Source organism: Ricinus communis, chromosome 6 (genome assembly GCF_019578655.1).
Source record: "Ricinus communis isolate WT05 ecotype wild-type chromosome 6, ASM1957865v1, whole genome shotgun sequence".
In the NCBI taxonomy this organism is placed as follows: domain Eukaryota; kingdom Viridiplantae; phylum Streptophyta; class Magnoliopsida; order Malpighiales; family Euphorbiaceae; genus Ricinus; species Ricinus communis.
In genome coordinates this window covers 19,876,930-19,941,636 of record NC_063261.1, presented here as the reverse complement: position 1 = coordinate 19,941,636, position 64,707 = coordinate 19,876,930, and the positions used below count along the sequence as shown (strand labels likewise).

At 33.4% G+C, this 64,707-nt stretch overlaps 7 protein-coding genes, 1 non-coding gene and 3 pseudogenes across 30 annotated transcripts; 4 read left to right on the top strand and 7 right to left on the bottom strand.

The window, feature by feature from the left end:
- Positions 1 to 4,378: 4,378 nt before the first annotated feature.
- On the bottom strand, positions 4,379 to 15,590 carry LOC8288099 (DNA repair protein REV1). 19 transcript variants are annotated; one of them, XM_015718914.3, is made up of 28 exons: positions 15,074 to 15,586; positions 14,851 to 14,983; positions 14,619 to 14,734; positions 14,454 to 14,530; positions 13,687 to 14,132; positions 13,362 to 13,505; positions 13,080 to 13,212; positions 12,899 to 12,987; positions 12,765 to 12,815; positions 12,477 to 12,680; positions 10,549 to 10,668; positions 10,195 to 10,287; positions 10,009 to 10,068; positions 9,822 to 9,908; positions 9,545 to 9,628; positions 9,387 to 9,459; positions 8,806 to 8,871; positions 8,503 to 8,604; positions 8,135 to 8,158; positions 7,871 to 8,047; positions 7,729 to 7,802; positions 6,933 to 7,531; positions 6,706 to 6,812; positions 6,085 to 6,258; positions 5,329 to 5,823; positions 5,208 to 5,255; positions 4,914 to 5,075; positions 4,379 to 4,819 (listed from the first exon to the last, which is right to left on the bottom strand). In XM_015718914.3, exons 1-25 carry the CDS (start codon positions 15,364 to 15,366, stop codon positions 5,771 to 5,773), a joined length of 3,579 nt encoding a protein of 1,192 aa, XP_015574400.2. In that variant the 5' UTR covers positions 15,367 to 15,586; the 3' UTR covers positions 4,379 to 4,819; positions 4,914 to 5,075; positions 5,208 to 5,255; positions 5,329 to 5,770. The 19 variants fall into 19 exon arrangements, with proteins under 19 accessions (XP_015574400.2, XP_015574399.2, XP_048231548.1 ...); XM_015718913.3 differs by having other exon boundaries at positions 4,928 to 5,075; XM_048375591.1 differs by having other exon boundaries at positions 4,379 to 5,075; positions 5,329 to 5,558; positions 5,715 to 5,823.
- A 4,179-nt stretch (positions 15,591 to 19,769) lies between these two features.
- LOC8288098 (zinc finger SWIM domain-containing protein 7) lies at positions 19,770 to 21,267 on the top strand. 4 transcript variants are annotated; one of them, XM_002518613.4, is made up of 6 exons: positions 19,776 to 19,955; positions 20,037 to 20,149; positions 20,249 to 20,270; positions 20,346 to 20,451; positions 20,803 to 20,910; positions 20,999 to 21,267. In XM_002518613.4, the coding sequence occupies exons 2-6, from the start codon at positions 20,089 to 20,091 to the stop codon at positions 21,098 to 21,100; spliced, it is 399 nt and encodes a 132-aa protein (XP_002518659.1). In that variant the 5' UTR covers positions 19,776 to 19,955; positions 20,037 to 20,088; the 3' UTR covers positions 21,101 to 21,267. The 4 variants fall into 4 exon arrangements, with proteins under 4 accessions (XP_048231522.1, XP_048231521.1, XP_015574365.1 ...); XM_048375564.1 differs by having other exon boundaries at positions 19,772 to 20,149; XM_015718879.3 differs by lacking the exon at positions 20,249 to 20,270 and having other exon boundaries at positions 19,773 to 19,955.
- On the top strand, positions 19,865 to 19,967 carry LOC112534794. The gene has a single exon (XR_003079044.1). It is a non-coding gene; the product is annotated as a U6 spliceosomal RNA (small nuclear RNA).
- A 366-nt stretch (positions 21,268 to 21,633) lies between the features above and the next one.
- On the bottom strand, positions 21,634 to 22,906 carry LOC112534792 (annotated as a pseudogene).
- A 173-nt stretch (positions 22,907 to 23,079) lies between these two features.
- On the bottom strand, positions 23,080 to 24,790 carry LOC8280990 (3-oxo-Delta(4,5)-steroid 5-beta-reductase). Its single transcript, XM_002518611.4, has 2 exons — positions 24,590 to 24,790; positions 23,080 to 24,383 (listed from the first exon to the last, which is right to left on the bottom strand). Exons 1-2 carry the CDS (start codon positions 24,626 to 24,628, stop codon positions 23,247 to 23,249), a joined length of 1,176 nt encoding a protein of 391 aa, XP_002518657.1. The 5' UTR covers positions 24,629 to 24,790; the 3' UTR covers positions 23,080 to 23,246.
- A 7,387-nt stretch (positions 24,791 to 32,177) lies between these two features.
- Positions 32,178 to 33,646, bottom strand: LOC8280987 (annotated as a pseudogene).
- A 16-nt stretch (positions 33,647 to 33,662) lies between these two features.
- On the bottom strand, positions 33,663 to 37,609 carry LOC8280985 (pentatricopeptide repeat-containing protein At5g02860). Its single transcript, XM_002518606.4, has 2 exons — positions 34,584 to 37,609; positions 33,663 to 34,029 (listed from the first exon to the last, which is right to left on the bottom strand). Exon 1 carries the CDS (start codon positions 37,323 to 37,325, stop codon positions 34,842 to 34,844), a length of 2,484 nt encoding a protein of 827 aa, XP_002518652.1. The 5' UTR covers positions 37,326 to 37,609; the 3' UTR covers positions 33,663 to 34,029; positions 34,584 to 34,841.
- Positions 37,610 to 38,102: 493 nt separating this feature from the next.
- On the top strand, positions 38,103 to 40,240 carry LOC112534791 (annotated as a pseudogene).
- A 115-nt stretch (positions 40,241 to 40,355) lies between these two features.
- LOC8280983 lies at positions 40,356 to 42,565 on the bottom strand. The gene is made up of 2 exons (XM_002518604.4): positions 42,113 to 42,565; positions 40,356 to 40,739 (listed from the first exon to the last, which is right to left on the bottom strand). The coding sequence occupies exons 1-2, from the start codon at positions 42,416 to 42,418 to the stop codon at positions 40,620 to 40,622; spliced, it is 426 nt and encodes a 141-aa protein (XP_002518650.1). The 5' UTR covers positions 42,419 to 42,565; the 3' UTR covers positions 40,356 to 40,619.
- Positions 42,566 to 48,736: 6,171 nt separating this feature from the next.
- LOC107261217 (classical arabinogalactan protein 9) lies at positions 48,737 to 51,176 on the top strand. Its single transcript, XM_015718874.3, has 2 exons — positions 48,737 to 49,428; positions 50,737 to 51,176. Exons 1-2 carry the CDS (start codon positions 48,835 to 48,837, stop codon positions 50,818 to 50,820), a joined length of 678 nt encoding a protein of 225 aa, XP_015574360.2. The 5' UTR covers positions 48,737 to 48,834; the 3' UTR covers positions 50,821 to 51,176.
- A 6,812-nt stretch (positions 51,177 to 57,988) lies between these two features.
- On the bottom strand, positions 57,989 to 61,573 carry LOC8280982. Of its 2 annotated transcripts, XM_002518603.4 has the most exons (3): positions 60,472 to 61,565; positions 59,249 to 59,596; positions 57,989 to 59,149 (listed from the first exon to the last, which is right to left on the bottom strand). In XM_002518603.4, exons 1-3 carry the CDS (start codon positions 60,943 to 60,945, stop codon positions 58,526 to 58,528), a joined length of 1,446 nt encoding a protein of 481 aa, XP_002518649.1. In that variant the 5' UTR covers positions 60,946 to 61,565; the 3' UTR covers positions 57,989 to 58,525. The 2 variants fall into 2 exon arrangements, with proteins under 2 accessions (XP_002518649.1, XP_015574428.1); XM_015718942.3 differs by having other exon boundaries at positions 57,989 to 59,596; positions 60,472 to 61,573.
- Positions 61,574 to 64,707: the final 3,134 nt, after the last annotated feature.

The following is a 64,707-nucleotide window of genomic DNA, read 5'->3' as shown; positions in this document are numbered from 1 at the left end:
TCCATATATATTGTATAAAAATATTTAAATATTACTAAAAAAATAAAATTAGATGTATGTCAGGTTAAGTTGAAAATTATAGGTGTTTAGATATTAAAAAAAAAAAGTAAAATTCAGGAGTCTGTTAGGTTAAATCATTAAAGTGTTAAACTGACTAATCAATATAAATTTAATAACATAAATATATATTTAGCTTATTTTTATATATTAAGTAGTAATACATTTTTATTTTATTTTTTTCGACATCACAACTAATTGGAGAATGCACAAGTTAATTGTATAAATTATATTCTAAATCAAATAAATAATTCCATTTAAAATACATGCCAAAATGTTGAAGTTGTAAAAAGTTTTAATCCGTGTTTCCCGTTGCAAAAAACCAGCAAAGTTGGAAACCTAAATCAAAACACATTCTTTATTTTGTCTTTCTTAATAGTTTTTTTATTAATTAAATAACTCGACAGTCTACCAAAATTCAGGCAGTTCTTTTGTAATGCCTGAGACATTACAGGGAACCTAAATAAATAAGATTTTACTAATTACTACTAATAACTTGTAAAATCTCTCTCACTTTTTACTTACAAATCTACCCTAATTAAGTCATTAAAAAAGAAAAAAAATACAATATAAATACTAATTGATCAATAATATTTCTACCATAGATGCTTACCCTAATTAAGTCATTAAAAAAGAAAAAAAAATACAATATAAATACTAATTGATCAACAATATTTCTACCATAGATGCTTACCCTAATTAAGTCATTAAAAAAGAAAAAAAAATACAATATAAATACTAATTGATCAATAATATTTCTACCATAGATGCTTATTTATAAGATCACACACCATCCATGTATGTGTATATATATATATATATTAACCAAAATCATAGAATGAAGAAATAACAAGAATATTGATAATAATCAGATCAATAAGAATCAAAAGTAAATATGAAGAAAGGTATCTATATATATATATCTCATCGAAGTATCAGAACTGGTTCATTTACAGTGATTGAACACTTAAGTGTTCTCTTAACAAAATAAGCATAAAATAAAATAACAACTGATCACTAGGTTATGTGTATTAATACGTATATTACTCTACCAAAAGAATCGTATATGTCATTCATATGGTTGCATATATATATATCAGTGACCGCGTCCGCGGCGGCTTGGGCCAGAGTAAGCTCGGATACTAAAAATCTTCATTAGTGATGCAGAAGAAGAATAAGAAGAAGAAGAATGTTGCTGATCAAGAACCCTTATGCCTTCAACTTGCATGGAGCAAGACAACAAAAGGAAGAACATGATGAAGATAGATGTAACATTCAAAGCTACCACAAGAGAATTATTATGAGACCTCATTGTGATATATATCTCTTTTCTTTAGTGAGAGAGAGCTAAGATATATATATATATATATAGGGTTACTTTCTTGATGTTTTGATTGATATATAGTTAGGTCTATAGGTGTTTGGTGGTGTTTGTTTGAGAGGGTTTGGAATAAGGAAGAGAATGTCAATACATGTGTATATATATTGTTTGTCTTGGGTGTACACTGCATTCAGCTGTTAAATCAGCAAAGTACTTTACATCTGGACAATAAGAAAATGATAAATATATTTTAAATTTTATAATTATAGAGAGAGAACACAGAAGATAAATATGGTTTGTTTGTTGAAATATTGCTGGTGTGAGGGGTGAAATGAGGAGAAAAGAAGGAACCTTGTTTTTTCATGGTTTGTTTGAGTTAGTGGTTTGAAAACTCAATATGGCCACCATTTGACTGTTGAAATATGTTTGCATGAATTAGTCAATCTGTCGGGCGAAGAATCAATATTATATTTAAGATATATAATAAAGTTTCCTCCTTTTTCTTATTTTAATGTTTGAATATCACTTTTACATTAAATTATTTCATAGCTGTGGACTACTAAGGCAGGGCATGTGATAACCCCATATACATGTATATATAATTAGATATTGGCTGATGGGTACATCTGAACATAATGAAATTGTGGTTCAACACTAAGATCTTGGATTCGCATATATTAAAAGGGAAAAAGAAAAAGAAAAGCACAAGATTTTACACTGATGATTACTAATATCAATATCTATATGTATATAAAATATGCAAAGGAATAATCACGCAAGTGTGTTCTTGACCTAACAAAAAGTGCAAGAGCTTGTCTTCCTATAACCACTCAACCTAACTCCCACAAATCCTACATCCTTTTCCCATTGAGCTCTCTCTCCCCCCCCCCTCTGACCAGTTACAGTTTACAAATTACTAGTTGCATTGTCGGCAATTAGGTGTCAGTATATATGTATATATACTCACTTTTCCTTTTTGAAGAGCCAAATTTGTTCTTTCCTGGTACATGGTCCTTTTAGTTAGGCAATCAGGAAGGTTATCATCAAAATCTAAAGGTCAAGAGAAAACAAAAAGAATGTATTTAAAACTTATCGTTTTTATAATACGAGATTTATATTGTGGAACCAATCAATAAAAATGTAATAATTAATAAATGAAGTCACATATCATCATACAATTAATTTAATTTATGGATAACGTGGTAAACTGAATCTATTTAAAAATTTCTCTATATCATATTCTGTATAAATTCTGATTATTAAACGTTTAATTAATAAGAGAAGTGCAGTCAAAATTCTATATAAAATTATTGGTTTGATTAACACAATGCTTTTAGAAGTAATTGATGATCAAATATCTGTTCCGCACTCAAACTCTTACTTGCACCCTCTTCTCTTGTCTACATTATGTAGCCTCCAAATACAGAAGATTTAGAGGGTTAACTGGTCTAGACAGTTGCCAATTGCCATAACCAAATGGTTAGGTGCATAATTATAACTGATAAAACATAATGCACTTCTCAACAAGATAATTATGTAAACTTTCAAAAGTTATTTATGATCAAGTATGTCTTCCACATTCAAACTTTTACTTGTACCCACTTCTCATTCTTTACATTATGTGGCCTCCAAACAAAGAAAAAATTATTCAGTCAAAAAAATAACAAAGAAGAACTATATATTCGTTTTCTAATCTAGATATTTGCCATAAAAGCTACACCATTTTTACTTCCAAATGGTTAGGTAGTCCAGCTTTTAATATTTGATACTTTCATTTAATGGAAAGTAAGCATAATGCATATTTAGACACGTATATATTTTTTTTAGTTTAATTTTTAATTTAATCTAATAAATACTAACTATATTTACAACCACTTAAATACTTTTAATTTTAAATTTAATTTAACAAACACTTTTTTTTTATAACTTTTAAACACCTACATATAACACGTCTGAATATGACTACATAAAAAGATATATTTAAATATTAAAAAATATTAAATTAAAATGTTTATTAAATTATATCAATTTTTAAAGCGTGAAAATGATAAATTGAATAAGATTTAAGTGTTCAAATATATATATATATATATATATATTTATTCCATGCATGATGATGGTTATGAAATTTGAGGTAGGAGTTCCAAGTTCGAAAGTCAGAAATGGAAAGTAGTTGCAATTGAAGGAAAACCAGGAATTATTATTATTGAAAAATGTACTGTAAAAGTAATTGACTGTATTATTAAAGTAAAATATTTTAAAACTGAACGACCAAGTTTTAGCAAGTTGAACTATAAAGGTTCAGTTGACAAAACCACATTTATAATTAGTTTATTTAGAATGAGAATGATGATTGAATCAAATACTTAAACCAAACATTATTATAAATTGAAAAGCAAAAAGTTTTCCATTATTCAATTTTGTTTTATTGGGTATGTGAATCTTCATTTTATTTTTATTGGTATTAAGAGCATTTCACACATATCTCTTAATATTTCTACCAATTCTATACTTTGTTTTGATTAAAGAGAAAGCATGAATTAAAATAAAATAGAAGAGCTTGCTCCACCACAAGTAAATATTTTAAAATGATCTAATTAAAAATATTTAATAAAAAAATAAAAATATAGGGATTCAACCAAAGAATTTAGAAAAATAAAATAAAAACGAGTGGCAAAAAAGCAATATCAAACTGCTCTGACTCTTGAAGCAATTAAGCTTACCCAAAAGACCATTCAGCAATCTTTATTTTCCTTGCAGTTAGAAAGTACCATAGGCATCCTTGCTTACTTTACATGTTATGCTATGTTCTTGATATTCTAAGATTGAATTTTGCCTATTTCAGATAATAGAGGTTTTGCCTGGTAATAGTTGGATATCAGGTATCAACCCTTGATAGCCTATTTCCCATTAGAAATTACCAAGTAATTACAAGGGCAAATTTGTTAAAAACATATGGCACATATATTCATTTGAGAACCTAGGGCAGTCCATGGAATATAATTCAAGAGTTGCAGTTTAATGGTGGGAAATGTTTCTTATACAATTCAGTGTTGTTGCCAACTGCAGCTGACTCTCTTGAGTCCATGGTCCAAATTGCAACAAAGCAACTCAATACAATTTAAGTTCAGACCATAAATCTTCTCCTTATACAAGCGAAAATCATGCCAGAGAATGGACATGGCAATTGACAAAGTCAAGCACCACTTTACAGCTAAAAGTAATAAGAAAGAAAAAAAACTTGAAAAGTTCAAATTCAGCTAAATTCCATCTTATTCTTATTCTCTAATCTACTTTATACCTGTTGCTGAAACTCCGGTATTACATTATAATAGACCGGACCCTTCTTTTTATTAAATTCTGTTGATGGAGGCGATGTAGATGTAGACCTCACGAATCAAAGGAAAATCGGCCTATATGCTCCGAACGATCTGTAGCTTCCTGATTGAATAATAATAATCAATGCACAAGGTTAATGACTACATTAGCAAAAGGACGTATTAGTATTAAGAAGATCAGGATTTGTTTCATTTACCATAAACAACTTACTAAGAGGTGTACTGTGATTAGCTACATAAAAAAATTAAAAACCGTGCACCAAATTGCCAAGGTGGCAGCATTGGTGATGCATGTAAATCAGCTGAGAAACTTATGTTGATCCTTCCAACACATGTATTTATTAAGTCACCTACTGGAGCTGCTTCCAAAAACCAAAAATCAAGAGTCACCAGTTTGCTTAATCATCTCGAAAGAACCATAATGTGCAAAGTCTGAAACTTCTCCACACAATTATATGTGCAGGGATTCCACCAGGAAGACAAAAGCCTACCTTCCAAGTGAGACCTTTCCGAGGTATTGCCCATTGAACCAACTCAAACTGCACCACAGTGATGAATTACAGTGAGTATTGCAACAAACAAGCAAGGATGCAATACGTCATAAATAATTACCCGGAGGGAACTGCGATGCTTATCTGAGATCTGCAAGGCATCTTAACACCCATGTCATTCCTGGCCATACTTGCATAAATATATAATTTTAAAACTCTAGCACATAATTAATCATCATGTTTATTTAACAAAGCTAGAGCTTTCTATATGAAGTGTGGATCTAGGAAAGAGACACCAGTATCTCTTTCCAAGAGGTTTAGCTGCAATGTGTTTCTTCAAGTTCCATGTAACTGCAATTCAGTAAAACAGAGATAGAGAGATGAAAGCGAGTACATTACAAGACCCATGGAATTCTTCATATGCATTTGGTTATATTTGCACGCATGCATGTAAAGACATTGCTAACTCATATATCGGTAATATCCTAGAGTTGGAAAATGACTCACCGAGGAAATCACCTAAAAGATCATTTACGGGCCACGTCAACCTGAAGCACTGAGCTTCATCTCCATTCTGAAACATGACGAGGATCAAGAAGTTCATTCCAGTCTGGAACTTAAGGAAGAAAATAAGCTAATTTATTTCATAGAAATGGTTAAGAATAAAACTTGATAGAAAGGAAAATAGAGAAAACATTAAATGCGGCTAAACTTTGACTCCAAGAAGTGAATATCCTCATTATCACACCTAACAATGTGATCCCTCGTATAACACAAGATACTTTTATTACTCGAGTCTCCAGGCAATAAGCCATAATGTCTTCAATGCATCCTGAGAAAAATAGCAGATATTGTCCAAGCTACAGTCTAGTCTCACCTTTTGACTGGCAATCATTGCAAAGCCCAACTGAGACAGCTAAAGTAATCACTTGATGATAACTCTTCCCATGAATAGTGAGTGGAACTTGGCAGGAAATGTCAATGTGCAAGGCAATCATCAACAGAAGCACTAAATAAGCAAGCTTCCTCCATAATGTTCTCCAACAGATGACTGAAGATTTGAGTTTACAGGGAAACAAGTTAGACATGTAGCCATGTCTAAGAAGTCAGAAAAGACCAGACCAGTGCATATAACATAAAGGCAATAAGAAGGCTCGGGTGCCAGAATTGGCAAAAGAGTGTGAGTAAAAGTGGGACCTCCTTTTGTAATCTAAATAATGAGATTGAAGATATAAGGACTAAGGTTGGTTTTCAATTGACAGATAGGTGAAGGCTGTTGTTACACACCCAATTTTCCTAAGCATGAAACTTTGCCTGTCTACTAACACAGCCAAAAGATATAATATTACATCAGAACATAAATTTCAGATGCTGGCAATCATACAATATCTTTATTCACAATGTCCATACTATAACACAGCCACAATGAGCACTCCACAAATGCTAGATAGCACCCATTTGGGAATTTTGAAGTTAATAGGAAAATGGATATGCTGACCTGAAGGTATGGAATGACAATATTGTACACTTGCAAGAAGAATTTTGAAATTTTTGTAAACCTGAGGCAGCAATGAAGCTTTAATTAAGTTATTCATTGAAACAAACCTGCAAAATTTAAATAAGAAAATTCCAAGAAAAAAAAACAGAGAAAAAGTTTTATGCGTCCAGGTAGGCACATGTGTGTGCGCGCAAAAGGGAGAGTCTAAATAAGGTATTGGTACATACCTTCTAAGGAGACGGAAACAAACGTAAATCTCTTCGATATCAAATTCTATCTTTAGGTTAATATACTGCTTGAGAAGTTCACAGAAACAATAAGCAGCTTCATCATCCCAACTATCATCATTTTCAATTGGATGATTTATAGATTCAGAAATTGTACTTTGCAGAACAGAAGATAAATTGTCAGCTGAACCCAATTTGTCATACATCTCAGCTAAACTGTTTAGAATCAAGCAATTGCTAACTTTGAACTTGTCAACCCACCGTGGGGGATTTCCTATCCATAGATCATTATTCAGAACAGAGGCAACAGGCATAGTTTGATTCTCAGTGATCCCTAATAATTCTTGAGGATTTTTTGTAAGAGGAACCATGGATGAATTTGAAGTTAACTCTAGTCTCCTGTGTGCAGGCAGCAGTCCAAGAATGTCAGCTTTCAATTCGTCAGGCAATTGTTGTAACACTGAGGTATCAACCTGACTTAGAGATGAAGGCATTAAATCAGTGTTTCCAAGGCCCAGTGTATGAGTGGACCCATCATTAGAACTAAAACCAGAACTAGGTGCTGCTAACAGTATTTCCTCAGCCGTATGCTGCTGTTCCTGGCAAGATGTGCAAAAGTTTATTGTGATGCGAGCCAAAAGTAGAGATGAATAACGCTTGAAAATTGAAACAATCAAATAGTCTTCTGTATATAGACAAAGGAAATAAATGATCTTTTAAGTGGTAGATCAAACTAGAGAAGAAAAATACCAATTAAAAGGCCAATGCAGAACAGACAGATAAGGAAAGATAATACCTTGTTTTCCACCAATATCGTTTTTGGGGGAATAAAGTTGGATGCAAGAGGTCCCTCATCATAACCTTTCGCACCTAAGCAGGAAATTCCATGAGACCTTAGTAGAATATTATTGCGTCAGCTATATGGTAAGGGTAGTTACCTTCTTCTTGTCCATGAGAAGGAATGGATGAAGAACCCCTGCCATTTTCGCTTTTGCCTTTATTTTGAGCAATGAAATCTACTAACTTCCCTCCATAAATATCATTTAGTTCTGAAACAAGTTCTGGTGGAAGACTCTCAATAACACCCATATCAAGATCAAAAAGGCGCGGTGGAGCTGGAACATGATTGAAAGAAGCTTCACCGTTAGAAAAATTATTGTTCATTTCAGCAGAACCTCCAGTCTGGTGAGGAAATAAGTTACCTGAGGTGCTTTGTAACCCAGGATCTGAAAATAAAGCCAAAAACAGAAGCAGTGCAATTCAAATTCATTTCAATGAAATCAACAGATCAAGAAAAATAAACACTACATAAAGTTTATCATAGCATGGGCCCCTTTTTGCATGATTATATAGAGAGAAGTGCTGCTTTAAAGTTTCAGCAAGCATGTCACAAACCGTCACCCCACAAGTAGGAAGTACTTAACAAAGTTTTTAGCTTTCCTATCCCAAACTCCACTTCTTTATACTTACATGAATATCATTTTTAGAAATAATTATAAAATTTTGGAACTTCTAAAAACAAGCTTGTTCAGTATATAGAAATCACCAGGCAAGAATCTAAGTAACTTACCTGAATCAGCTCTTCTAGTGGATATGCTGTTGATACTATGCCGTTCTTCTGTCATTGTTGAGGCAGAGGTGAGCCATGACCTTAAAGAATTTCTTTCAAGCCCTTGAAACCAAGAAAATTAACATTCAATTTGAGTATCATAAGTCATAACCATGACAGAGGGCAAAAGTAGAAAGAATAATTTCCTTCACATGTAAGCACCTATAGGCAAAATAAGTAAGGCAAGCATTTTACATTGTGTAAATGGCAATCTAAAATAAATACTGCTGGAGTAAAGTACTTTCAAAACTATATAGTAGGTACCTCTAGAAATGTCAGCATTTTCGAGCTTGGATACTTGCAATCCAACACCACGAATCTCCTTCACATCTATGTGAATAATCAAGAAGGTTAGCATTAGTTCAACCTTGGAAAACTTATTTAGAAAGTACACAAAAAGAACTGGAAAAAAAAATCTAAACATTAAATGCACTCCAAAAGGAAAGAGACATTGAACCACTAAAACAATCAAAGAAGAGAAGTAATCATGCTAATTAAGTATGAGGCCCAAAATGATCAAAATCAGCTCTCGACCCATTTATTTATGGAATTCCTATTTCCAAAGACTAACTAGGGAGAACTAGGAGAATTTTCAGATGTGGGAATTCTTGGTAATATCTAAAGGAGTTCCACAGGTAGGGAGGGAAGAGAGTTCCACAGCTAAGCTTAATTCCTTTACTAAAGAATAGACTAAAAGCTTATCCTCAATATTAAGAACCTATTCCCTTACAGTTTTAAAAAGAATAAAATAAATAAATAAATAATAAGAAGGGAAAGAATCTAGGGGAATGATTGAGAAGCTAATCCTTCCTGCAGTCATTAAATCTTTTCATTTTCTGGCTTACCTAAGTTGAAAGACCCAAAGAGCTGCTTCGCAATTCTTTGAAGGACATCCACGTCATCAGTAGCAACCGGAACCTATCATGTCATTAACATCCTATATAACGGACTCTAACTGAAAAATGCTTGTGTAGCAAAAAGATGTAGCATGGCTCATAGTTACCGTCATTGAGTGGCTCAGGTTCTCACAGTCTCCGCAACCCATATACTTTGTAGGCTCCCCAGCATCTTTTCTTCTCTTCTTTATCTAGATAAATATAAATCAAATCCACACACCATAATTAGCTAATCCCAAAAAAAAAAAAGGAACTGCCCTAAAAGAAGCAAAACTGCTGAGAAAATCAAGGAGGAGATGTACCAAAAGAGACGTTGTCAATTCAACTTACTTATGCAAATATAAAATAATCACAAAAAGATCAGTTGGGGGGATGAGGCAATACCTTAAGGGTAAAGGTCCGACCATGCACTCCACATCCCTGCAAGCGTAGTGAAACCTCCTTGCAAAGGTTTAATAGGAAATGCTGACTCTGAGTAATCAGTTATCAGTTCTTAAGCCATTCAGTTTTGAAATATAATAAGCAACAATAAACAGCAAAAACAAGCTTCTATATTCACAGGAGTACTAACATCTTGCAAATTCCTGAACCTCACACCCCAATTTACTTCAGCACCTATAGACTTGCTTTCCTGTATATCATCATCTATCAGAAATGCTCAGAGAATGGTGAATGTACAGCACAAGAGAAGCATATTCAAAACGGAATAATGACAACAAAAATATGCAGTCAGTCTTAGCCATCTTCTATGCCAAACCTGAATCACTCCAACCAGCCGGTTATCTATTCCTCTGCTATAGTTCCAAAGCATTTCTCCAGTTTTCTTGCCAAAATCCTTATGAAGAGAATCCTAATAATTCCATGAAAATATATTGAGTCAAAACACTAGAGGATCTCCTTATGGTTATTCACTTTTAATGTGCAAAATCATTCTCTATAAGTTAGAAAATTCAATTTGTGAAGCAAATAGCAAATCCCACAAGCTCTTTCTAGTTCGGACATGAATGCAAAAGTGATCAAATAAGAGCAGACATTGCAAAAGTATCAACAGATATATCCCTAAGACATTCCTCACATAAAAGAAGAAAATCACGCTTTTACTTATTCTGACCTTAGAAATCAGGCGCAACTGTCCACAAGTTCGAACATTTTTCTTCTTCAGCTTCTCCTCTAAAACATGCCCTATTCCCGGAAGTGTCTTAATCGAAAGCTCATTCAAATACTCATCCACCTAAGATAGTACTTTATTTAGTAAAATAAAACAGAATATATATGATTTCATTAATATTCACATAGGTGTTATATTTACAGTTTTAGATACAATTAAATGTGCAGATTGTCTAAGTTACCTTTACATCTCACTCGGTCAGAATTTTAAGATGGATTATAAGTACTTAAATAAAAGGATTAAATACTATTTACCCTCCGTGATTTGGTCTAATATATGATTCGGTCCCTGTATTTTTTCTATTATATTAAAATCCCCTTGAGTTCTAATAAAACTAACTACTATCCCCTTTCGTGTTAGCCAAATGACTAAACTGGTAATTTAATATTACAATTTGATCCTTGAATTTATTATCAAGTATCAAATTCGTCCAAAATAAATTTTATTATCAAATTAGAGTAAAATCTTATTTTTAGCACAAGTTAATTTTAGTGTCTAATTAAAATAATAAATTTTACTTGTTTATATCTTTTATTTCTTTTAGTATTAATCTAATTTTAAGAAAATTTAAACGTATTAAATATTTATTTTTTGTTTAATATATTAAATTACTATGTAGTTTAATTTTAAATTTTTAAATAAAATAAATAGTTACAAGTTATTATTTTCACAAAATTTTACTCGTATTAATCTCATTTGAATAGTTGATAAAAATTTTCATTTTTAACATACAAGATTAACATGATCTCTTCATTGACAGTGAATTTGTTAACTTGGTGTTTAGATTATTTCACTAGATTAAGACATGATTGTTTAATTTAATTTTTACTTTTTATATAGTTTAACTATAATATATTCAAAAATAACAATAGAATGATATTTTTTAACTAGAAATGTTTGTTTTATATTAATAACTAAAATTAAATTATATAGTAATTTAATAATATTATTGTAAATATAAGTAGTTTTAAAATGTTTAAATTGCTTGAATTAAATTGTATTAAAAACAAAATATTAGAGCAAGAAAAAGAATATTAAATTTATTATCTTAATTAGACTTGGACTAACACGGAAAGGGATTGTAGTTAGTTTTATTAAATTCTAGGGGATTTTAATGTAATAGAAAAAATGCGGGGACTGGCTCATATATTAGGCCAAACCATAGGGATTAAATAGTATTTAACCCTAAATAAAATATATTGCAGTGAAAATGTGTAACAAGGTCACAACAAACAATGTTCTATCAAAATATATGTATTCATTGTACAAAATGGAAAGCAATGAAAAACATAGGATTTCCTCCGTACCAATCCCCCAGAATTAAGGGTATCATTCATAAGATTGCATGAAATTAAAAAAAAAAAAACCTCCCTTTGACATTTTCCTTCCCTCCCTATATATTCATCTAAAACAAACTCTCACTGCTTTCAATTTATCCTCCTTCCACTTTTATGCCAAAATGAAAATAGAACTAAGATTGCAAATAAAATGACCACACGACGGCATTGTAGTAAGTGGAAGAGACATAAGCGACCAGATGAAACCCAGAAAAGAAGGTTTACATAGGATGAGAAATTGAACAAGATCCACATCCTAGGTCCACAAATTCAAAAGATGACCCTTAATATAGAAAGGAGGAAAATCAGACAGACAGACACCTCCCAACTGTAGCTATAGCGAACTAAAAGCAAAAAGAATAGATAAACAAGTGCCCGTGTCAGATCTCATCGACCAATTATGTGGCCACTATGAAATAATGTACACTGAATCCCAAAGAAAACAGGCTCATTATTCATAAATGTTAGTAAATGCAAATTTCAGTCATAGGAAGCAAAAATAATGTACCCCAATGCAGTAATCCCTAAGCATACCTTTTCTGGTCGGATATAGCATTGACCATCAGGTTTAGCAGTTCTAGTGGCAAGGCGAGACAAGAGCATATTCCTAGCTATTCCAGCACTTGCAGTGCAGCCTGTAGTCTCAAAAATTTCTTTTCTTATTGTTGATGCTAAAACCTCAGGATCTCCTCCTGAAAAATCTGTGATATCTAGAAAGGCTTCGTCACAGCTTACTGCCTGTGATCAAATCAGCAGAAATATCAACAAGAGTGCAGCTAAGAACAATATATGAATTGACAGAATGAGTTTCCATGGCTAGACCTGTACTTTGTTGCAGTGCTTGTGTAAGACATTATAAAACTGATCAGCTACCTGCAGATTAGGCAACATTTTATAGGACAGTCCAAAGGAGAATTATCCACATTTGCCCCTTTAATGCTTAAATTATGAACTACCTCTTCGTAAGCTTGAAAATTGTATGGAAAAATGATAAGCTGTGGACAAAGAGCTTTAGCGTCTCTAACAAAAATTCCAGCCTTAATGCCTGGAGAACAAAATAGTGTACTTGAATATAATATGCACACACTACAAAAAGGTTAAATTCTGAAGACAAAGATTAGTCAGAAAAGAACCAACCATATGCTCGAGCAGGATAATTTGCAGATGAAATTTCAGCAGTTCCTTTTGGGTTGTCGGAATGGCATACAGCTACTGGCTTATCATGTAACTCAGGATGGTTCCTGATGACTACAGAGACAAAAAAGCAGTCCTGCACATCATAGTAGTGTCCTTAATTCTTAAGAAAAATAAGGGAAATGACCCTCATGCAACAATTCTGATTGAAAAACTCTTTTCAATAAAAAGCTAGACTGTCATACAAAATATTCAGAAGACCTTGTATCATGTCAATGACAATACCATGTCAACATGCATGATGACCGTCTTGTGAGAATTATCAGAAGCATCAATAGTCAAGCTTCTGCACCTAAAATCACTGGATAGACGGGGAAAGCGCTTGCGGTACCGATTTCTCCAAGTCCCTATAAAGTGCAGCCTTGAACTCTGCAGAAACCAAAAGTCAGTCAGCACACCCAAAACCAGTACCACCATTAGACCAAACAGTAACCTTGGGACTAGGAAAAATTATCAAAAGTTCAGAAAAATATAAAAGCAATCAATAGCCAATAAAAGTGGCTAGCACATAGAACTACAAAGTTAGGGCATAAAGTTTATCAGTAAGTACCTTAAAGTAGTTCTCCACAAAATTGGGATCCTCAAGAGTTGAATGACGTGGATTAGAAGGCCTAGCAATTGCTGGAGTTGGTGTGCTTTCAATGCTGTGATCACGGGGACTAGACTGAAGTTCATGATATACGTTGTTTTCACCTTCTGTGTTACTTGGTTCTTCAATCCTCAGCTCTGAAGATTTTGAACTCCTGCTACTTGTTTCCTCAATCTCACAATCAGGGTAATCAAACTGTCCATCTATTGGCTTTCCATATTTCACAGGATCATTCACTTCAGGTAAGTTAGTATCCTGCGATGTGCCACCCTTCAAAGACGGGTCCAACATTACTTGAAAAGCCTCAATGTTCAAATCATCCTCAGAAGCTGCTTTGTTTTTCATGCAAAAGAATGCTGACAACTTTGGCTGGTTATTGGCAAGCTGCTCAAGTTGGTAAGGAACCCCTAGAACCAAGATAGAATAAATTAGGCCTCATTATTTAGCTTAGTGAATTTGCTTTTTGATACTGTATTTTAAAATAGAAAAAAGCGAAAATCCAAGTTAACCAAACAGATCCTTTAATGATATAAGTCATCCTCCCAGTAATCCACAACAGAGGAGCAATGCATCACAAATTTGAAACCTTTTGTATACTACAAGTCTATAACCATTCATTCATAGTTTCTTTCATCTACTAACATTTTAGTAAGCTCTCTATTGTTCATCCAACATAACTACATCCTCTTTCACTAGAATTCCAAAATCAACAAACCTCGTGAACTTACAACTCAAAAGTTTGTTAGCAGCAACAGAATCCAAAATCCATGCAGGTCTGACAACTGGCAGCCCACCACTGAAAGACCTGCATTAGAATTACCAGCAATGAAATCAAAACAGAATGCCAAATCTATCAATTCAGAGAAAAGAACTGACAAGCCGTTAGTACCAACCTCAGGTTCTTGATTTTGCTATCAGGAAGGTTACTGCAAATGATATGTGTAACACGGTGTCTAGAAAAGTAATTCTCAAATCTCCCACCGTACTTCAACATGTAGCCTCGTAGTTCCTAAGAACATACTTAAGAAATGTCAGTCAAGCAGCATTTTTAAAAAACACTCTCTCGATGGCAATAAATTGAAATAAAAAATTAACAATAAAAGTAATTGTAAATTACTACTGAACCTGGCTTGAAGGACTTGTAAAACCATCAACAAAGATTGAGACTCCATTAAATATCAAACCATCACCATTAGAAGAATTCGAAGCCGCGGCATTGAACTGGTTCTGAAGTTTCCTATTCTTTACTACCATATAACTACACCCCAAAAACAAATTCATCAAATTCAAATAAATCAGAATTTCAAAATTCCATTAAATTGAAAAAGGAAAAGGACAGACAGAGGACCTGCTGAAATCGGAGAAAGGAGAGCTGCGAAAGGAGGAGCGAGAGGAGGAGACAGAATTGGAGCCCCAAGCCATCCCTAGAGTTTTCTGTTTGCTACTTTTGCTCTTCTTGTTGCTTGTATTTGTAGAATTCAGATTGTTGAGGCTTCTCTTTGATTTTTGGCCTGAATTAGCTGATCGAGAAGAATCGTGACTCATTTTCGTGAGAGAGAAGGAGAGGGAAGAAAGTGTGCAAAAGAAGGAAGATTGCGGCTCCGTTGTTTTAAAATGAAGGGGCAAAACTAACCTTTTCATTTATATTTGTATTTTAGCGACGTTACTTCTTAGTCTTTTATCGTCGCTAGAACTATTGTGTTTGCTGTGTCGTCGTTGTGTTATTATATCGCTGTACCTCAGCAGACATGTCAGCTTCTCTGCCCGGTTTTTTTTTTTTTTTTTTGTTAAAACAAATAGTTTAAGGACTAATTGTTTATGACATTAAATTTTCTATTTTTCTTTTTAACAAAACTGTGATGTTTGAAAAAATTATAGATACTCATCACAGCCACGCGATAAAGGACATCGTTTTATACGATTTTATTGTATTTTTTAACAAAAATAATTATATTTTTAGTGGCTAAATTTATCAAAAAATGACAAATAATTAAATTTTAAAATTAACAATTTTCTTTCTATTATCCGTGTTTTTAATTTGTTTTCTTCATAAATTGACTCAAATCCTGCTCATAGTAAGAGAATCTTAAGAGAATTACTGAGATTAAGTCCGTGTAATATTCCATTTTTTCTTATTCATTCAACACTTAATTATAAAGTAATAAATTATTAGAAACACACAAAGGAGGCTCTAATTGTTGGTCCTACAACAAAATTTCTTATTATCTGGTAGAATTTGCATCGTTAGGACTCCTTATTAGAATTAGATTAGTTATGCTAGTTTGGTTCGTATCATAAATCTATCCACATTAGAGAGAAATCATATTGCTTTCAATCAATTCAAGTAGAAATGAGCGCATTTTGATATTTGTGAGGCATATAATAAAATAACTTAGGTAGGAGTTTTCCATAAGAAAAAGAACTACAAACTAAATATGAATAAATAAATAAATAAATATTAATAAGTTATATTTTTAATTAAATACTGATCCTAATTCTAAAAGATAACAGATTAATTATATTATAATATTGTATTAACTAATAAGTAGTTTTCGAATCACATAATGATATTAATTCTATCTTAAAAAATAATAAATTAATTATATATTAATATTATATTAACTAATAAATTAGTTTTCTAATTAGATAAAAATTCTAATTTTAGAAAATAACATCTTAACTTATATTTTTAATGTTATATTTAATTATAAATTAAAAAATAATTCTTTTTTGAATTTGCGTTTTATTTTATTTGAAAAATGTTGAAATACCTAATCGTATACTTAATATATACAATATATATACTTTTTTCTCTTCAATTTATACTGAATATATACTTTTTTTTTTTTACTTTGTAGTAATTTATCTTATTTTTTTAGATGTGATATTCTCAAACACATTTCTAGATCTTTAAATCAGAAAAATACTTTTTAGATTTATTTATTTATTATTAATTTTATAAAATCAAACAAAATGCAATAACATTTTACAAAAAAATTTATTATTTATTAAAAGTATACTTAAACATATAGGATATCCAACCAAATCAGGTATTTTTTTATAAATAAAATTTTATTTTAGGATATCTTTATAAATAAAATTTCATTTCTTGATATATTTTGTTGTCAAAACCTTTTGCAGGTACTTTTATTATTATTTTATGTTTTATGGCATTTACGAAAGAAATCCTATTTAGACATCATATTGGACCCATTCATTTTTAATGGGTTTGTTTAATTTTTATTTAGCCTCATCTACACGCATATATAACAAGGGCTATTAGCATAAAATCTAGAAATATTTAATTAATTTGTACATACATATCTAGCTAATATACAACTTAAAATAATTTAATTAGTTCGAATTGAACCGAACTTATTTGATTTAATATTCTTTTGTGTAGTCTCTATTTATATGAATATACATGAGAGCATCCTTAATGATTAAAGAACACAATTTTTATAATAAATAGTACCTTAAAGAATATTGAAATATAAATTAGTACAATATTTTATTTAAATTTAATTGATTTTTTTATATTTTATATTTTATTTTTCTTTGTATAAGTATTAATGATTTTATTTCTCCTTTGTTTTTTTATTTTTAGTACGACAGATAAATTTTATTGATATTTAGCCAAAACGCAATAGGTTTTAGAATTAGGATCGACCAAACTGCTAGCAAATGTTGACACGTGGAGAATTTTGCTACAGCATTAAAGAGAAATGATTGCGTTGATATTTAGCCAAATCTTATAGGTTTGAGGGTTAGGATCAACCAAAAATGCTAGTGAATGGAAACTGTAGTTAAAAGATATGGCGGTCATAAAATTGAAATCTGGAAGAACAAATTCAGTGAATGGATTTCTTGTTTATATAGTGTGATTAGTTTGGTGGGAGAATCAAGGAGGAAGGAGGGTTACATCTGTTTCCATGAAAATTATTGTACCTGCTACTCATTTTTTCTAATGACATTTTCAACCGAGAAGAACAACTTTGTATAAGACTGTGTTCTTGCTAATGCATTAAGTTTAGTTTTTTGACACACCCTTTCCCCTCCTAATCAGTTAGCTGCAAGGCTTGCTGCTGTGTTGAGAACATGTGTCAATATTAGTGTTCTGACGAGCAACTAGCACTATTACGTGTGAATCTCTAAGATGTGTGCATGGAAGGTGATTCTTGACCTTGAAGATGATAATTCTTATGAGTTCTAGTTGTATGCTATAATCCAAGATTTTGGTTGACTGATAGTGTTTCTTTATTAGATTTGGGTTTTCTGCATATCTGATGTTGCACATAATGGATTGAAGAAGAAAAATTTGAATCGATGTAGATAACTTGATGGATAGGTGGAGGCAGATGGAAGTTAGGGGGAAATGGAACCCTGCTATGGATCTTTTTCTCTTGGTCCCATATTTTTTATTCATTCTGCTGTTGATTTATTGAATCACTAGATTTTAGCACCAATTCTGAAACTTGGTTGTTTCTCAAATACGATTCTTCTTTGTTAGTTCATCACTATTGTTCTTTGTTTGAGGCATTTGTATGGTTTTTAGGAGTGATCCAAACTGCAGCACTGAACATGTTATGTTTAGTAGAAAATGGAAGAACATAAATCAAAATAGCAAAAAAAGTTTTCGTATTACTCCATTAGGTTCTATATGTCTTCCCCAAATTGGCACAAAACGTACATGGCCACACCTGCACATATTTGGAAGAATTATCAATAGGACCAAGCACAATTCTACATTCTTCTCGTGTATGCACTAATATTATTCTGCACTGGTGCATTAGCGTAAACTGTCTGCAACTAAAACTTGTCCCTTTTTATGTTGTCTAAATAAAAAGATGTTATTTTGTTGGACTAATACAATCACCAATCTCCTTACTGATGGTGTATACTTCTTATATAAAGTGTGAGAAATCCATATTATCTCTTCTCCAGGTTTGTAACGTAGATGTTCTTTTGTTGATTTAGGCTTAGCAACTAATCTGTGAAAAATCCGGTCTTGTATCTCATTGATGGTTTCAATTTATGGGTTTATTTTCGTTTCCGTAAATCAACAAAGTTTCCATCCTGTGCCTAGTTTCACCTTCACTAACTGTTTATTTGCCATACGTCCAATGTATTCTGGTTTTATCAAGATGACTGTATGGTGTGACCTAGACTCAAGGCACCCATTACTTTTTGGGTCATAAACAATGCCTTCTTTCTTCCTATGTGGACAGTGGAGTTGATTGTTGATTTTGATGCACTATTTAGTAATAAACCGGTAATTGTTCACACATTGATAAACAAACATTATATTGGTCCTGCAGGAACAATAATTCAAGAAAATTGTGATACAAGTTCACAGAGTATGAGGATTAATGCATTGATAATGCTGGAAGATTTCCTGGGAGCAATTTGTTCAAGAATGGGGATTTTGCTTGCTGTTAGCATTACATAGCAATATATTAAGACATTTGAGAAGCAGAAAGCCAGTAAAACTTGGCTTCTTTATCTTCCAAGTTCAGTAGCCTGTTTTAGGATATGGTAGATGGTCCTAATGGTTCAATAGCAGCTTTGGTGAAAGCATCAATGGGCAACATCTTGTTATCCCACCCGATGGCTTCTGGAGCAGGCTCTAAGCATAGTCCAGTGAGCTCCAGCCTGATAAAACAAATTTTGAGCTCTCTTTTTTTCTCCCAACTTTTCATTATATATATATACACCCTCACTTTGTTTAGCAATATAATCGCCATATGTACTGACTTGTCAAGGAGTTGCTCTAAAAATTAATTTGGTCATACCTGTGAGGTGGCTTTCTGCATGGCATAGAAATTCAGGCAGCCATGTGAAAGTTTGGAATTATTTTTAGAACTTTTCTATTTAAGAGTTTTTTTTTTTTTTAATAGAAACACTGATGTTATCAAATCACCTTAAAATAATTAAAAAAGAATATTTTGCTATCAGTTTCTTGTTAATTATACCATTGGTCTCAAGTAAAGCAAAAGCCCAAACTGGGAGAATCCGAATGGAAAACCATGCAAAAACGACATGACGTTTAAAGTTAGACCAAAAAAAGCCAGTTAATCCACATCGGTTATTTGTCGGTCTTTAGAAGTCTTTATATGAATTAGGGCAAACAGACACCGTTGTCCCTTCGGGGACATCCGATAAAATTGGAACGATACAGAGAAGATTAGCATGGCCCCTGCGCAAGGATGACACGCACAAATCGAGAAATGGTCCAAATTTTTTTGTTCCTGAAAATTTGATTTTTTTTTTTAAATTTTAATTTACCTGTGTAAAGTTGTTGATTTTCACAGTTGATGAAACTCTAAGACTTGTGCGGATTATTGGGTTTCAATTCAAGAAAGAATGCCCATAAGTAATTTGGTTGCAGATACTGTATGGAAAAGTGTCGAGTTAACTCGTTCAGGTTCTTTCTTTTTACTCTGTCTCTCTAAAAAGTCTCAATCTTTTGCTATTTTCGGTTGAGTTGTTATTAAATCTGTTAACAATTACCTCTTGGTGGCAGTGACTGATGATCAGCTGTCAATGTGAGTGTATCTTTAATTGGTTTTGTTGTTGGGTAATTTGATTTTGATATTATTGTTGTTACTGTTAATTGTTAGCTTGCATTTCTTGTTTGGTAAAAACTTTGAGAGAGCCACTAGGATAGTCGACCAAAGAGGTGTTAAGAGGATATCTGGTGAACCCAGTGGACGTTGTATCTTTCAGGTTCATTTCTAGTCTTTTTACCTGTATTTTATTTTACCTTAGAATGGATGTTTACAGTTTGTAACTTTTGGCTGCACTGTGAACTAATATGGTATGAATTCCAGATTTCAATTCAGCTTAAAATGGATAATAGATATGGAGAATTTGGCTGTTTTAGTGTTGCTGTAGTATTAAAGAGGAATTATTGAAAAGTTCTGTTTATATTTAGCCGGACCTAATAGTTTTTAGGGTTAGGATCAACCAAACTGCCAGTAGATTTGGTAAATAAAAGTGTAGTTGCAAAAATATGGCATTCGTAAAGATTTAAGAGCAGATTCACTAATTAATTTCTTGTTTATGTGGCGTTGTTAGGTGGTGGGAGAATCAAGGAGGAAGGAGGATTACTTCTGTTTCCCTGAACATTATTGTGCCTGTTACTCATTTTTTTATGACACTGTCAACAGAGGAGAACAACTCTGTGTAAGATTGTATTCTTGCTAATGCATTAGAGTTAGTTTTTTGATGCCTCTTCTTCTAAGGATTTTCCACACCTTTTTTTCTCTCCTAGTGTAAGCATCAATTAGCTGCAAGGCTTGCATCTGTGTTGGGGACATGTGTCGATGTTGCAGTGTCTGATGAGGAGCTAGCACTATTACTTGTGAAACTCTAACATGTGCAGAGATGGAAGATGAACTTTGACATTGAAGATGAAGACTAGTGTAAGTTACATTTGTCATAGCTGAAATCCTATTTCATTCTTGTTGTTTACTAGTGAAATGCTACACTTTTGCAATATTCAGTTCTTCTGGTTCTATATATAGCCTAAAATTCAAAGGATTTTGGTTGCTTGATAATGTTTCTCTAGTAGGATTTGGATCTCTAACTTCTTAATGAATTTCCCAACTGTAACTTTCGTTTTAAATTCTCCATGTAAAACTCAGCCAAATTCTGCAAGTTTGTATTATTGCTGATTCACCCACTATTCAAATTAATTGTCCCAAGAATTTTCCCATAAGCCATCTCTGAATATGTGCATCATATTTCAGAATTCTCCACCTTCTTTCATTAATTATTTTAGTTCTCTTTTTTTATTTTTAGATGCTCAAATTAGTTTTATTTTTAACGATTTTCTATTTTATAACAACTAAAGTGCCGTTAAAATAAAAAATATAAGACTAGTATTATTGTATTCCTAGGTTTCCTTTCTATTTATTAGCCTTAAATAACATCCATTTTCTTATTTTCATCATAAGAAACTGATGAATGATGAATAAAAAAAATTGAAATCAAAATAGAAATCAAAAGCTCATTAGTCCTTACGAGTAAAAGAACCTAACCAGATCAGTCTTTTATCTACCCTATATTCTTAAATTTATCAATTTTTTTTATCAATAGAAATAGAGTAGTAACATTAAAAGAGGCTCAAACGGATTATCAGTTGTTAAATCATTTAACCTTAGTTATGAAATAGTTTTCTTCAGGGTGTATTTCTGCTGGACCATAAACACCAGTACTATCTTGAGGTTCAATTCTCTCTAGTCATTTTGCATTAGATAACCAAGTCCAGGTTAGGATTGTGTCTATGGAGGAAATTATGTCAAAAGTATGAAACCCTGACAGCCATCGCATCAAGGACTAATTCTTTGAGGTTTCAGTTTACTGATCCATGAAACGAAAGATGTATTTCATGGTTTTTCGCCCTTGCATGGTATCCAAGTTACCAGTGCCTTGGAGACACAGATCAATTAGCCACCATGCTGCTGCTTCCGCAACTTCAGTAGGCACCAAGTCCTTCTCAACCCACACTGGCCCCATGTTTTTCATCATATCAACTAAGCTTAATCTCTTGGCACCCTCTTAAAGCCCATAATTCTCAATCTCAAACCTCTGTCAACAGCTTTTACATGCTTCCACTTGAACGCATCCTAATATTGAACACCTTGTTCTTTGTATTTGGATCCACTGCTGTCCATGTCTGTTGCTCAGTAATCAAAATCTGCATCTGATGCATTCCCATATCCTTACAACGCAACTTGATTGCTTGAAAAGATTGAGGGAAGCCTCTTATATTTAGATATTGCTGCATAAACACATAAAACTTCCCACAGCAGTCATCAAGTCCGAGTATCAATCGTTCTCGGTCTTTGAGCTGACCATGTCAAGCCCTCCTTATGCACCTCATCAAACAATGCATTCTCAAGTGTATAATTGAAGTTAATTGCTTTAGCCCTTGGAAGATGCTCATCATGTGGAGGATCATGGTGCTTAATCTTGAGTCTACCATATTTAACAATGCTTACATCCTGTCTGCAAGTAAGTATGCTGCATCAGGGATTTCTGCTTTGAGGACATTTCTTAGCATGGCATCATTAGTGCAGTTCTCTGCTTCTGCAAGTTTACTAGCCCAAGCAACAAAAATTAAAAAGACATCACATTGGATATTTTGAAAATTAAAAAGAAAGAGTATTTGGTACATGAGAAATAACCTCTATAATTTTTAACCTTTTTCTTTTCTAACATGAATGTCCGAGACTTTACCTGATCTGTTTATGTTTCAGAATATCTTTTAACTGTATTCTTAATCAGAATTCACAGTGGGTGTTGAACTTCCATGAAACCAACAATAACAATCTCATAAATCCACTGCACTTGTAACAACGATAACAACGCATAGCATTCATTACACGAGAAATCACTAATCAGTTTTTGTTTCAAGAAACTGAAGTTCCATTTTTATCATTGAAAAGAACAAATCAAGCACAAACAGAACAAGAAGCTCGACACAATCAAGAAACTCCAATCCACTATCTTATACATCAAGGAACAATTCTTTGAGCTTTTAATTTGTCAATCCAAGAAGCAAAAGATTTATTTGAGTTTCTGAAACCCAGAAATCCATGTTCTTTGCTCTTGTTCATGGAGTCCAAGAGTGAAGCCCCTTGTAAAAGCAAATCAACAAGCCAGAATGCTGCGACTTCCTCCAATCTAGTAGGCAACAACTCTTTCTCTTTCACAATCTCATCCCACACCGGTCCCTTGTTTTTCATCATCTCAACTAGGCTTGGTCTCTTGTCATTCTCTTCCTCAAACCCATAATTCTCAATCTCAAATTGCTCAGCCAATTCCTTCCATAAATGCTTCCACTTGAACACATCCCCATTACTGCAATTGAAAGCTTCATTCTTTGCATAAGGATCCACTGCTGCCCATATCTGATGCTCTGCGATCAGATCTGCATCAGATGCATCCCAGTATCCATCCCATGCATCTCGATTGCCTGGAAAGGTTAATGGTAGCCCTTGATGCTTACATATAGCTGCATAAACGCATAAAGTTCCCACCATATTTATCAAACTACAAGGTGAGAACCCAAAAATCACTCCAGGCCTATGTATTGACCATGTCAATCCTTCTTTCTTTTGAGTTTCATCAAATAGAACATCTTCAAGTGTATAATAGAAGTTGATGTCATTAAGCCTTGGAAGATCCTCATGAAATGGAGATTCATGAGAAGGAATCTTCCAAATAGACTCAAAAGAACCCACATAGTGCTTCCTTCCTGTTTGCAAACAAACATGTTGCAAATTTTCTGCATTTGGGATTACTGCTCTCAGAACATTTCGCAACATCGTTCCATTCACTATGCAATTTTCAGCTTCTGTTGGTTCACTAGCCCAAGCTACAAAAAAGATATGCGTTGTATCTTTTAAAGTAGAAAGCTTTTCAAGGGTTTGCTCTTCATTTGAGACATCACATTGTATGTATTCAATGAGATGATCAGCCTGCCAAATTGGCCGCGGACGGCGGGCAACCCCATAAACCTTCCATGGCCCACCTGGGGTGTCTGCAAGAGGCAAGATCTCAGCCAAACTGTTGCCGACGATGCCGGTGACTCCAATAATGAGTGCCACGCTCTGGTACTTGGGTTGTGGATCATCATCTTCAACTCTTTTCTATGTCGTGATCAAATGAGATTAAAGAAAAGAACACGAAGTTAGAATCTTTATGGCAAAACAAAACAGGATTGGCGACAGAAGTTTCTGAACAAATTGAAAAGATGGATTCTCATTCTTTTTATGAAATCCTGATAGCAAATACAAGATTACAGACTAAATCTTGTAGAAATTGAAAGCATGAGGTTTTGAGTGTTTTAACTTGCCTTTGCTGCTCCAATGGCTCCTGCCCACCACCAGCTCATTGAATTGATTTGCAGAACAGAGATAAAATTGATGCGAAAAGAAAGACCAGAGTGAAGAGAGGATACTGTTTTTTCTTTTCTTACCAATAATGAAATTAATTCATTAACTTAGGAGGGTTTACAAAAGATCAGCCGATGGATTTAAGAAGTATCCAGGAGAGTAAGGAAGAAATTGGAGCTTTACTGATCCAATCAGCCACCCTCTACAAATGAGAATTTACAAGCTTTAAGTCTCCCACAAGTAGTGAATATCCTCTGTAATGGATCTAATTCCCAAAAGAGGCACCTCTCTCTTTGTGATTGTTACAGCTAGCTACAATCACTGAGGAAAGAGAGGATACTGTTAATGGTCATATTAGTTCTCGCACGCGATGATATTTTTATAAGGTGGGCCTATATATCTAATCTTGAGGCCATTAAATACTTTGTTTTTTCTCTTAGAAAATTTTATTTCATAAATAAATGCCTGGTTTATTTGCAGCATCACTGTCACAAATTTCCTCCACTTCCTAACCCACCCCAATTTAATTGAGAGAAATTTAAAAGCTGATGTCATGCCTCCTCAAGAGTAGCTCAAAGTTTATGAGGCAAGAAGAAGTTTGGATTTGTAACTGCTCTGCTGAGCTATCAAGTTTGTTGCAAATTAGTTTTATTAGCTGTCAATTCTGTTATAACTGTTTTGGATGTAATTCTTGTGTGATGAAAGTAAATGAAAAAAATATATAAATCTGTAAAAGGATCAGTATGGATTATTAAAAAGATTTATAATACAAATTAGCTTGCTCGTTACAAACTATTTTCTCTCTAATTTCTCTCTATTCTTCTACCTATCTTCTTCTTCTTCTTCTTCTTCTTCTATTTTGGTAATTGTTACTCGTTCTTCTGTTCTTCAACTCTCTGTATTTTTCTATTTCTTCCGCTAATTGATTGTTCTTCACCATTGAAGATCTGTTGTGATTTAACACCTAAAATCATAACAAGTGGTATCAGTATGGCTGATTCGGGTGGTGAAACAATTGCTTCATTGGTTAAGAAAAATCCACGAAATAAAAAAAACTCAGCTCCTATGGTGATAATCCAAGAAAATGAGGTGAATCTGGATAATATTGTCTCACACGATGATTTGGAGGCTATGAAAACTCGATTGATGGAGAAACTGACGTCCTTGTTGCACCTTCAGTCTAAAGGTAAAGATTATATACCACAGTCTGAATTTAATCTTCATAATCATCAACAGTCCAATTTTCCTCCATTAAATCATGCTTAAAATGTAAAAATACCTGTGAATAATCATAACCTACCTGGATCTAGTAATCCATAGGGTAAATCGATGCATCAAACTGAATTTGTGCACAAGAGTAATGGTATATCACCTAATCCTTATGCTAAAGATCATCTAGATTTTAGTACTCAGAATATCCAATTAGAGATGCCTAATTTTGATGGAACAAATGTGAGGGGTTGGATTAGACGATGTGAAAAATATTTTCAGGTTTATCGTGTACCTGAAGAACAAAAGATAGAACTATCTTCTTTGTTCTTTACTGACATACCAGATGTTTGGTATCAAGGTTGGATTGTTGCTAATAGATATACACGTTGGGAAGGATTTTTGGAGGACGTGTGTGTCAGATTTGGAGAAAAAATGATTTCTGCAATTGTGCAGGAATTCAATTAGCTGCAATAGACTGGATCTGTTTTGGAATACCAAGAAAAATTTGAGCACCTTCGCTCCTTGCTATTAAGAACTATGCCTGGACTATCTGATAGAGATTATTTTATCCCTAGCTATATCAGTGGACTAAATGAAGCCCTGAAACCAACCCTTGAAATGCTCAAACCTTCCTCCTTGACTGAAACCTACGAGATATCCTTGCACCAAGAAAAATCACTGGAAGCAACCTTTTGGAAATCTAGACCTCACCTTAAATCTTCCTTCTCAAATACCCAAACCTATAATAATAACAATTTCTTCAAGAAACCATTCATTTCTATAAAAATTCCAACACCATCTTTTCAACCAAATTTACCTAATTCCATTATGCCTGACAAATTTAACCTCAAACAAAATACTACACAGCCTCTGTTCCAATTACTTTTCCACCTAGGAAAAGTAATGGTGCCTGTTATAAATGTGGGGATAAATTTTTCCAGGTCATAAATGTAAACTAAAACAGTTATTAATGATGAATGTGGATGAGGAAGATGACATCCAAAATGCCACTGATGAACATCAAGATGACACTTTGCCACAAGATCATATCATTCCTGAGGAAGATGATGAGTTCATCAACGTATCTTATCATGCTTTAGGAGCTCATAAATCTCCTAATACTGTGGTAGTAAAAGGGTTGGTGGAGAATCAACATGTTTTGAATTTGTTAAACAGTGGTAGCACTCATAGTTTCTTGCATAACAGAGTGGTGGAAAAGTTGAATTGCAATTTGGTTCAGGCTACCCCCTTCTGTGTATCTACTGGTGGAGGCAATAAGCTTATCAGCAATCAAAAGTGTTTGAACTTTGAATGGAAAATGAATAATTTGTCATTTTCTTTTAATTTCAGGCTCTTGAACATTGATGAGTATGATTTAGTTTTGGGAGCAGATTGGATGAGATCATTTAATCATGTATATTTTGACTTTTGCAAGAACAAGTTACCATTCATCAACATGGTAAACCATTGTTGCTTCAAGGTATTACACCTGAGGGTTCCTTGAAGATGTTATCAGGTAAATCTCTTTCTAAAACTGTTCATAAGAAAATCATAAGTGCAGTAGCCCATTTATTTACAATTACAGCCACTCCAACATCTCTTGTATCTGTTGTCCCTATTGAATTGGAGCCATTATTGCTGGAATTTAATAATGTCTTTCAGGAGCCTACAACTTTACCTCCTTCTAGATTACATAATCATTCCATTCCTCTGAAAGCCGATGCCTAACCTGTGAATTTGAGACCTTACAAATATTCTTTCATTCAGAAGAATGAGATTGAGAAGCTTGTTGCTGAAATGCTTCAATCTCACATTATTATACCTAGCAATAGTCCATTTGCTTCACCGGTATTGCTAGTGAAAAAAAAAAGATGGGAATTGGAGATTTTGCGTGGATTATAGGCAGCTTAATTCCATGACTGTTAAAGATAAGTTTCCAATTCCAATTATTGATGAACTTCTTGATGAGCTTCATGATGTCAAATTCTTTTCTAAGCTAGATTTTAGGGCTGGTTATTTTCAGATTTTGATGAATCAGGATGACATATATAAGACAGCATTTAAAACGCACTATGGCCATTATGAGTTTAAAGTGATGCCTTTTGGACTCACTAATGCTCCAGCCACATTTTAGGCTCTTATGAATGATGTTTTTGCTCCATTTCTCAGAATATTTGTGTTAGTTTTCTTTGATGATATATTGGTCTATAGCAAAGATTGGTTCAGTCATATGCAGCATCTCAGAACTGTCTTACAAGTTTTGCGAACCAATCAACTTTTTGCTAAACGATCTAAGTGTACTTTTGGAGCTACTCAGGTAGATTATTTGGGGCATATTATCACGCAGGAGGGCGTTATAACTGATCCCCAAAAAATTGAAGCTATGGTATCTTGGCCAAGACCTTTGTCCTTAAAAGCTTTAAGAGGATTTTTGGGGCTTACTGTTATTATAGAAAATTTGTCCAGAATTATGGACTTATCAGTAGACCTCTAACGGAGTTGCTGAAAAAGGATTTTTTTCACTGGAATATTCATGCAGACGAAGCATTTCAGAAGTTAAAGAAGGCTATGACTTGTGCACCTGTCTTGGCATTACCTGATTTTAGTAAGTTCTTTGTGTTAGAAACTGATGCTTCTCATTTGGGTATTGGTGCTGTGTTGATACAGGATGGAAAACCTTTAGCATTTCTGAGTAAGCCCTTATGCTCCAAAAATCAAGGTCTTTCAGTTTATGAAAAGGAGTTGTTGGCTGTTATTACTGCAGTTACAAAGTGGAGACATTACTTGGAGCACTCCCATTTTGTCATTAAAATAGATCATGATAGCCTCAAATACCTCTTGCAACAAAGACTCCATTCTTATGTGCAACAGAAAGGTATCACTAAGCTTCTGGGATTATCTTATAGTATTGCATATAAGAAAGGGGTTGATAATAAGGTGGCAGATGCTTTATCCAGAAGAGATCATGATTCAGCTGAAGCTACTGGATCCTTCATGGCTCTTTCTTCAGTGATTCCTTCTTGGTTCACAGATGTGTCTGCTAGTTATAGTTCTGATTCAAAGGCCCAATTATTAATCCAGTCCTTAAGTTTGGATGCTAGTGCTATTCCTTTTTTTCATATGATTAGGGTTTTTAAAGCACAAAGGAAGAATCTATATTGGTTTTACAGGAACTCTACGATCCCATTGCTGTCTGTGGTGCATAGATCTGCTGTGGGTGGATATTTTGGAATTCTTGGATCTTATCAGCGTTTAAAACATAACTTTTACTGGCTTGGCATGAAGAAAGAGCTTACTGCTTATATTGCTCAATGTGATACCTGTCAAAGGTGCAAATCTGAAACGGTGCCTTATCCAGGATTACTACAACCCTTGCCTATTCCTTCTCAAGCATGGACTCATATTTCCATGGATTTTATTGAGCAACTTGCCTAATCAACTCAAAAGGATACAATTCTTGTAGTGATTGATAGATTCACTAAGTTTGGCCATTTTATTCCTCTGGCTCACCCATTTGATGCTGTTAAGATTGCAGAATTGTTCATCTCTAATATTTTCAAAATTACATGGTCTTCCTTCAGTGATAGTTTCTGATAGAGACAAGATCTTTACTAATATTTTTTGGAAGGAACTCTTCAAATGCTTGGGCACCGATCTCAATTGGAGTACTGCTTATCACCCCCAAACAGATGGTCAGACAGAACGTCTCAACAGATGCCTCGAAAATTATTTGAGGTGTATGACGTCTCATAAGCCTGCTCATTGGGTGCACTAGCTGCCAATGGCTAAATGGTGGTATAATACCTCATTTCACTCCAGTTTACAAATGTCTCCTTTTTAGGCCCTATATGGTTATCACCCACCATTATTTCCTGATGTACTTCCTACGGAGGTGGCTAATGCAGCGGTGGATCAATTTTTAACTGAGAAACATCATATGAATCAGCTCTTGAAGGAGCAGCTTCAGATTGCTCAGAATAGAATGAAACAGAATGCTGGCATGCACAGAATTGATAGATCATTTGAAGTGGGTGATTGGGTCTATCTTAAGCTGCAGCCTTATCGACAAAGTTCTTTAACTCTCAGGAAGTCTCTCAAACTGTCAACTAAATACTTGGGTCCATTTCAGATCAGTGATAAAGTAGGTGTCGTATCTTACAAATTAGACTTGCCAGCTATCTCTTGTATTCACCCTGTGTTTCATGTGTCTCTTCTAAAGAAAAAGGTGGGTGAGAAAATTGACATCAATCCTCAACTGCCTTCAATTAGTCCTCATGGTCAATTCAAGGTTCAACCGCTGCTATCATGGGTACACGAACCATCAAAAGAGCTAAGTTACTAGTGTCTCAAGTTCTCATTCATTGGCTTAATATGACTCCTACTGATAATACTTGGGAGGATACTTCAGTCATTCGTACCCAATTTTCTGGCTTCCTTGAGGACAAGGAAAACTTTAAAGGGGGAGGTATTGTCATGCCTTCTCAAGAGTAGCTGAGAGTTTCTGAGGCAAGAAGAAGTTTGGATTTGTAACTGCTCTGCTGTGCTGTCAAGTTTGTTGCAAATTAGTTTTATTAGCTGTCAATTCTATTATAGTTGTTTTGGGTGTAATCCTTGTGTGATGAAAGCAAATGAAAAGAATATATAAATCTGTAAAAGAATCAGTATGGATCATAAAAAAGATTTATAATACAAATTAGTTTGCTCGTTGCAAACTATTTTCTCTCTAATTTCTCTATTCTTCTACCTATGTTCTTCTTCTTCTTCTTCTATTCTGGTAATTGCTACTCGTTCTTCTGTTTTTCAACTCTCTGTATTCTTCTATTTCTTCCACTAATTGATTGTTCTTCACCATTGAAGATATGTTGTGATTTAACATCTAAAATCATAACAGCTGATTTAAGAAAATTATTTATAAAAATGTTAACAATTTAAATAAAGATTTTATTCAAAATAAAATATTAATTCTTTATTCTTCCTATTATTTTAACACTTATTTTTCATTAAAAAACTGAAATGTAAATCTAGTGTTAATTTAGAATTTTTGCATGCACGGCTTTAGTTATCAACTTATCATTAGTTTCTACAGTTCTTTCCCATTCAAAAACTTCAGCATTTACTAGAGTTTGATGTGACGAAACCTGTGAATCTAATGGTTTCTTTCCAAAAACCTCGAGATAATCAGCATTAGTGTTCGACAAGCATGATACTCTTCCATCCTCTGCAAATGCGCTCATCTCAAGTTTAGTATCCTTCCAATGTTTGTCAAATCACCATCTCCAGAACGAGCTTTCGAATACAGATATGCGACATCAGTGCCATAACCATGCATGAAATCCAGACATTTGGAGGGACCGCAAAGTACTAGAATACATAGTGCGGAAACAGCTGAGGAAAGCACTGTCCGATTCAAACTAATTATCTGCTGGAGGTAAAATATTGTTGCAGCTAATACCTCTTCACACTCAAATTCACAGTTTTTGCTTCCTCTGCATCTTTTTGCTACATATTCCAGAAAGGAGCGCCAAGTTTCTGGGCTTGATCTTCCTGAAAGTTTGGTATTTATGTCATATAGCTTCCAAGAAAATAAAATAACTGTTCTGTTGTTGCACATATGTTGGGGTTGATAGGAAGGACTTCCCTAAATTGACTTCTTCTATGTTCTTCAAATACTTCTTTATTATAGTAGTTGTAATGATACTAGAAGATGTATCCCACTCCAGAGCTCCCCTCTTTTCTTATTCTCAAAAATCAGCAGTCCCCCACTGGTAATCCATTTTAGCAATATCTTCAGAAACTGAATTATCACAAATATGATCAGGTTTCCATTGAATGAGTGTTCTAAGTAATTTCATAATTTCCAACTGCTTCAAATGAGTGTCGGTTCTTTGAAGATCATTATTGTTGTTAGGAAGAGGGCTAACTAGTGATCTCAGAATGCTGGGTATAGGTCTAAAAAAAGCACCAGTGTGAGAACCATGCAATTCTGTGACAGAGTGAATGGTAGATGCAAGCTGAGAGTGGGCAAGCAGCAACTGAAGATCCATAACAGATGAAAATCCCCCCCTGTGACAGTAATGTTAGGATACTATCAAGAATATTCAAAGTTGTTGGATCATCAAACCTGTAAAGAAGAGATGATCCTAACAATTGTTCAAGAAAGGGCATGCAATTGGATAAGATCATCATGCATCTCTCTGGTTAATTCAAGAATAGTGTTCAAAATACTATAATTATTATCAGTAGAATTAAACAAATACAGAAACTCAACCAACCATTAATGTAAATTTTTTTTTCTTACAGAAATTAAAATAATTTTAATTTTCCTGAAACTGAAAAATAATATAAAAAAATAATTTATTTCCAAATATTACAAACAAATAGAAAAGCTAAAAGAAAACATTCACTGGTCTGATTTCGAGTTTTGACACAAGTTTTAATTGATTACAGGAAAAAACAAACAAACAAAAAGCTTAGCAAAAGAAACTCCAATCAGCCATAACATCAAGGAACAATTCTGTGAGCTTTCATTTTGTCAATCCAAAAGGCAAAAGATGTATGTGAGTTTCTGAATCCCACAAATCCATGTTCCTTGCTCTTGTTCATAGTGCCCAAAGCAGTTCCCCCTTGGCATAAAGACAGGACATCAGCGAACCAAAATGCCGCCACTTCCTCCAGTTTAGTAGGCAACAACTCTTTCTCCCTCACAATCTCATCCCAAACTGGCCCCATGTCTTTCATCATCTCAACTAAGCTCACTCTCTCTTCCTCAACCCCATAACTCTCAATCTCAAATTGCTCAGCCAGTTCCTTCCACAAATGCTTCTTCCACTTGAACACATCCCCATTATTGCAGTTGAAAGCTTCGTTCTTTGCATGAGGATCCATTGCTGCCCATATTTGATGCTCTGCAATCAAATCTGCATCAGATGCATCTCAGTAACCATCCCCCGCATCTCGATTTCCTGGAAAGATTAATGGCAGCCCTTGATGCTTATATATAGCTGCATAAACACATAAAGTTCTCACCATATTCATCAAACTACAAGGTGAGAACCCAAAAATCACCCCAGGCCTATGTATTGACCATGTCAATCCTTCTTTCTTTTGAACTTCCTCAAACAGAACATCTTCAAGTGTATAATAAAAGTTGATTGCATTAAGCCTTGGAAGATCCTCATGCCATGGTAATTCAAGAGAAGAAATTTTCCCAAAACACTCAAAAGGACCCATATAATGTTTTATTCATGTCTGCAAACAAACGTGTTGCAAATTTTCTGCATTTGGGATTTAGTGCTCTGAGAACATTTCACAGCATAGTTCCATTCACTATGCGATTCTCAGCTTTTGTTGGTTTGCTAGCCCAAGCTACAAAAAAGATTTGCGTTATATCTTTTACAGCAGAAAGCTTTTCAAGGATTTGTTCTTCATTTGAGATATCAGAGTGTATGTATTCCATGAGATGATCAGCCTGCAAAATTGGCGCGGGCAACTCCATACACCATGACTTTTAACTAAAATCGTTATCTAGCTTAAAGTAAGTGTCCCACCATGACTCGTTAAATAAGTGACAGCAGACCAGCCATCGAGTCCAACAAGTCCATAAATGCATGTAATACTCATTAAATAAGCGACAGCAGACGAGCCATCAAGTCCAACCAGTCCATAACTGCATGTAATGCTCATTAAATAAGTGCCAGCAGACGAGCCAGCAAGTCCAATCAGTCCATAACTGCACGTAATACTCGTTAAATAAGTGACAGCAGACGAGCCATCAAGTCCAGCCAGTCCATAACTGCATTTAATACCATATGGGATATCCAGTAACAAGTCAAAGGCTGGAATAATTGTCTTTTTAAGTACAGTTTACAATTTGATGTGATCAACAGGATTTGCCAAAAGTAGTGGCATGCCAAGCATCTATAAATTCACGATACATGTTATCTCCGAGTATACGGAGCCTGAGGATATGATGCAAATTCTTGTAGTTGTATTTCTAGTTGCATCTTACGTGCTGTGTAAGAAAACAGAATGATATATCCCAACTAGTTTCAAGATCTCTGCCGGAACTGCTTCCCTGAGAGGTGAGGCTTACTATAATCATCAGACAAACAGCTGCCAATTTGAGCGGTCCTCATGATCATTCAACCTCCCATGTTTCCTTGACCACTTGGTTCATCCCATAAATGACCTGAAGAGAATTTTACATTTGATCAGATTCTACTGATAGAAAAATTGTTTCCAGCATTACAGAATTCTTATTTGCTTGCCAAACTAACAGCAAAGCTCAGGCAGCAGTAACATATGCACAGCAAGTTCACAAGGACATTCACAAAAATTGAAAGTGAAAATTGAAGACCCCTAATTTGCAATAACATGCATCTCAGAATATCAACACTTGAAAAGCAACAATAACTTAATATCTTCAGCAAAAATGCATTCATAATTGCTAGTTTGCTGAAAGAGAAACTGGAACTTTTGGAACCGCAGAAAGCTATAGAGAGACTAAAGTTGGTTCCGCCTGATTCTTATACATATGCAGTGGCAGGAGCTAGGGTCTTTCACAAACGGAAGCATCCATAAATGCATTTTCATGAATGTTGAGAGCATGTAGTTAATAACAATCATGAGTTGTTATGTTGCGGAAAAAAAATTTCTCAAGGTACATAGTACGTCAAGTTACTGGGGAACCAACAAGCTTTAATTCTTATCATATTTATTTGCAGTATAGAAAATTGTACATACCTCTGTATAAGCAACTCGCTTTGCCTCATTCTCTTTGTTTCTCATATGGATCCATGAAAAGCAATTATGCTAGTATATGTATAACTCTCTCAATGTCCAGCCTCATTGAAGCATAACGAATCATATATGCATCAGGTTCATCTTCTTGCCCATAAAACTATATGATGTGCCCAAAATGGGTTAAAGGACAGAGATGTCACCGCAAAGGGAGAAAAATCATGCCAGCAAAACTGTCATTTCATTTCAAGGAGGGATCATTTAGGACCATTTCTTGGCTATTCGTTCAGATAACCTCAACTCTTCTTCCTTAGTAACATGTGGATCAAGCTGGTTAAGGCTGCTAACGAACATGATTGCATCAGCCCGACGACTATGCTTACAGTACCCATCTACAATCGAGTTGTATGTGTTCTGGTTTCGCTTACAGCCATGCTTGATCATGTACCGAACAACACCAATGGCATCTTCAAACAGCGAATCAGCTGCATAACTTGCAACAAACGTGTTATATGTAATAACATCTGGAACAAGCCCATAAGTCTTCATGTATGAGAATATCCGTGAAGCATCCTTCATCCGACCATTTCGACAATATGCAAAAATAACAGTATTATATGAGATTAGATCAGGCTTTAATCCTTTGGCAAGAATTTCCTTCAAAACTTCTTCTGATCTCTCAAAATTTTCTGAGCGACTGTGCATATACATCAGACTATTGTAAGTTGCCAGGCTCGGGCTGAACCCACTCTCATTCATGAAGTTCAGGATCTCATTTGCTTTAGCAACCATCTGTCTCCTGCCATATATTGCAATCATGGCATTCAGAGTACTCAAGTCAGGTGAGCCTTTTTTCTTCAACTCCTCAAATGCATGTTCAGTTTCCATTAACAGGTCACATTTACTATTAACTAAAACAAGGGTCTTCAAGAGAACCGGAACAGGTTCAGTTAAGCCAGAGTATATCTCTTCTGCAAGAGTATGCATTCGCTCAATCTCCTTGCTGTTGGCATAGGCATGAAGCAAAGAACAGTATGTGAGCTCGTTAGGCTTGCACCTACCATCCTTCATTTCAGCAAATACTTTCTCTGATTGTTCCCAAAGTCCTCCTCGAGCCAATGCTGCTAAAACAGCATTATAGGAAGAAAGATCTGGAGTAACCCCAGCCTCTAACATTCTTTTATAGACAGCCATAGCTTGTTGAAAAGAACCACATCGGCTGTATGCGCTGATTAGTGTATTAAAAGTGTCCCTCTCGGGCACAAACCCAGCCCTCTTCATCTCTTTGAACACTCCAGACACTTCTGAGTCCATTCCATTTTGCCCAAAAACTGCCAAAAGTGTATTCCATGTGACAATATCCGGTGCACAATTGCAAATTTCAATCTCCTCAAAAACCTTCATCATTTCAGCAAACCTTCCCCTGTTACCATGCATCTTAATAAGGGCATTGAAAGTACAAATATTTGGTTTGCAGCCTGCAGCTCTCATTTCCCCAAAAATCCTCATGGCAGGCTCATCCATCCCAGCCTTCTCAAATCCTGATAAGAGGGTAGTATATGTAAAAACATCTGGTTTAATCCCTTTTTCGACCATTTGGTCTTTAAGCTCCATCGCTTCCCTCAACAGACCATCTCTGGCATAAGCTGATATCAATGAATTGTAAGTCACAATACTAGGAGAAAAACCACTAAACTCCATTTCCTTCAGAACTTCCATAGCCTCCTTAGGCCGCCTAGATTTCCCATAAACATCCAATAATGTGTTAAAGGTAACCTTATCCGGTGAAAAACCCGACAATTTCATCTCCTCAAAAACCTGGGCAGCTTCTTCATATAAAGATCCTCGTCGGCAGCAACTTATCAGTGTGTTGTAAGTATAATCATCTGGCGCAACCCCAGAACTCTTCATTCCATGGACAAGACCAGAAATCTTACTCCAAGGCATACCCATTTTTCCATACACATTCAAAATCACATTATAAGTTATCAAAGTTGGTTTGCAACCCTCTTCCTCCATCTTCTTAAACACCAAAACCGCATCCCTATATCTTCCATTACTAGCATAAGCAGTTATCAATGAGGTATAAGCATAAACATCAAGATCAAACCCATCTTTTCTTAAATTATTCAATATAGAAGATGCAGCTGAAACTTTTCCTTCTTTACCAAGCATAGTAATGATAACAGCCACAACGGAACAATTCAAAACAGACTCAAAATCCTCTCTTTCTCTAACCCAACTAAACACACTCATTGCCATGTCACATTTCTTGTAAAACCCTAAACCCTTAATAATACCCAACACATCCATAGACAAAGAATTCCAAGTCCCACTACTTAAACTCAATTCTTCCTTATGATAATACTCAAACAACTGACTCAATACCTTATCTAATTCACTACCTTCAAAACATGGATCAATTAAAGAATCAAGAACTTGCTGACCTAGAGTAGAAAGACGATGACTTGCCCAGGGTTTACCACGGTTCGGGTCACGGGCTTTACTAATTCTGGTTCTTGGTCTAATTGACACATTTGGGTTAATGAATTTTGGAGAATGAGGTTGTATTTTATGATGGTTAATGAGCATGTTTTGGATAAGAGGTGTAAAAGGCGGCGATGATGTATTTGATGATGAAATTGGTGAAGATGGCTGTTGGAGATTATGGGATTGGGTTGGGAATTGGGGTTTTGTAGGAAGTGGGTTTGAGATAAGAAGTGGTAAGGCTACCTTTTCCGCCATTGAAAGAGCTTAGAGATTGTAAAGATTGTGTCTTTCTGAGCTACGTTAGCTTATAGGAAGTTTTAGTAAACAAAAAGGTTTGATTTTTATTATTATTTGAGAAAGATCTTTTTCTTTCTGGTTGTAAAAGAAAGACACAGACTATATATTGAGAAGTGAAGTATGATTTCTGGTTTTTCCTTCTCTTTCGTTTTTCTCAATCTAATTAGCAAAGATATTTCATTAACAAGAGTTTGGAATCTTCTGTGCTAAAATGGTGGTTGCCCTTTTGCCATCTAATCTGTACACCATTGGAAACTCTTTTCTTTATTTTGTTTTATTTTATTTTTTGGTTGGATTAAGTAATTCTCCTTTAAAGACAAAAAATAAATAAATAATTGTATAATCAATTTGAAATTTCTAATGGTAAATTTTTCTTGTCGGTGATTATATACAATCCTTTATTCTCTCTAAAAAGCTTATTTACCATATCCATACCAGCAGCCAAAGCTTGGGTGGCCTTCTAGGGGTCCTTTAAAATTTACCTCCAAATTTACAAACCTTCACACATTCCAATAATCCCGATTACACTATTTTTGCTTAGCACGAACTTGAAAGAATGTTTTTACACTAATATGACTATTTACAAGGAATAACCTTTTCCAAATTCTTGTGGGATTAGCAGATTTACTTGATGTGAAAGAAATTTTATACTAATAATTTGAAATTTAGAGAGTTGGTGTTCAACTCAATGGATTATACATTGTCTTGGATCTCCATAATTGCATGCTAACTGCTTGAAAAGAAAAGACAGGAAAAAGCAGAGGAACCACATAATTTTAGGCTTTATCTTCATAAATTATGAGCTGAAATGAAAACGACATGTTAGCTAGTGAAACAAAAGAAGAAGAAAAAAATGAAAAGCAGAGGAACCACATAACTTAGGCTTAACCCTGGCATTTCACAGTTAACTTTAAATCTATTAGCAGAATCTCTTTGAGTCTGTCATTAGCAGAATGCAAATGGATGCATATAATATTGCCTCTATAAATTCCATTATCGACATGGTTATACACAACATAGACTCAGGAGATTCATTAATCAATTCAAGCTTCACTGAAGAGAAATGGATCAGCGAGATGAAAAGCAAACTCAACAAAGTTCATGGCCACGGAGGTGAGTCGGATAGTCTTTTTTGCATTTTTCAAGTGCCAAATCAGTTAGAGTCGTCAAGCCAGATGCATACATCCCTTAGAGAATAGCTTTAGGACCTTATCATCATTTCTTGCCTAAGCTTTACGAGATGCAGAAATCCAAGCTTCATCAAGTACAGGTTCTTCATCAGCAATTCAACTTCCCAGGATACCAACTTCTCTTTGACGAAATCAAGAGTAAGGCGAGTGCAATCCGAAGACATTACCGTGGGGGCTTGGAAATACATGATGATACCTTGTCATGAATTATGGTAATTGATGGTCTTTTCTTGCTGCAGTTAATTCATGGATTAGACTCATTAGAGAATGCAAATACATTGGAGTTTGCGGACTCATTAGGAAGAAAGGTTCCCAATGATGCAATCCTCAAAGATGTACTGATGATTGAGAATCAAATTCCCTTCTTAGTGTTGAAGCATCTATTAACCGAGGTTTCAATTGATGCATTCCTCAAAGATGTAGTAACGATTGAGGATCAAATTCCCTTTTTGTGATTCAACATAATGCGGAAGAGTATGATCAAATCGACTATTTCTTTTACATGAGCATCGAGCTTTGTGAAAGAATTTCTCCAGTAAAGTTGGAAGGGCATTATGAAAGAGGGTATTTTAGATCCGATTTTCATCTATTGGATCTTATCTACCATTTAATTCGGTTTGGAATTTCGATAGACTCACCTGTTGCATTTGCAGGTATGTCAAGTCGTAATATCTGGAGTGACCTGTGGAATATCATTAAGACTCTAAATGTTGGTGTCTTGTTTATCCCTGTGAAAATCATAGATTTAGTTATAAAAGTCTTTCAAATCCTTGGGGTTTCTATCTCTTTACAAGCAGTAGAAGAGAAGGGTTTGATTCCTACAGTATTGCAATTGTCCAGTAGGATGATTCATTCGGGTAGCCAAGTGCGAAGCGGATAACTGCTGAAAGCATCTAAGTAGTAAGCCCACCCCAAGATGAATGCTCTCGTATTCTGACTTCCCCAGAACCTTCGGTAGCACAGCAGGCCCTTGGAAAGTTTTAGTATATGTCTTCTCCACGATCTGAGGGAAATTAAAAGAAATTATCAAAGACTAAGTTCTGCAGCACCAGATTTGGCAACATCGTCTTTGTCAAGCAAGATGCCACTCTTCGCCTTGCAGTCCTTACGTTGAATGTTAATTCAGAGGTCATAATCAGGAACTTGATGCTATATGAAACTATTCTGGTTCCAGGGACTCCGGATTTTGCACTTTACAATGAACTGATGGCAGCCATGATTCATACTGTTGACGATGTGGAGCTGCTAAATAATAAGAAGATTTTGATGCATGATGGGGACAATGATGAGGTTGTAAAGCTCTTCAGTGGAATTAAAAGTTGCATTCCATCAGAAGGCGAGTCGGCTTTTGATTGTTCCATCAAAGACCTTAGCGAGTACTATGGTAATCAATGGAAGATAAGATCAAGAAAACTAATGGAGAAGTATGTGCAGTCTTCATGGAAAGTACTCACAGTTCTTGCCATTATCTTGCTTCTGCTGTTTATCGCTCTTCAGACTTTCTGCTCAATTTACAACTGCCACTGTACTTTAAGATAAGATTGACTAGCTTGAGCTCAGCTTCAAGCTTCTAGCTCTTATGCTTTATGACATGCTATCATAATTTTCAGTTAATCTGAATGTAGTTCTTGCCTTGCTGTTCTGATTAAGTTCAAGAATGGATGAATTTCATTTTTCAGTTAATGTTTTTTTCTTTATCTTTTACTTTTTCAGAAGATGATTCATTAGGTTTCCAGCAAACATATGTAATCTTCCCATTCTCGTGCTTTGTGTGTCAATTAGACATGGATTAAGAAAATGGCCAGAATAAAACTTGTATACATAATACAATTAAAAAGAAAAGATGTTTAACAGAGCATAAGTTGCACACCTAATAATATCCTCATTAAGAAAACCTACATATTGCATAAGAAAAATTCTTACAGCTGCACTCGAGCACTAAGAAAACATAAAACATACTAATTGCCGAAGGCAGCAGGCATAATTTTCACTATTGTTTTCACCAAAAAGATAGCCACCGCTCACAAAGGTCGATCCATGCATTCCAAATCTGTCCTACAATTTACTTGAGAAAGTGTGGACTAATCAAGCCTGCAACTTCAAGAAATCCAACACGGTCCCGACCACCAAATATCTTCTTAAGCTTCTCATCACAAATTATGATCTTCTTGTTCTCAGGGTCCTGAAATAGCAAGAAAACCACTCTTAGTTCAAGCATTTTAATAGCAATTATATTAGCAAGGCCAAAAAATATGCCTCCTACTCTAAAAACCATACTCATATTCTTCAGCAAACAATTCAGCCAAAGATTTAATCCTAACAAAGAAGGACTTTTGTTTTTTAAATTGTCCTACAACGGTTTTGCAAACAAAGGAACCAGTGTAAAGATGATAATTTATGCAAATGCATTAAGGCACAAACAAGATTTTATTCACTAGCATGCCATGGACCCTCAACTATGCGAGCTCTTGCCCATGCAATGCACAATGATACCTTGCAAACTTCACCATGACACTTTTTTTCCCTTCAGTTATCAGGTTTCATGCAAATGCAATAACCATCAAGCATAATTCCAGATGTAATCTAAAGTAAGAGAGATCATTCTCATACAAGTTAGAGAACTAAAACCACAGCAGTAAGGCATTTCCTAAAGCAATGACACATTATGTAAACTTCATACTCACCCTCATTCAAATACAGTGATGCAAGTTTACAATTAGTATAAGATACAAAGAAAGATAAAATGACCGTTTCAAACCATAAAAATCACCAATAATGTATTCATATAAAAGCAGCATATATAGCGACGCATCATCCAGATTAAGCAACTTTGAAAACAAAATCTCAAACGCATGTAGTAATTCATATAACTCATATCAGGCCACCATTAAATCCAACAGTGAAAACTCAATTCATAATAGGATAGACCAACACCTTCACTACAAAAGAAACATTTACTCAAACATGAAAAAGAAAAGGGTCCTTTTTCACATATGAGAACCTCAAAAGCACTAAAGGGGCATTTGTTTCTTCAACCACTTGACTCATTTTTTAAACATAAGAACACATTAGAAACTATTTTCCCAAATAGTATTAAACATAACGCTATTAACATGAAAACACTCACTTTATAACAAAATTCCACTATCCAAATGAAACCCATTAAAAAAATTTCCGAAAAAGAAGTAAAAATAGTGACAAAAACACAAACTTTTTAACATCTTGACACTATCCAAATGAACCCAGTAAAAAATTCCCCAAATATAACAAACGAAGTGACATTAACACAAAAAATACAGAATCAGCATAACGCTATACAGATGAGACCCATTAAATATTTCCCAAATATAACTAAAGACCGTACTCTTAATACAAAAGCAAAAACTTTATAACAAGATAACATTATCCAGATAAAACCCATTGAGAAAAGTTAGCCACGTTTACTCTTATCCAAACACTGAACCCAAATAAACAAAAAGCAAAACAAAACCCCAAATGACATAAACCCAAGAAAGTGATAATATGCAAATTTCATGATTAAAAGAGAGAGATTACCTGCAGATTGTTCTCTTTAATATGAGCCCAAATGCGCTTCAAAGCTTGGGTACGAGGAATCTCCGATGCACCAACAAGTTCCGCCATTTCCGGAGAGACACGGCGAGGCTTCATGATACCACGAGGGCGGCGCTGCTCCTGCTGCTGCGAAGAAACGGTAGCGCAGCAGGTCACCGTGCGGACCATGCGCAAGTTAGCAGAAGACGGAGGAGCGACAAGAAGCATTGAAGAAGACGGATAAGGCTTGAGAAACGACACCGTTTGAGGTGACAGAACAGAGGACAAAATCCCAGAAGTAATCGCCATTTTCAAATTTCTTTTTCACTCTCAGGGAGAAAAGAACAGGGTTTTGTATTATCCTTATAATTTTCCTATTTCTTTTTTTTTTTTTTGAGTGTTTTTGAGAGAATGGAAAGAGATAAAGGCTGCTCCTTTTTGGGTTCTGTGAATTGCCCGAGTTCAGCCGGCCTTAGTTCTCGAGTACTATTTGTAAAATGACCAAAATGTTCTAATAAGGACAGCAATTCGAGGTGATTTCATGTCAAAACGGTAAGGGTATTGAAGTAAATTCATGCTGTTGCGGGACAGACATCTTCCAGAGGTTTGGGCGGCATCTGAGGACATAAAATTAGCGAGTTATGGGTTGGGCTAAAGAGAAGAAGTGTAAGAACATAGGCTTCATTCAAAACATTGTTAGATTAGGTATTGTAAGAAAAGATACAATGCCTGGCATTACCAAATGGGCTAATAGGGCTTCTACATAATTTGGAGTACTATTATTGGAAAACAATCCATAATGGATGAAAGGAAGAACATTGTAATTTCTTGGTTGAATTGAATTGTTGAGGCATAATTTCCTTATTGTGCAAATATAAAAGTAAATAAATAAATAAATATTGTTTTGGATATAATCATTGTTTATGCAAGATCGAACCACTATGGGAAATTCTTATCTAGCTTAGTGCATGCACTATAAGAGAGTGACATGTATGTATGATTATTTTACATTTTAATATTGGATAATTGACAAATACTTTATCATTTAAAACTAATAAATATGTGTCAATTATCTATCAGTTTGTTATATAGGTGGGACATATACTAACCCTAGACAATAATTTTTCTTCTCGTTTATCCTCTCTAACAAAGAATATATGATTATCGATCATCAGTCCTCAGAAAACTTTGACTATAATTCTATGATCATTAAGCCATTTTTCCTATCAAAATTTATACTTTTCACGTATTAAATTAGTACCAAATAAGATTATGCCGAAAGAGCTTACTACTTAAACTTTCACTTTAATTATGGTTTATATTCTGTTAAACTTCTCAAGTAAGCATGGTTTTCACTGTGAAGCTTATACAAAATTTCTGAAAAGGTTAGTTAATTTTTTGTTAACATAGACTTTAGTATATTTCACATGCGATATGTTTGTACACACCAACATATATAAACTCAAACACATTTCATATTACAATTGAAATTTATAAGTAAGCAAAACTTATATTTCTCTTTTATTTGGCAAAATAATATGTAAACTTATATTTAAGATTAGAAAATATAAATTTTGGAGTTCAAATCTTCATTTTTACATTAAATGAGTTATCACATTTATAATTAATATGTAGTTCACAGGTTTAATTGTCTTTCATGAATAAAAAAATGAGTCAAATGAAGGCCAAAAAAGAGCCCAAGTGGGAAATACTTTTTTACAGCAGATAAGAAATTCAGAATCAGAATGTGGCAACCCCCTTCTCCCTGCATGATTAGTATAGTTATGACAGGGAACTTTTTGTTTTCTATCATATATAGACTTCAAAAATGCTTCTGCTTTGCATATTGAGAAAATCCCATGAAGTCAAATTTTAATATTATTATTATTATTAGTACTTTTTAAATTTTAAAAAGAAGGAGAGGAAAAAAGAAAAAAAAAATAAAGAGAGGAGGAATAGGAGGTCAATTTAACCTAAAGAAAAAGAAATAGTCCAACAAGAAGAGGCTAGCAAGTAAACATCATTGGATGTTTCAGAAAATGATGGTTAAACTAACTTGGCCCCTCCCCGCAATCCCTTTTACTCTACGCCTTGTTAAGAATCCAAAAACTTTGAGCTGTCCTCAAATTTTACTCTATACTTTCTAGTGGTAATTCTTCTTCATCCGTATGATTTACACCAATGTTATGTTATGTTATGGTGGTGGTGCCACCCTCACACACCATCTGCTAAATAAAGGAATCTTAGTACTTTTCACAATTTGGGTTTTAAAGAAATCTTGCATATGCATTTCTTTCATCTCCTTCTTCTTTTTTCCCATAAGTATGAGGTAATTTGTAATTGTCTTTATGTGCTCCTACACTTGTTCAGATTTTAAGCTCGGGCAAATTTGGATTAGACTGGTCAAAATATATTCTAAAAATTTCAATTTTCGTGTTTGATCTGATTCGCAGTCTGAAAAATTAATATTAATCATAATATATAAAAATATATTTTATATTTAAAAAGAAAAAATGGATTGAACTAGACCAAACACAAATTTGATTATGTCTATCTAAATTCGGCTCAAGTCGGACAAATTCGGAGGGATCTTGAGTCTATTAATAAATTTAAGAGTCTTTCATATAATTTCTATATTTACAAATAAATCTAATGACTTGCCTTTTAATATGTTGGATCTGCATTTTTTTTTTTATAACTTCTCATAAATGCTCACATACAAATCAAATCCTGAATAATAAGTAGATCAGGAAGAAAGACTTTGCCCTCAGATTTCTAATATTGCTACCTTGATTCTATCATGAGCAAACTGTAGGCAAACTCAAATTGATAGCCAAATCATATGCAGTTTTGCTTGGCCTTTCAGTTTCAATGGACTTAGTAAATTGGTTGAGAAGTCTATTAGAGATAACTGGACAGACTTTTGGAGGTTGGATTTAGGGTTTACCACGTGCCCTAAACAATGATGTTTCTGTAAACATCCATAGAAGTCAGTAATTTAAGTAGATTTCCATATAAGGGTCACTAATAGGAGTTTCAATTAGGGTTTATCAGCAATCTTTCTTTTTCAATTTTTAATGAAAGCAACTAATATTTATATCAAAAATGATTTAGCACCTACACTAATTAGTGAATGGTATCATCACCATATAACTAAGCTGTTATGTGGCAAAGAACTTCTTTGTCCCACTTTGCTTAATGCTTAGGGCTGTTGGTTTCACAATTCCTTACATTATGAAGGCAACATTGGATCAATTCTTTTAGTCCCATTTTTTGTTATACAAGACACCCTTATTTCATGTACAAAAGTTATCTCATTTTAGATGTGCAAGAGAAATAAAATAAAATAATTATTTTATAGTATAATTTATTGTGATAATTATTTTTTATATATTCTCTATATTTCACTATTTCAGCAAAAAAGAGATAAAAAGATTTTTTTCATTGTGCCTTATGTAGGAACTTATTTATCTATTCGACATCATTACCTATTACAGATTAAACTTAGATTTTGAGTACTATATTTAGTTTACTTTCTCAATCTAAAAAAAAGAAGTTATGCCAATCAACGGATCAGGAATTAGTTCTGCTAATATTTTTATTTGTGAGAATTGAATAGATTCTCAATTTAAATTTTTTTTACCACTTTTTATTCATATTAAATAGAATTTATCACTTTTTTATGAAAAATATAGAAACGACTATTTTTGTTGTGCAGTACATAATTCGTATATCTCTATTGAGAGTAAAAGAGTATATTATTCGCATCAAAGTAAATTCTTTTTATATTTTTATTAGGCATTGCCACGCTCTTTTAAATATGAAATTAATTTTGTTTTGGCTCCCAAAATAAATATGACTTTAAGATTTCAAATTCTAGCCCTTATTTAGAACGTGGCTGGCGAGTTTAACCACCAAACCAACAACATAAACATATTGATTGCAGTATGCAAAATTTAAAATATAATATCATGTAAGAATGTTTTTATTTTTCAGCGTTTAGAAAACTATGCAAAATATACATATATTAGATCACTATGGTGTTCTTTTGAGAAGTTTGGGGACTAAAAAGGAGAGGTTCAAAATGGGAGGAATTGGTTGTATGGATCAATAAAAGGGGGACCCTGTGATTAAGGTACTTCTACTATAGTGATGATAGATTCCACAAAAAGAACACCTAACAAAGGATTAATCCTTAAGCAAAGGCTAATCCTTTGATTTTCCTTTTACTAAATGAAATCAATTTGACTAAGACACGTCAACCTCTGTTTAATGAATAATCATCTCTCCCACCATCATGGCCTTGGACCCATGTTTTTTTCCTAACTTGCACAGCTATTGTGGCTGCAACTCATTTGCCAAGCTGTTCTGTTTTTTAAAAAATAAAAGAAAAAATTATTAGCAAACATTTTTTCTTTAAATTATTTATTTTGGATCCAAAGACAGTCATTCAATATGAAAATTAGAATAATTTTCAAATATTCGAACTAGGATTTTAATATAACTATTATTTTAATAAAATTTAATTATAAAAAATGGCATTACTTGAAGCGCGTTAAGTAAATTTTTATTTTTATAGTAAATATAAAGAGATTATTATTTTTTATTATATAATTCACGGCTAGTTAGCAATGAAGAACGATTTACTTATTATTTTTATTTTTAAAAATAAAAAAAGTCTCTAATAAGTATCTTTAATCGTAAATTAAAATATTAATAGAAATGTATCAACTTGGACTTTCAGTGACATGTATAATATCAAGTATGTACTGAATTTTCACAATTATTGGTAACAAATTATTGAAACTCGAAACCTCCTCTTTCTTTCAGCACTCAAATTATTCCACTGAGCCTCCCTATGTTGTCGAGCTTTTTATTTAGTTTCTGTGTGTGCTTGTTGAGTTTTCTGTTCATAGCAAAAGGTGGCGAAGATTGGCTTGGAGGGCAGCAATGATGGCTTGACAGGTTAAAGCATGGAGATAATTTGGAGCCGGTGGATCCAACATGACTACCAACTATAAAATTTTGGCTGATTATGGGAAAAACTTAGCGTACAAATTACATTATGCCAGTTGCCAAACGCCCCAATGCTATGCCAATGCTTTGCTTATATTATATTCTACAAGGACTAAGGTCCAAGTATACTTGAAGAATTTTGGGTCCACTAAATCATAATCCTGTCTTAATAATCATCATGCTTTTGTAGAATATGATCAAAATTGATGCATGTTTTTGTTAGCTCCATGAATTTTGTATCTTTGTAGCCAATACTAAGAATCTTTATTAATACAATGAAACAATGAAGTTTTGTTTTGGTTGAAGAGTCCAAATGAAATGTAAAACAATAAATAAATAAATAAAAACTCAACATTATGAAATATTGAGTACAAATAAGAATTTTTTTAAAAAAAAATACATCCAAAGATATTAAAATGTATTTTTTTTATGTTGTATTTAAAAATAATTTCATAAGAAATTTTTATATATAAAATGATTGGATTATGATTAACAAAAAATAATAAGAATATCTTTTTTCATCAATGTATATATAGCTAATTATACTTTTATGTTGGGAAGAATAATATAATAAGGAGTCTTCATAATCTTTTTGGTTTGCTTCAACTATATGACACACTAAGTTCTGAAATTAATGGCAAATAGTTCACCAAAGAATGACCATATTATGTTTTGTTCCATGCTAAATTAACAACTAATGATTATATGTACACAACAAGGCAATTTATGACATGTGTACCCAATTAAAATAGATACACTAAAGTGCCCATTGATATAAATGATGCAAACTTAGGTCATTTTTTTGTGCATTATTTGCAAACGACAACATGTGAAACATATAAAAGAACTCTAATTAATTTGTAGTAGAACACAAAAAGTAAGTAGTTAGTAAAGCCCAATCACAATATCAAACACACCCATCATGTTGTTACTCTTCTCTCATCCTTCATTAAATACATATGCTTAATGCTTTGCTTTACATTTACAAGAAATTAAATCTATGTTTATATATATCATAAGTTTCATTGGGTTTTGAGATTAAAAAATAAATAAAAGAAGCAAAAAAAAAAAAAACTAGTTGTGAAGCTCTCTCTATATATATCACAAATCAATTCAAAATGTTAACCAAAATTATAATATTATAGGAAGCATAATTAATTAATATAATGATAATGTTTGCTATAACCATACAAGTCAAAACTCAATGAATTAAATCTAACGACCTACATTAATAATTATCTATAATCATATAAACAACCCCACTTGATAACCACCACCATTTTCCTTTTACCCTATAGTTCTCTATGGTTTAAAAATAAAATTATAAAATACAAAATCATGTTTTTCTAAAGCATAGTCCGTTGGATCTTCCACGAATCAAAACACTATATTCTTGATCATCATTAACATTAATACGAACTTAGGTATCAACGTGGCATCCAGATCATATATCCAAATCACATGCAGTTATGGACCCCACACCAAAGATCAGACGCTGCAGATTTGTTCGGTAGGTTGTGGATCCCCCTCATTCATTTTCGAAAAACTGGAAAGAAAAATTACGAACCTTCCTTAAGCAGCTTAATCACTTTCAGCACACACAAGAGTCTCATTTCCCTATTTATTGTGTTCTCTTCAGGGTCTGGTTTCACTCACCTTACTACTCAAGAAACAAAGAAAGAAATAGAGAGACTAACCCTAAAGAAAACATGAGTTCTAATAGTAATATGATTCTTGTTTCTTTAATCTGCATTGCTATTGCCGGCGGTGTTGCTGGCCAATCTCCGTCGAGTCCACCAACGACAACTCCTGCTCCTCCTACACAAACACCACCACCAACTACTACTCCTCCTCCAGTTTCAGCTCCTCCTCCAGTCACTCAATCACCACCGCCAGCTACACCACCGCCAGCAACTCCACCTCCAGCTACACCACCGCCAGCAACTCCACCTCCAGCTACACCACCACCAGCAACTCCTCCTCCAGCCACTCCACCACCAGCAACTCCTCCTCCAGCCACCCCACCACCAGCAACCCCACCTCCAGCAACTCCCCCTCCAGCTACCCCACCACCAGCTACTCCTCCACCAGCTACCCCACCCCCAGCTTCTCCTCCTCCAGCTGTTCCACCACCGGCTCCTCTCGCCGCTCCACCAGCTCAAGTTCCAGCTCCAGCTCCAAGTAAAAAGAAAGTGAAATCTCCTGCTCCTTCTCCTTTAGCTTCGAGTCCACCTGCTCCTCCTTTGGGTGCTCCTGCTCCTAGTTTGGGTGCTACTTCTCCTGGACCGGCCGGCACCGATGTGGTACGTACTCTTCACGGTGTTCTTATAAATATCTCATTTCTTTCTACAGTACGACGTTATATGCTTACGATCTCTTACTTTCAATGTGCATGGCGCTTGATTTGTACGAGCTTCACTTTCATTTCAGTTTTGCATATATCATCAAACAGTTTAGGACAGCGGCCTAATGTAGACAAAATGTAGTGTTGTTTGCTAACTTACGCTTTTAATTATTAGTACATTCTGTCAGTCCCCGGTGTTCTTGGGCTGGCTTTGTTCTCGGTATTATAATATAGAATTATCTGGTGTGGACAGCACTACAGCACGAATCTAACTCTGATTCGTTAGATGAGATCAAGTCAGTGTTTGACCTCACCAGATCCATTTAGATTCAAACATGTTTTGATGCAATTCTGATAAAAAAGTAAACTCATGCTAAGCTTTTTTAACACTTCCTTTTTCTTATTCTTAATGGTTCACTCTTCAATGCTAACAAGGCTTTCACGTGATGGTAACAATTCCACTGTCAAAATTCAAGAGGAAATTACTTTATATAATACTATTTAAAAAAAAAAACAAAAATTATAAATAAAATATGTAAAAGTGTAAGAGAAAGACAGAACACGAGGCAAAGAATCCCAAGAAGTTAAGTTTCTGCATGAAGTAAATAAATAACCTGACATTTTGGTTATATATATATATATATATATATATATAGGTAGGCTGTGCTCGAGTCGAAATGGCTATTCAGTTATGAATGAGCTGAAAGCACTTCTGCGTGCAGTGAAGTTCAGAAAAAAAATGCTTCCTGATCTCTATTTTGTGGGTCTCCCATTTATGTGCTAGCATATTTTTACCTGAAATTTATACATTATACTAATTCTTTGGGTCCAAAAAACTAAAAGTTAGTTTTATCCTAAACCCAAAACTTTTCTGCTAATAATAATAATGATGCATGTAGGTGGGTTGGGTCCGATTACATAATACAGACCCTGTAACCCTAATGATAGTTGTTACCAACTTTTCGTTCAGAGTGGGGCTCTCCACTGCTTCGTAATCATGGTTGCTGATTTCATGTGTTTTCACCCATTAAAGATTGGACCAGATAAAACTCGAAGCTTAGCTCAAGCCACAATAATGAGTATTATAGTTATAGAAAGCGAATGAAATTTTCTCAAACATTAGTAAAATCTTATGAATAAATCATGGTCAAAACACATTATTTTTACTGGTTTAATCACTAAATCTGCAGATTGAGTCTGGATAATCATGTGTTAGTTGTTAACTTGTACCTAACTTTTATTGCAAAAACATTATTGTTGTTTGCAGAGTGGAGTAGAGAAGATGTTATCCGTGCAGAAGATGGCTGGAAGCCTGGTCCTTGGAATTGCTTTCTTCTGGTTGCTAAATTAGACATGTGTTTATGTGTCTCAATTTATCATTTCTTTTGTTAATTTTTGAGTTTATGCTGTTGGGTACTTTTTGGCTATTATATATATTATTATCATTATTATTAATGGCTGCCATTTTAGCCCCTTCTCAGTTTATGAGATCTTTTATTGGCTGTATTCAAATTTGAGACTTATTATATGTATACATTCGGTTGAATTCTTTGGGAGATTTTTGGGGATGCCTCTTGTATTGGTGGAGAGTGGGGGGATATATATATATATATAGAGAGAGAGAGAGAGAGAGAGAGTTGTTTTGCATCTGGGATTGTTTCTGTTAGCTACCTCTTTGATCTCATTTATTAAATTTCTTTTCATTAATTAGTCCTTTGTCTGTCTTGCTTTTTTATTATATATATATAAATAGATAATTCCTTTTACTACTAGATTTTGTTATTTAATTTTCTATACATGCATCAGAAGTTTATATATGAAAGATTGTGAAATGGCCTTATAAAAATAGAAGGCAAGAAGGCGAATTCAGAAAATTTAATCAGGAGGGTAAAATAACATAAAATTAATAGAAGACCAATAAAAGAATTAATAATGATCATGAAAAGATTTATAAAGATTTGTGGGTTTTAAAAGAATAGTTTTAAAAATCATTAGGAATAATTAATGAAACCTGTTATGAGATTCTTGAGAGAATGGAAAGGCTTAGACTTGGGATTTTAAGCAGAAGGAGTTTCGCTTGTTAAGCTGACATACAATGGAGCAAATATACCCCTTTTTTATCTTTCCTTTTTTGCTTTTAAATGCATTAAGGCCCAGATGTCTTATTCTTAAAGGGCTTGAAGATCCATATATGGCAGCACCCAAGTTCAAATCCACAACCACTGCTAAAAAATCCATTCCTGTTACACAATTGTTTGGAACTTTTCTAAGAAAGGAATAACTGTTGGCTACCCTCACTAGTAACTGTTGGCTGAGAGACATATATTTTGTATATTTTATATTTTAAAAATGGAAGAGTAGTACATGTTTTAAGTTTTATAGCTATATTATCATGTCACTCAACTAATTATATTCGGTGGCATACAATCGAATTAGCCAAGAAAAATTTAAATGTCTATACGGTAACGAATAAGAAAATGATACGTGAGCATTGAATTATTGATATATACCTATCATTTAATGCCAGTGACGTAAGAGTTTGGTTAAAAGAAAAGAAAAACACATACGAAAGTAGACTTTGATTATTTAATCCTTCATTCCTGCAATTCTTAGCAATTAGGAACTCAATTTTGAGACCCTTTGAACAGGTGAAGGGATGAGAATGATTGATCAAATATAGTTGTGTACGCCATAGGGGATCTTTTGACTTTTGACTTGTGACAGGCTAATTGATTTGGCTTCATTTTAAGCTAACTATGGCTCTATCGACATTCTCCGGAGGAGGAAAACTTGTATAGTCACATCCTACAAGAGTTTTATTACTAATAGCTCCTCTTTTTATTTCTTTCGACTAAAATAAAATAAAAAATTTATCTCTCGAGGATTCATTATCACCACCTGGTAAAAGGAGAGTTTGTAACCTCCAACCTGCGTAAAATTATCTCTAATAAACCCACTATAGCAATTAATGTTTTATTTGTATAAATTACACATATGATTTTGTAACATCAATATAAGCTGTGCAGAAGTTTGATTTTTTAGCATACACAAAAATCTTGCAATGGGGAAGGAATAGCAGCCCTGAGTTAATGAAATGGGCTAACCAAACTCATATAGCATTAATTGGGTCAAAGCCCAATAAAGTATAGGCTCAAGCCTGTTTAATTTGATTACCATTTTACTATTAAGTTCTAAAAGTTTTATTATTTACAATTGGATCCTACTATTTCTTAAATTAAAAACATAATCTGATGACATTGACAAAATTTTATCATTTTCTCTTAAAACATACACAAGCTACGTTAAGCAATCTATAGTCTCCAACAACCTTATTTAATCTTCTGTCTTGTGAAAGTTAATTCATGAAATCTCAAATGAGAAAAACATTAGAACTCTTTGCTTTTCCTTTTTTCTTTCTTTTGTAATTTTTAATCGGACCAACTAATGAACAAGGCCCATGCCAATGGCAGCAATTTCAGTTTGGTTTAACTTCACATGTGCAATGGAGCCCCTTTCAAAATTGTTAATAAATAAATAAAACTTTAGTAGTTGATTGTAAAATAGACCCAACTTTCATCACTGTTAATGTCATTATTCCTCAAAGGAAAGAAAGCAGAACAGTTAAATTTCTACAGTCAATGTAAAAAGGTTTAAGAACCAGAAAAAACAAGAAAACGTAAATATAAAAAGGTGGAATACAGGTGCGCCATTACGGCCGCCTGAACAGGGTGAAATAATCGAAGCCGGACAGCAGAGAACCGCCATGCTTATTCAAAGTGTGTGCACGTTCACATTGACAGTCACAAAACGTGCACAAATGCATACTTACAGACAGAAATGGAAGAGAGAGAGAGAGAGAGAGAGAGAGAGAGAGAGAGAGATGGAAATAAATAGAGAGAAACTTATTGGAGGCAGGAAGGAGATGCTAACTTCTAAACATGTTACGTGTAGCATGGATAGGGCAACAGCATGGTGTAGAGGAAGAGGGTACCATTAAATATTTATGCATAAATTCTTGAGTTCTGCTACTGCTACTGCTATCTATTCCTATCATTAAATGCACCATCGAATCTTCATAATATATATATATATATCACTGCCTTCAATCGCTTGAGAGAAGGTTCCTCTGCCGACACTCGAGTTCAATAATCCTAATACATTAAACTTTTTGAAGTGCTCAATATGTAAGTATACTCCTAAAATCCAGCTACATTAAGTGAGAATTATTTAGTACTACTATTAGGGCTTCTCAAAGTCAAAGTAATTATTTATTTATGTAATTTTCATTAAGTTCATGAAGAAGGTCTCATTTTCCCATATGCCCTACCATTAATCAACATGGTCTAGATTCTACCCATCAATTACCTTGAACTAAGCAAATCAACCCTATTTTCTAAATAAACTTATTCTAAGTTTAAGTTTGATCTAAATTTTAGATTTGGAACACACTTAAGTTTCTCTTCTTTTTTTTTATTCATTAGAGACTTAACGAGCACACGGCAAGAAATAGTCTTTTATTATTATTCATTATCAAAATAATGAATTTCCGAGAAGATTTGAATTTAAGAATTTCACTGTTCTTACGATGAAAACACTGACCGAATTACTCTTTAATAAGCAATTTTTATTATTTTATAATTTGGTCTTGAACGTAAGCCACTTCAATTTTAAGAATTTGAATTTGTAGATTTAAGTCAACTCAAGTATCTAACACACTCATCCTAGGAAGTGAGAAGGAAGATTAGCTCTTGCTTAAACTATATATATATATATATTATGCATCATTTCCCATAAACAAGAACAAGATATATAGTATTGTTGTAAATAGGTAAATTGCATCCTAATACTAAAAGTTTGACCGAGAAGACTAGCTAGCTAGAAGAGAAAGTTTTGATTTCCCAAATTGAATAAGCTCATTTACCCATATGCACACGCATGTTAAAAACTAGTGCACATTTCAAAATCTTGGATTACCTACCATACTTTTCTTTCCTATGTAAGATGAAGAAAATCAGTTATAAAACTACACTTCCATTATTAATCTAAAACATACCATCAGTCACTCCTAAATTGTAATTCTTTTATAAGATATATATATATATATGATAAGGAACGGTATCAAATTCAAGACCTCAACTTCTGATATTAAGTGTCTGACTACCTGATTAAAGTCTGGGTGATTATCTAAATTGTGCTCGCAGGCAAAATGTCAAGATCCATGAAATCATAAAGTTCAATTTCTTCGGTGATTACTTTAGTTAGCAAATAGATGCATATCCAGATTGACTAGTAGACAGTAGAATTAAGTTGTTGGCTGGTCTATATCAATGTGCTGATTAAGTACACATCAAGCATCGGAGCATGTGGATTGTGTGTCTCAAAGATTTATTGATATGAAAAAAAGAAAGGGACAATTCAGAGTGTAGCTTTGCAAGGGTAACTAATGGGATCGTACAAGAACAATAGGGTCAGATTTTTGTAAGTTTTTTTTTTCACCTCCATAAGAAATTTTTTATTATTTATGGGAGAACAAATGGTCATAAACTATATAATAAAAGTAATTATTATTTTACATTCGTTATAAAAATAAAAATTCATATAGTACGGAGGAGAGAATTCAAAGAGAAAATGCACTTGTCATTTTTAGTTAATCCAGAATATAGTGTCTTTTTCTTTAATAAACAAGATAATAAGAAATGCTTCCCAAGGTATAATTACTCTGAAAAGGCAAAGTCCGATGCCTAAAAATCAAGAATGTTTTATATTTGATTATATTCTAATTATGTCCAATTGCATATTTAATAGACCATATATAAAAAGTATATAATCGGATTTTGATTTAACTTTTAGTGTAGTTATGACAAGTTCAGATTAAATTTGAATTTTAAATATAGTGAATATTTTTTTTATTTTAAATTTTTATTTAATTACTCTATAACTTTATAATTTTTTTATTTAATTAATATTTTTATTTTATTCTAATATATTATTTTCTTACTTTAATTTTTATACCCCTTGATTTTTTTAATATTTATACATCAAACGAATATATCGAGCAGGTATCTATTTTGTTGCTGAAATTTATTCATATAAACATGTCTTTATTAGCGGGTACAATAGGAATTACTAGGTTAACTACCTATAAAATATATTTATTTATAGTATAAATTGTAATTAAAATTTCGACAGTTTCGAGTAATATGCAAATAGTAGTAATTGGATTTGGAGTAAATATAAATAGCAACAATTTTGATAATTATATTTTAATTAGTTTGAATCTAGAACTCCTTTATTAGATGAATACTCTTTCAAATCGGTAATGCATCAAAGGTAGCAGAATAGTAGGAGCAACAGCCAAGGAGGAGTAAGAACACAAGGCAAAATCCTAAGCCAATTTCTTAAAGGATCCTAATTTTGTTCTTTTTCTACTGTATTACTCACTTCTCTAACTTGATCTTCGAGTAGTTGTGTCAGTTTCTATACTAATGCACTCTCTCTTCTCTTTTACTGTTGTCTTTCAAGATGGAGCTAAGACAACTCTGGACCAAGAATTAGGAAATCTGTTTGCGTACTTTGTGTGAGCTTACTGTCATTCAATCAAACAAGCATATAAATGACCAAGTGCATAGCTTCATGAATATAAACCCTAGACTACATCTTCCCTGTAACTTTTTACTTTATATTCTTAGGATATAGGGTTCTTTTTTTTTTGTTTTGTTTTTTTTAGAAAACAATGTTATAGTAGCTAGGGTATCATTCTCAGTTGCCATTAGCAGCAAAAAAGACCTAGCAGCATTATTCTTTAAAGGTACAGAAGCACCAAATGGCCAAATTAATCATAGTGGTGGCCAAAAGCTGCTAAAATTGGGTGTAAATTAATGAAGGACAAAGTCTAGTGTTTTTGTAAGAGCATTTAGCTTCTAAGTTTACACACTGTTTTTTGAGACTTTAATGTCACAGCCCCTCAAAAGGGGTCCCCATATCATAAGTAGCACAAATTATTAAAATTGCTACCTACTTTGCATTCATTTGTGTGTGTCAACAAATAAAAAACCATATAGATTAATAATTCAGAGACCCTCCTTATAAATGGGGGATTTTGACCATTCATTATCATGATCATGAGGTGGAACCTTCTTTCTTAATAAAAAAAAAATGAAAAATTGTGTTGAGCACAAAGAAAAAAGGGGGGAAGAAAAGAAGAAGGAAGAGACAGTGTCTGCAAAAGAAAAGGGGAAAAGTAGAATAACTTACTATCAAGTGTCAAAAAATAGAAAATTACTAAAAGCTCCCTAACTTTTGACAGGATTTATATTTATATCCTATTGTTTGAAGATTGTATGAGATCATCCTTCATTTTTTACTTTCCATGTACTTTATTCTCCCCATCAAAATAAATATGCATTTAGTCCTTGGGTCTTCGTGTTGAATAGCATCTCAATTCTTAAATTTTGCAAAATTAACAATTTCTTAGTCCGAAGAAATTTACAAAAAATGAGAAGTTAAAATGTTGTTTTATTTAAATACGATAGAATTTAATATGATTTTACTTTAAAAGTGAGAGACTAAAATATAACCTAAAAAGATAATAGTTTATATTTTTTAAAAAGTTTAAGGGTAATTTCTTCAGTTTTGAAATAAGAGGGATATAAGTGTTAAATTCCTAAATAGTCTTAAGGGTTACAGTAATTTGCTCAATATATATATATAATATTTATAAAGCAGCTAAAGAAAAGAAAGAGAAAGGAAGATGGAGAAATCACATGGGGAGACTTATCCCTCCCTCCTGTGCCTTGCTGTAATGATGTTTCTACACAAAAGTTTTGCCTCAAACGATGCAAAACCCACCTCAACCTAACCCCATAGTTAGTGTTTGCTGATGGGTACTCCTGTCCTGACTCCATTTTCCATAGGGACAGATATGGATTTTCCAAATTACTTTACCTAAATGGGAATATAAATAAATAAAGGTTTTTCTGAGAGTTGAGTCCCCACAATGTAAAAGTCCTGAAGCCCCACCAGGAGGAAGGCTAGTCGAGAAAAGTGTCAACCAAAAAAAAGAAAAGAAGAGGTACTAAAGGAGACTTGCTGCTAGACTTTCCAACACCAAACCTGAGATGCTGTCAAGCACCATAGAAAATAGAAGACAGTTACATGGAAACAAGGGCACTAGCATAACCAAAGCATTCAAAAATATCCAAGGGCAATAAGTATACCCCACCACCATTAACAATCAAATTGACTGGTATAGTAATTATATCAAACATCAAATATCATCTATGCATAAAACAAAGAAAGACAGGTCAACAGAAAAACAAATTAAGTTGCAACTCATCATTCAAGATTTCTTCTGATATCTGTATTTATAAATATTCAGTAGCTGATCAAACCATTTTCCTGTTTACATCTTCAGTTCACATATGAAAGGTCACAATAACCGGATACATTTTATTAAACATGCATGGAATTTTGTATTGTAGCTAAGAAACTGATTCATCTCATGTGCCCTCTGTCCTCTGTTATCAAATTCAGAAAACTTCCCATTTCTTTCAATATATAGAAACAACTTTTACATCAATTAAGAAAACACACAAAAAGGGTAAGAAACTTGCAAACAGAAATGTAACAAACTAGACAATGGAGTTAAATTCATGTAGGCCAGTAGCAGTTTTCCTTCTTGCTGCTACTGACACTGTTGTATGCATTCAAGCAAAAACATTAGAACTATAAGAAGGTCAATGGCTTCTGCTGTGTTAAAGCTTCACCACTTTCCTCTAGTCATGGAAGGTAAACTAAAACTGAACCTCCATCCGCTCTATCCCTATCTGGAAGACCGAGCTCCAACTCCCTAGTTGGATTCTGTATTAAGAGTATAAAGATTCATCCAGGCCTAAGTTTGAACCAGTGAATGATTATGCTCTATTTACAGATTAACAGAGGCATATCCCAGAGTCCAAAAAAATGACTTCAAGTTCAATTTTGCCACTTCTAATGGGTTAGTCAATTAAAACTAGCTAGAGGTATAAACAGTTTCCCTAATTCAGTCCTACCCTTAGTTAGACCTCCATCTTCCATATCATGTTATCAGTGTTGCTGTCATGTTCTTTCTCTAGTGCTGCAACTTTTGCCCTATGAGCTGCTAATGCCATTGCACTTTTTCCTCTTTCATCCTGAGGGAGCTCACAGGCTTCACTGATAGACCCTGATCTTAGGTCCGCTGGGGGGATGAAACAATCTAGTGAAAGGCCTGGAACATTAAACGCAACCTCTTCAATGGTCCAAGCTTCCTCCATCTTTGTCTTGGTATGACTCATAGCCACCTCGCCAAATCTGTATAGGGTCACCACAGAGCGACCTGAGTGGGCAATCATGATTCCTTCAACAGGTTTGTAATCATGAAGGAATGAATTGATTGTGGTTTCCCAGTAAACTGCATCGCCACCATTAGATTGAATGCGGGTCAGATGTGAATCCTCCATATGAACAAGGAGTCCAGTCTTTTGGCTGAAGTACCCAAACAAAACATGCCTTATGATCTCTGCAGGGCCTTCACTCCTAGCTTTGAGTGTCTCAGGATCAGCACATAGCTTTAGGATAAAGCAATCCTCACCATCAATCTTCTTCTCTCCTATACACCTTGCATCAGCAAACATACTAGCTGTGGTTCTTGGATCAAGACCCTGAAATAGTAAATAAGTTGCATATACTGAAATGGGCAGACAATTAACATCAAAATATAAGGGCAGAAGCACCAGAACAATTAGAGCACAAAACTTCACCTGTAGTGCCCGACGCAAGGGTCTAACAGGGCCTTTTGCAGTATGAGCACCAAGCCATGGCGTATGCCTCCAAACAAGTTTTCCATTGCAGCCAGCATGAACCTTACTACCCCCAACTGCAAGCTCAACATACCACATATCAGGATTCATCTGCCAGAGCACAAATCCACCCGACTCAGCACCTCTAGCACCGTTCCTGTTCTTTACGACCTTAGTGGGTGTTTCAAATTCTGAAGCTATCATTTTAACCTTTCCCATTGCATATGCATTTCTAATAGAATTCTGCAACTTCTGCCCACCAGAAGCAGCTGTATATTGCTGCAATATGTACTGAGCAGAGGAAGTTTCCTGAAATAATACATCCTTTAGAAGACAAAATATTTTTTTAAAACAAAAATAAAATAAATTTTTTTTTCTTACTGAAACTTATGCAGTTACTATGACTAAGTTACAGAACAGAGAAAATGAAGTTTTCTGTCCATATTTGTAGAAAAGCCAAACACCAATTCTGCCAGCTACCAAAACCCATTTCAGGCTAATAAGCAAACAATCATCTGTTTTATTCAGTGTACTTTTGATCTGTATGTAAGCTAAGAAAAACAAGAGAAATGTGAATACGAAAACGCCAGAGCATTAATCTCAATTTTCTAAATATTTTTGAAGAAGAAAGAACCAACCAGCCAACCCTTTTATTTGTTCGACTTTTCATTTATTTTCTCGCAAACCAAACAGAAAATTAACCAAAAACAGAAAAAAAAGAAAGCTAAAAATAATTTCATGGATCTAACATTCTACAAATATGATTCCCATGCATCCAATGATTTCACCAAATCACACTCATTAAATACACCCTTGAAACATAAAAGGCAAGAAATCCAAACTACCAAAAGCAACCACCATGTTCACTCCAATTTTATAGAGTAAATACATTCACCAAACAGATTAAGAGACAGACTCCAAAAAAAATTCCTAAATGTTGAAAATCAAAACCAACCTAAGCACTCTTTACTTGAACCCCAGTAAAAACCCACTTTAAAGAAATTGATATATGCAAGTAAAAACATAGGTGAAGAGCAAAACTTTAACCAAAACCCATTTTCATCTTTACTTAAACCCATCAAACTCTACTCCGCCACTTCAAAAAAGTACATAAAAATCCAAACTTTAACTAATAGCAAAAGAAAAGGAAAAAGAAAAAGGAAAGCAGAGGAGAGATTTATTACAATGGGAGTGTCTTTGATGCTTAAATGAGGCAAAGGGTCAATAGAGCTAACATGAACAGGAGCCAAAGGGGCACCCAGAACACCAAGTAACAATCTCAGATCAGACCTTCTATAAGCTACACTACTAACGGAAGGAGTTCTCGTTAACTGCCCTTTCATCCAATTACCCAAACCCGAACCAACAACCCGTTTAGACTCACTTTCACATCCATCCGGATCCGGACCTTCAATCAGTGGTGTTAATGTTTCACCTACTATTGGCCTTAAGCTCCCTGATCTTGCTACTAAAACCTCAGGTTGTGACATGTAAAGATTGTTACAATGCAACCCATTGCTGTTACTCTTTTTTCTACGAAGAAAACTCGATATTGGTGAAGCGGTTCTGGCCGGGCTGTTGGAGCGAGAACGAGATGGAGAGAGGCCACGGACAACTTCTTCTTTGAGTGCTGCGAAGAACCCTTGTTTCTTTTCCATTTTCTGATTAGTGGGTTTTGAATTTGAAGAGGGAAAAGAAAAAGAAAAAAAAAAGAGAAGAAAAGATAAGAGACTGATTACTGGGTTCGTTCTGTACGCTGTTTTGTTTCTGGCTTCTTTCAGAGAATGTGAAAAGAGGAGAGAATAAGAAGAAAATAGGTAGTTAAGGTCTGAGAAGGGTTCTTCATAGAGGTGGAAAGTACAGAGAGAATAGTGGAGAAAATGGTGTGTTTTCTATTGACTGTATGTATGTATGTATGTATATGTGTACAGAATGGTTATTTGCCTTTTGGGTTTCTGGTGAGAGAAAGAGGAAGAGAGTGAAGTGACAGATGGAATGAGAGGAGGGGTGGTCTGGCCATATATTAAGACACAGACACACAGAGAGAGACTTCGTAAGAGATTTCTTGTTTTCTTTTTTTTTTTTTCTTTTTGTATTTTGATATTGCTACAGTGTTTGCATGGTGATTTATTGCTTTTTAGTTTCATCCATTTCTGCATTATAAAATAAAATTTCTTTGCCCCGGAGAAAATAAGAAGGCTATCTTTTTAACCTCACTAAAATACATCCATTAATGGATTTAGGTATCCCTTTAAGTTGGTCCAAAATTTTTGAGCTTAAATATGTATTTTTTGTTCTATAATCCGAATTCAAAAATTTTTATTATTTTTTAGACGAAATAAAAAAATATTGTTTATATAAAGTTCATCCAATAAATTCGGTCTAGCTCGAAAAATATAAAATAAAAAAATTATTTTTTATGACAGATTGAATTTGATTTAAATTTTAGATTTATATAACTGGATTGGACTCAAATTTTTAAATAAATTTTAATTTTAATTTTAAATATATAATTATGTTAAAATTATTATATAAAATATATAAATTTTTTAAACTTTCATAAACATTAATATTAATAAGTTACGATCTCATTGGTAATTAATTAATTTTGGTAATTACTATCAATGGTGATATCAATAAGTTACTTATCATTATACATTAATGATAGAATGGAAGCTAAGCCGTGAGTAATTAGCATCGGAGAGCAATTAATTATCATTATTCAATAAGGTAATTAAACTATTAAAGAACTCAATTGGAAATTTTAACCAAAATATTAAAAAGAAAAAAAAAAGCAAGTAATGGGAGTAATTTCAAGAAACAAAAATAATAATAAATTACCAAATCTATTAAATAGGAAATTTAATTTTTTGTTTTTTTATAAAAGGAAAAAATCAGAGAAAATTCCTTTATTTAGTTTCTGTACTTTTTCTATCATTAATTTAGTTCCCAATATTAGAGAGATTTTTCCTGGAAGATACTTATTTTTCATTTTTCTCATTATTTTAATTTCTTTTGTGGAAGAAAAGAAGTATCTTTCATTTACTTTTTTCTTATTTTCAAATAAATAGTGAACATATTTCACAAAAAGTATTATAAATTTACTTATTTTTTAAAACTCTTAATTATAAAAATAATAATTTTAATGACAAAAAGATAAAGATTTAAAAATCATTTAATAGTCTTTTTTTAACGCATATATTATTATTTTAGAGTTTAATTTTTTAAAATATAAACTAAATATGTTTGATTTAGGTTTAAGTTTAATAAATTCCAATTTCATTGAAATTTTGTATTTAGTAAAAAAATATATTTTAATATAATAATTTTTTTAATGTTTTTGGTAGATTTTATGTAATTCAATTTTATATGATTTTTGTTCGTATTCAATTTAATTTATATTTATATAAACACTTAATTTGTGAAATTTATTTATTCAATTTAGATTTTAGTTATGTTGGGTTTAATTTATATTTATAGAATTTATGATTAATGATATAAAATTAGTACTGTTGAATTAGTAAAATATTTAGGGCTAAATTTATAAATAGGCTTTTGAATTTATTCCGTTTTGATTTATTGAACTTCTTAACTTTATGAGTTATTATTTTGACCCATTCACTAACGGTAGTAATATAAAAGTAATATTCTTACTAACGACGTTATTTATAATAGACAAAATACAAAACTGAGCTCTTAAATTTGTCATGTTTTTATAGTTGGCCCCTTTGACTTAGCTTTAGTTTAAATTTGCATATAAACTACACGAGTTGTTATATTTAAACCCTTCACAAATGAAAGATAAAAAAAAATATTTTTCAAAAGACTAAAATAAATTATTGTAATCCTTTAGCTTTTCTACCTGTTTAAAAATTAAAATCCACTATTTTACTCTTTTTTTCTCATTTTATATTATATATGTATTCTATATTTTAATTATATAATAATTTTATTTAAATTTATGTGTTTTTTAAATGGTGTAAAATACATATGTATATTGTATGTGATTAAAAGAGTTATAAATAACAATTCTTAAAGTTGAGATGTCCAATTAAATCGGTATTGATTTTAAAAGGGCCAATTGCAATAACAAAATAAGTATAAAGGACTATTTTTATATTTAGCCATGATTTTATATTTTAAATATTATTATTTTATTTGAATTCATATGCTTTTTAGATTGCTTAAAACACAAAAACGTAATATTTGTGACTGAAGGAGTTAAAAATAACAATCCATAAAATTAAGAAATATAATTAAATTAAATTTAAGTTTAGAGAGCTAATTTAAAAACTAGACAAGTTTAATAGGTCATTTTTATATATTTAACCAATATTTAATATTTACTTTCGTGATATAATAATTATTTTGAAGCACATAGGAAACTGAATTGTACCCTGGTGAGCCCAGGCATGAGGGGGTGGTACTTATATGGAAGCTAAAGAGGAAGAAGGCATAAGGAAGTGGGGCCCTCGAAATGAAAGCATGTAACTGTAATTTCAGAGATTTTGTGTTTTCTTTGACCAAATTTCTATAAAATACTTTTTGACAGTTCATCTTAAGCAGGCTTTGTGTGTGATTAACTGATTATATTCCAGTGGTACTTCTGCACGTGTGGCACGTGGGGGCCATTTTTGTAATATTTATATATTCTCATTATTTTCTCTTTTACTAGACAAAATACCTGCCATTGCCAAAAGCAAAAGGCCAAACTGTAATTACATTAAATATTATTATTATTATTATTAAAGGACAAAAAATTAACCAAAACCAAAGACCATAGTTTGAGTAAAATAAAAGTTGAATTTGATTTTCTTTTCTTTTCCTTTTAGAGATTGAAACAAAATTGAAGATAAATTTGAATAAATGAAGAGACAATTTTTACCTACATTAAATTTTTATTTATATTAAATATATATTTTATAACAAATAAGAAAATAAATATATAAATATTTTATATTTTAATATTAATAATTAATATATATTTAATTATTTAAAATTAATAAATATGTATCAATTATTTATCGATTTGATATATTTTGATTTAGTGTATAAATAAAGATATACACTCTTACATTAGTTGATATGAGCTACTCGTTATCAATTTCTTTCTTTATTTATCTATCTAGTTCTTTATTTATATATACATTTTATAATAATTTTTGGATTAGTATGAAATTTAATTAAAATTATTCTAACCTCATTTATAAGTATATAACTCTTCTTTCTTTTCAAATCAATAAGAATAATTCTTTTACTAAAATATGAAGTAATTTGACTAAATTTAGAATAAAATTATTTTAAAATTTAACTCGTATAATTTTAAAAAAGAAAAAGAGATATTCAAATATTTAACTCAACTCGAGAATGTTAAATTTACGCCTAAATTAATCATATCTAAATATTTGTGAGAAGGAAAA

Bases quoted from the DNA above. Each gene is read 5' to 3' on its own strand.
- LOC8288099 (XM_048375590.1), bottom strand. From the start codon at position 15,366: ATGAAAAGGTTAGTTTTGCCCCTTCATTTTAAAACAACGGAGCCGCAA. The intron at 9,909-10,008 runs GTTAGTACTCCT...CTGATTACTCAG, and splicing joins GGTTCAGGAATTTGCAAGAT to AGTCAGCATTTCCTATTAAA. The intron at 9,460-9,544 runs GTAACTATGAGC...ATGACATGATAG, and splicing joins ACCTGAGCCACTCAATGACG to GTTCCGGTTGCTACTGATGA.
- LOC8288098 (XM_048375564.1), top strand. From the start codon at position 20,089: ATGCCCATAAGTAATTTGGTTGCAGATACTGTATGGAAAAGTGTCGAG. The intron at 20,271-20,345 runs GTGAGTGTATCT...GTTAATTGTTAG, and splicing joins ACTGATGATCAGCTGTCAAT to CTTGCATTTCTTGTTTGGTA. The intron at 20,452-20,802 runs GTTCATTTCTAG...TGGCGTTGTTAG, and splicing joins GTGGACGTTGTATCTTTCAG to GTGGTGGGAGAATCAAGGAG.
- LOC8280990 (XM_002518611.4), bottom strand. From the start codon at position 24,628: ATGAGCTGGTGGTGGGCAGGAGCCATTGGAGCAGCAAAG. The intron at 24,384-24,589 runs GCAAGTTAAAAC...ATCACGACATAG, and splicing joins GAGCCATTGGAGCAGCAAAG to AAAAGAGTTGAAGATGATGA.
- LOC8280985 (XM_002518606.4), bottom strand. From the start codon at position 37,325: ATGGCGGAAAAGGTAGCCTTACCACTTCTTATCTCAAACCCACTTCCT.
- LOC8280983 (XM_002518604.4), bottom strand. From the start codon at position 42,418: ATGGCGATTACTTCTGGGATTTTGTCCTCTGTTCTGTCACCTCAAACG. The intron at 40,740-42,112 runs GTAATCTCTCTC...TTGCTATTTCAG, and splicing joins TTAAAGAGAACAATCTGCAG to GACCCTGAGAACAAGAAGAT.
- LOC107261217 (XM_015718874.3), top strand. From the start codon at position 48,835: ATGAGTTCTAATAGTAATATGATTCTTGTTTCTTTAATCTGCATTGCT. The intron at 49,429-50,736 runs GTACGTACTCTT...TGTTGTTTGCAG, and splicing joins GACCGGCCGGCACCGATGTG to AGTGGAGTAGAGAAGATGTT.
- LOC8280982 (XM_015718942.3), bottom strand. From the start codon at position 60,945: ATGGAAAAGAAACAAGGGTTCTTCGCAGCACTCAAAGAAGAAGTTGTC. The intron at 59,597-60,471 runs GTAATAAATCTC...GTATTATTTCAG, and splicing joins GCATCAAAGACACTCCCATT to GAAACTTCCTCTGCTCAGTA.